The sequence below is a fragment of the Harpegnathos saltator genome, unplaced genomic scaffold (genome assembly GCF_003227715.2).
Source record: "Harpegnathos saltator strain DR-91 unplaced genomic scaffold, Hsal_v8.6 scaffold384, whole genome shotgun sequence".
Taxonomy (NCBI): Eukaryota; Metazoa; Arthropoda; class Insecta; order Hymenoptera; family Formicidae; genus Harpegnathos; species Harpegnathos saltator.
In genome coordinates this window covers 991,002-1,051,949 of record NW_020230188.1, presented here as the reverse complement: position 1 = coordinate 1,051,949, position 60,948 = coordinate 991,002, and the positions used below count along the sequence as shown (strand labels likewise).

The 60,948-nt window shown below is 51.9% G+C and overlaps 2 protein-coding genes across 5 annotated transcripts in view; one reads left to right on the top strand and one right to left on the bottom strand.

Annotated features, from left to right (window-relative positions):
* Positions 1–3,217: 3,217 nt before the first annotated feature.
* Positions 3,218–40,670, bottom strand: LOC105188721 (uncharacterized). 4 transcript variants are annotated; one of them, XM_025300824.1, is made up of 4 exons: positions 40,441–40,670; positions 38,732–39,559; positions 9,625–9,827; positions 3,218–6,104 (listed from the first exon to the last, which is right to left on the bottom strand). In XM_025300824.1, the coding sequence occupies exons 2-4, from the start codon at positions 38,913–38,915 to the stop codon at positions 4,476–4,478; spliced, it is 2,016 nt and encodes a 671-aa protein (XP_025156609.1). In that variant the 5' UTR covers positions 38,916–39,559; positions 40,441–40,670; the 3' UTR covers positions 3,218–4,475. The 4 variants fall into 4 exon arrangements, with proteins under 4 accessions (XP_025156609.1, XP_025156610.1, XP_025156612.1 ...); XM_025300825.1 differs by lacking the exon at positions 40,441–40,670 and adding an exon at positions 19,702–19,799 and having other exon boundaries at positions 38,732–40,426; XM_025300827.1 differs by lacking the exon at positions 38,732–39,559.
* An 11,542-nt stretch (positions 40,671–52,212) lies between these two features.
* Positions 52,213–60,948, top strand: part of LOC105188720 (uncharacterized) — a 33,198-nt gene continuing 24,462 nt past the window's right edge. Inside the window, exons 1-2 of the mRNA XM_019843948.2 lie at positions 52,213–52,704; positions 57,699–57,951. Coding sequence (XP_019699507.1) covers positions 57,703–57,951 — 249 coding nt within the window. The 5' untranslated portion in view covers positions 52,213–52,704; positions 57,699–57,702. The remainder of the gene's footprint in view (positions 52,705–57,698; positions 57,952–60,948) is intronic.

Here is a 60,948-nt window from a genome sequence, read left to right as displayed (position 1 = left end):
GCGACGAATTCGAGTGATTAAAAACAAGAAAAAGAAAAGAGAAACAATCGTAAACGCATCGCGATGCGAATTCTCGATCGCGGCCCTCTTCGCGTATCGCGACAGCTGCTACTTTTACGCGAGCCAGCGTTGAAAAAGAACAAAAAAACAACGTTACACACATGTATTCCGTGTGCGTGTATAGGAGGTGGGCGGTAGTATAAACACACGAGCGAGTTCGCACGTAAATAACCGAATGAATAAACATCGAAGTGGCGCGCATGGCACTGATGGCCGTTATGTAAATCGCGCGGATCGCGAATGCACGCCAGCGCATATTAGTGAAAACGAACTCCTGAGAAGGAACTTGCCGCTCGCAAAGTCCAAAATCTCGGTTCGACAACGGCGTGTCAACTCGAACGACATTTAGCTATATTTTTAGCCGACGAACCTTCCGCATTTCCTTGTTCGTTCGTTCGCTCGCTCGTTCAGCCGCTCGCTGGTTTTCGTTTCCCGTTGCAAAACACAGACAGGCTCGTGTACGCGCGAAAGGTGGCTTTAGTTTCCCGGGAGCTCGCGTAACAATCGTGGCTCATGAATTTCTGACGTATCATCTGGAAAACGCCACCGCGTATATCGCTCGCGTATGTGAGAATCGCGCAATCCTGTAGTCTGATCTTGCGAAAACTGGATAATTAGCGGCAGGATTTTTCACGAACTAACGCGATTCGCATGCGCGTGCGCGCACGCAGGGAAAGAACTCGAAAGTGAACGGAGAATGGTGAGACGCATTAGTTTGTTAAAAAAAGAAAAAAAATGAAATCGGCATTGAGACCGTTGCGATTTCTCGCTGTGTACGAGAAGAAGTGTAGCGTCCTCCTAATCGATACCGAATAGCTTTCTGTTCCTTCGGAAATTTCACAATCGACAGTTGACACGCGAGCTTTTCAATTCTCTCCTCTCGTCTCGTGAAAATCTACGTCGCGTACGGAATGCGTCGCGTCGGGAGGGAATAGGAAAAGGGAGAGAAGGAAAACGGCGATTCGCGTGGGCGTTCGGCTGAAAAAGGTACGCGCGTGAATAACTATGAGGAAATAAACAGTACGGGAATGTTAGCCGCGGCGGCGGCCGTCAAGGCCCCCGTCGGCTTTCTAACGACACAATCGCTTTTATGTAACGGCCATTATTCGTCCCTTTTTATTACAACAAAGGTAAATACAAAGGCGCGCGACTTTCGCCGCGAAACTGCGCCGCGGACGATGCGCGTTTCGTGTCCGTTTGACAATTATATTCGTGGGCGGGGGGGGGGGGGGGAGGGCGGTTTTGGGGAAAGTTAAAAATCAGAGTATATCAAGGGGGTAATTATACACGTACACGGGAGGGGGGGAGGGATGACCTTTTCGGAATTATCCGACGAGGGACTAGAAGACCTCTTTGGCGAGCGACCTTTCATACAAGTGGCGTCGACAAATGACATCGTTTCGCGTGAATCCGTCTGCCAGATACACGACAAGGATAACGGTTTCATCCGAAGCATCCTGTAGACGGTCGTCGACTTTGCAATAGACTTTGCGATCGGGTTAGCGGTACGTTGGAGTTCCTTCGCGCGTTGCATGTAAGAAATAATTTTACAAACTTAACGAATAACAATGAACGGGACGAAATTAATCTTCTCGTCGGCCGTTCGAGCGAGAAACTTGTTGACGATGAGAATTTCGTTGTCAGAGCTCCGGAGTACCCTCGACAAAGCAACCTGTGTACAAACGACGCGATTCACGCAAGTGTCGTCGCATTGGCATTCCCGATCGCTCCGTCGTGAATAATATCTGCCTCCAGACATTTCTTTCTTTTTCCTCTAACAACGTAATTACATCTCGATCTCGCTCGCAAATTCACAAATCTATACAAATGTAACGTAAGAGAAAACGCAGATCATACACTTTACAACAAACGAGATACAAAAATAAGGAGCGATCCTCGAGCGCGAGAGAAAGACGTCTCGACGGGAAAATTTAATTAACTGTACAAATTATTTTCCAAGTCCCGGCTGCGCGTCAATCTACATTCCGAGTATAAGCTTGATAACGACAATAATTTTGCAAAATGCACAACGATCTCTCAACAAACAACGTGTGACGTTACTCTTTCCTGCGATATCGAAAATTCGATTCGAACAATGCGGACTCTCTCTCTCTCTCTCTCTCTCTCTCTCCCTCTCTCCTTTCTCTGAAAGGCTATCTTACATAGCGAGATATCGTATCAATCTTTTTTCTCCGCATTGACATGTATATCGTAGAAGAACGCAAATTTGACATCCTTCAGTTTTTCCTTTATTCGATCTCGTGTTATTCATATTTCACAACACACTGTTGTTAATTGTGGAGAAAGGAGTGAGGAGAGGAAGAACTCTGTAAGATTGTCGTTCTGACTTGAAATAACCGGAAGTGGACTCGCCAGTCTACGTGCTGATTTTCAAGACGTTTAACGCTATCGTTTTTAACGACAGCCACCAGCCGGTGGCAAAAGAACATTCGTGTGAATGTTTTCAACAAGAACATACATCATATACACAAATATTTATAAACCATATCAATCGCAAGTTAGAGACATTGGTTATACCATCGCAGTGAGACACACGTAACGATGATTAAACTGTTACTGCCGCTTATATTTCGTTCGAGAGGAGGAAAAAAAAGATAGAAAACAAGAAATAATAGAATCAACGATTTCAGGTACAAGACAGAAGATTGATCAATTATGTACAAATTTCACTTACAATTATTATAATCGGGGAAACGCGCGTGAACACGCATACGCGAGACTCATCGTCTAATACGTCTCTTTAGGCAGCCAACGATTGGGCTATCGTGTGATCAAAATCCGGATCAACAGCGAATTCAGGCTAATCAGAAACTAAGCGCGACGACCGGCTTACGTAGAGTTTACATACAGGTGTTCAACATTACAGCAATCGCTCGGTGAACGTAAATTACCGGTTTCTCCGATTCCCCCCCTCTCTCTCTCTCTCTCTCTCTCTCTCTCTTCGGCCCGCTCTTTCACTCTATTTCCCTCCCTTTCTCCTCTCTCTCTCTCTCTCGCTCGCTCGCTCACTCACTCCCTCCCTCCCTCCCTCCTTCCCTCCCCTCTTTTCCTTATTCCCTTCATGTCACGATCGGCCACGCTCGATCTCGCTGATACGCACAATCGTGCGATAGAGGCGTTGTACTGTTACTTTGTATTTTGAAATACGGCAGACGCGATTGTCTACGACCCGAAACGACATTCGCGTAACTAATAGAGGTGAAACTTGGATCGAATGTGGGAAATTTCTGCGGCGATCAGATTTACCGGTTTCCTCTCGTTCTCACTTTCGTAAGGCGCGTGAACGCGATTGCGAGCATCCATGCCTGTATTTTTTTTCTTGATGCTTTGATGGTCGATCGAGACCGAACCGGTAATCGAGAGAATCGAGTACAGTTCGGAGCCTCGAGCGTGTAAAAAAGCCGGTGTGCGGCGGCTTTCTCTCGGCGCAAGTGTGACGATCGTTCGCGACACAATCGGCAGAGTCGATTCTAATCTAAACGTTCGGTAAGCATAGCTCGATAGCGTCAGCCTCTCTCGTAAAGAGCAGAATTCGCGAGCGCTGTCGAAAATAATTGATCATTGTGACCCGGAAACTCGCGCCGCCCTCCGGCGCGGCCCGCTCGCTCCGGCAACAATTTCCTAACGAGTATTTTTCATTTACCGGGGTTGACCGGGGCTGGCCTGTCGTTCACGCATCGGAAAAGAAATTTTGTAGTCGAACGCGAGAGAGAACAGACTTTTTGGAACTTCATTTTTTCTCCTAGAAAAAATTCAGGGGAACTACACTATTATACACTGTAAAAAATAAAATGTCAGTTTTATGTATACTAGACAGTCCGCAGTAAATTTGGAGAAGAAACAATTCATTCGTCATGTGTTACTTGTCGACGAATCAAAAAGATGAATTAATTCATATTCACAAAATTTATTTTGCACAAATTTCTCTTTTTAATCGTGTTTTCACAGCTACATTTAGGAACAAGTATGGAAAAAGAATACACGCGAGTTAATTTATATCTTTAGATTATCAACAAGCGACAGACGACCGAGAGGAATTATTTTTATTTCAAATGTTCAAGGTCGAATTTATAGTAGGATTTTAATAGAATTAATTTTCGAAGAGACTTTCTAGAACGTAAAAAATTGGCGATTTAATTTTTTACTGTGTATCACGGTCGTTTGGAAAGTATTATCGGTTACATTGGTTGGTTATTCTAAATTTGTTAAGATCGCAAACATTTGGTCGGTTCATAGGAGTTTACACGACAAAGCACATGTAAGATCGATAATTCTACAATGAACCTCATCGTGTTTGTAGAAGTCTCGCTCAACTCAAGTGTGAGTTTCTTCCTCCCGAATGCTCGTGTTATATGCTCCTGGAAGAAGAGTCCGGATCCATCCAGTATCGGTGATCACTTGAAGTAGTGCCTCCTCCTGCTGGAAGCGCTGATGCACGGCGCCTCGTGCTTCGCGCTCGGTTCCTTCCACGTGTTCTTCGAGGGTGGATCGCTAAATCGCGACTTCGTGATAGCCATCACCTTCTGGCACGCTTCCTGCTCCACGTCACCCTCGAAGAACCGACACATCTCCCTCACGGGCACGGCTCTGGCACCGCGGTTGAGATCATGAAGAGACCTGGCGCGTTGCTTGCCTCTGGGACTGGGCTTGGAAGACGTTCGACCGAGATCCTCCGTGCTCCTGGCTAGACGTCCGCCTAGCCTTGAGAGAGACTCGAACAGGGTGAGTTTCTCCCGCACTGGCACATAGTGGTCCACCCTCTGGCATCGTTCTAGAAGCTTGGCGACGTCCTCTTCGCAGGGCGGCACCGCCGAGGTCGACGGAGAACCCGGTGACTTCGGAGAAGCAGTCAGAGGGTGATCCGACGACACGGACCTCGGGCAGGACTGTGACGTCTGGCGAGGTACGGGGATCCTGGAGGACAAAAGCGCCAGACGCTCTTTGCGTTCTCGCAGGGTCTCCACATTCGTGACGCTGATGAACTGTTGGCTCTGTTGTTGCAGTTGCAGTTGCAGTTGCGGCAACTGTTGACCCTTGTCGCGAACGATCCTTCGCTCTCTGGCGCGGCTTCTCCTCTCGCAGATTTCCGACCGGAATATCCCGGCACTACTGCTGTTGTTGTTCGGGCCATTGTTCTTCGGGCTATTGTTGTTACGCTTGTCGTCCTCATTCCGATGGTTCTCCTCAAATCTCACCGTGCCAGACTCGCTCGGCTTAACCGGCGGCAGCCTATCGACGATCGAATTCTCGTATCGCGTTATCGTTATCGGAACGTCGACGGGCTGCGTCGAGGATGATGTCTCTTTCCTGGCCAAGCGCGGCTGAAGGTCGTCATTGTCGTTGGTGGTATAAGCCGTTCTGTTCACCCTCGTTCTGCCGGAGGAGGAGCCGAGGATCTTCGGCAGATTGTTGTTGTTCTCTTCCGCTCGCGCTCGCCGCCGTCTCGCGTCCTCCTCGAGCACCCGCCGGCTTCTCGCTTCGTTCTCGCGTCTACGTGCCTCCTTGTACCTCTGAATCCTCTGTTCCCGCGTCTCCGGTTCCAACAAGGGAACGCTGGAGTCCACGGAGTCCACGCTGGATCGACACACGCCACCGCCCCAAGGCAGACTGTCGTCGCTACCCTCGCTGCTTTCGCTGCAACCCCATATCCTGCCGACCGGTTGCTCCTTGGCGCTGATTATGGCGGGTATGCTGCGAAATTCACCGAGGTCTTCGTCGCTCGAGTTGCTGCTGGACCAGCGTAAGCGCAGCTCGCTCTTCGCGCGTCTCCTGCTGTCGTCCAGTATCGTCGTGCTGGTGATCGCCGTCTTCTCCACCGGCGAGTCGCTCGGCCAGCAACGCAGCTCACTGCGCGATCGTCTTCTCGTTTCCGTCGGGCTCTCCGGCAAGGGGATTGGACCTCGCGGACAGATAGTCAGTATCTCCAGGAAGTTCAAGCATCGTTGAGCGCGGAATGGCGTTTGACGGACTAGTTCGGCCGCTATCGCTCTGACCCAAGACCAATAAATCGGTTCCGTGTCCGCCTGAACAGAGAAAACAATCGACGTGTTCCGTTTAGGTAGTGATAATTAATTAGACACGTTGAACGCGGTCTTTCGCGGACCACCGAGCACGCGCAGCGAAAAGCATCGTCTATTCGAAGTAAGCTCGCGAACTACGTCGGACGAAAGACGAAGAAGACGACGACGACGACGGCACTCGCTCTTCACGAATATATTTGACTTCCTTCGGTGAACACGTGAAATATGCGGTTTGTGTAACCAGCATCTGTTATCTGGAGGGTTATCAGACGAAAACACGATTCGTAAGAGTCGTAAGACTGGCCGTTGGAGAAATTCCGTTCGGTCAAGTGTTATCGGTTATCTCAAGCGAGCTCTTCCGCAGCAAAATCTACATTCGAGTGACTGTTTTCGGTTCTTTTTTCTTTCGGCCGGCGCGGCGGACAGAAGAGCATCGCGGATCTCTTCGTCGTCGGATTGTCTTTCGTCCGGTCCCTGTTCGCTCCGATAACGAGAGACGCTTTCGATAGACGATATCGATCGCCGTCGTCGCCGGTCTCACCGAGTTTATAAGGCTGAGTGCGAATTTCCCCCTCGGGGAAATGTCACGGGCCTAAGGGCTGTGCGTGCCGACGGATGTGACGGATACGAATGGAAATCGGGACGATTAAATATAATTTGATCGATAACCCCGGAGAGTCGCGCAAGTTTCTTTTCGATAGGCAGGCTCGATAGACGGTTTGATATATAGGCGGGGAGGAGTATGCAGGACCACAACGTCGGCAACGTCGTCGACGTGCTTGTGTGCACTCGAATTATATACTCTCTCGCTCGCGCTCGGGATGCTACATCGAGTAGTCGAACGGGTCTGTCTACCCGCAGGATCGGCCGTGACACATGATTTCGCTGGCGATTCGAAAGTCGCCGGCGGTTCGCTCGAGTGCGAACGAGACACCGGCCTGCGACACCGTGGAATTTACTCGTTAACCACCGACGGCGTCGATCATTACCATCTTTGACGGAAACAAATCTCCCTGTCGCCTCGAAAGGTGACCTTCGTGCGCCGCGCACGGCTGCGTTCGATGACACTGGCCGATATCGGGGTGTCTGGAAAAAAGCTCGCCGACAGGTTTGTGCCCGTTGCACGTTGCCCGGCCGCCCGCTTCGCAGAACAACATGTGGAAAAGCCGCTTTCGATCGGAAACCGCGACGGACCCGGCCGCGCCGCGTCGTGTCTCTGCTCGAGGCTGCGTCAGCGGTGCCAACCTCTGACGGAGGAGGCAACGGCTCGAGGCGCGCAGCGGAATCGGCACCGAAAGCGGCCCTCCGTGGCTGCTTTTAAGGTTATGGGGATTCTAGTCGAGTTTGCAGTCGGTAATGCGATCGCGATCGCGACGATCGTCAATGGAATTCTTTCCCACTCTTCTCTCTTTTTTCTTTTTTCTGCTTTTTCTTTCTTTGCTGCGCTATCTCTCTGTCGCATTATTGCGCATAATTGCTTCAATTAGCATCGTTAAGTACTGTGGAACGCCGACTCGTAAAATCGCAAAATGTCCGATTACGACGAGCTCCGAGGGACTCGTCCGATTGACGGATATGGTGGGTGCGCTGGCGAGTCGCGGCGTCCTTGGAGCGACCAAACACGAAGAGACGAAGGAACTGCTGAGCTACGGGAGCGCGACGTGGTGTGGGACTCCTTGACAATGGCGGGTCATGGGAGAACGGTGCAACGATCTCCCACGCGTTTATCACGGCAAACAGATCGGCAAGCGGGTGTGTTGACCTTGCCTACTGGCCTTATTAAGATCTCGTGATTCGATGAGCGGCTGTGTTACGTCACAAGACGCGCACCTTCGCGCTACCTGGACACATCCGCGCGGCCTTGGCAAGGATGTCCGCTGTTGTACGTCTTGCGCGCTTAAATCACGTTTCGAACGCGCCTTATCCCACGCGCTCGTACACCGAAGCGTTTCGTCAAGGTTAGTCGAGCGAGCGAGCGCGCGCGCCACTCATCGAGTCTAGGGAGATCGCCGCGAAGAGAGCTCTAATTGGATTATTCCGCGAGTAACGAGAGAGAAAGAGAGGGGGAGAGAGAGAGAGAGAGAGAGAGAGAGAGAGAGAGAGAGAGAGAGAGATAGAGAAAAAGGACGCGGTGAAAATACTACGCCAGGGCGAAACTCGCAAAACGAGTTTCGAGAACGTCTTCGCGCGATCTGAAAGTGGCGAGCATTACGGATGACGACGACGAAGACAGCTTCTATGCAAAGCGAGGAGAAATCTGCGCGCGGATTTGAATTTTGGCTGGATTTCTAGGGAAAACACGTAGCTGGTGCGGCTCGAGACAGGTAGATTCGCGCGGATTCGAAGCGTAGGATTCGCTCGCTCACGAGGATTGTATAACGCGTTAGAAATCGAATGGCGGCGACGTTGGCGGGTTGCAATTAGAAGTTGCAGCGTTCAGCGAAACGGGAGCCGGCGGTCCGCGCGGCACGTGAAAGTGTTTACGGCCGAGGAAACGGATCGTGCCGGAGATAAAGGCCATTTACATGCAATTACATTGCGTGGTGCGGCATATTATTTCTTCCCCCCCCCCCCCGTGCCGCCTTGTCGTCGTCCTCTCGCGCCTCTTCACTGCTCTCGCGCCTTCTCGCAGTTGCCGGCCGAGGAACAACGGCCAGTTCTCTCTCCGTTCTCTCTGGCCCGTGGAACCGAGCCAAATCGCGAACGCTCTTCCGCAAGGGCTACTTTTCGGGCTCTTCAAGAAAGTTGTTGCGTTGGTCAGGGATGGCGAGCGAGCGAGCGAGCGAGCGATCGATCAACAGTCGATTTTTTTTCACTGCGCCATAGAATTCTCGATAAAGACCTCACGACTTCATTCCGACGAGTTTGCGACTAGGGTTTCCAATCCCGGGATCCCGGCCAAATTTCTGGTCCCGAAAATACTCGGGATTCAACATCACGAATCCCGGGATTTCGGGATTTCAAAATTTACGTTTTACAAAAATTTTACTTCGATAATTATCATTTATTACTGTAATATTTTAGAGCATTTGCTAGAGAAGTGTGTATTTATATTTTAAATTTAATGCCATGTGTTATTTTTATTTTTATTTTAGATATTAAGGGGGTTTTCTATTTTAAATTTCGCGGATAAACTGGCGCAACACAGACTCAAATCCAGGATTGCTCGAAGTCGCTTTCTCAAATGTGAAAGGGAAGAAATAATTATTTTTATTTTTGTTACAAAAATTTTAATTTTTAATTATAACGGTTTTTGTGCAATCATTAACGGAAGTTGCTTTCATTTTCGCTGAAATTTTATTTTTTGTTTGTCATAATGTTCATAAAAGTCTACGAACGTTCTATAAATAAAATAATTCTATTATTTGTAAATATTTATATAATCCCGGGATCCCGGGATGGAATCGAAAAAATCCCGAAATCCCGGGATCCTAAATTGTATCCGGGATTGGAAACTCTAGTTGCGACAGAGAGAAAGGGACGCAGGCTGACGCGCGAGTCTTAATTAGGCTAGAATAATTACCCAGAAGGTGGCGAGCGAACGACCCTGCGAGTTGCTCAGGGTGAATCCTAGAGCGAGCGCGTGCGGCTGACAGAGACTCGACGTTGCTTGACGGAGGTTCAACGCCCTCAGTGGTAGTCGCATCGGGGTGCTCTCGACCCACAGCCAACCCATCCTGATGGAAACTGTCCGCCGCTCGCCCAGATCCTCCACGTACAGCTCGCCTGAAATCGAAATTGCGAAAAAACCAAACGTGAAGATCGGCTCAGTCGTCCGCCGTAATTGACTTAATTAACGCGTCGTAATTCGATCACCGGCAGGCGCGGCGCGATATATTTAGATACGAGAGTTCTCTCTCTCTCTCTCTCTCTCTCTCTCTCTCTCTCTCTGTCGATGAACTTTCGTTCGCGACGCAATACGCGCACGCCATATCGCACACACCATATAAATGGCGTTCTCGGCGCCTTTTGATATCGCCGCGCCGTCGCGAAGATTAAGTCCGGGGCCACCGATGAATCACGTCGTTCGTTATCGAACGTTTGTAACAGACTTGACGGAAGAACGCGGCCGTCTCTTCGATCGCCGACAATTAGCAGTATCGGTGTCGCACGATCGGTATTGATGAGCGCGATCGAGAATAAAAGCCTTGGCGTGTATGATATCGCGGCGTATCTCAGCCGCTATCGACGTTTATCAGCCTGATGAATATTTCATCGGGGCTCGCGAGAAATTGCGCGTGCTCGGAACGCCACGAAGAGCTCTCTCGCGCGCGAGCGTCGCACAGTGGTCTAAAATCATCGTGAGAAAAACCTGGAAAAGAATCAATTTTTCTAATTCGTTCAAATCCAGTCTAGTAAGAATTATTGTAATACCAAGAAGAATATGCAAGGAACAATTTCTTATAACTTAAATGTCGCCCTGACTGCGCAATACAAGCAGATAAAAATTCTTTATTTTTACCTACTTGTGTCTTTAGTATGCTTGACATGCCGTCTTCTGCAATTTATTCGCATCAGCCTTTAAATTACCCAAAGTAGTTCACAAAAATGTTTTAGTATACGATATATTATTATTTGCCATGTATACTTTAAACATTAATTTGTACTTTAAGCATTATCTGTTTGCACAGATTGAGCTGTGCTCCCAAAAATCAAAGCGCTGATAATAGCAGATCGTCCAAAATTTCTTTCTGAAGATTGTACGCCATCGACAAAGCGAGACACAAAATATACGGGCTGAGAATTCCTCAGAGGTTCCCACTTAAAATGTCGGTGATCTTTAAATTTCGAAAAATGTGACTCGAAGATAGAATCTTGATAGAATAATGTTTGCCCTTATGTGACGTTTAATTATAAAAAATAATCCAAGTCGCTGCCTTCAACAGTTGCAGAATAATTAATACGTGTCACTTGAAAAATCCCACTCTGTATATTTTTTTTACATCATTAATGATCCTCCCAGATAACAAGTGTCGTTTATATCGTACGCGATTCTTGTTACCAACGATATCAACCTTTACCACAAAATCGGGCGTTCACACGATTGTGCGTCGCGCGAGGCCCGACTTCCACAATTTCTCGCCTCACGACTTCGCTCTTTCGCGCGATTGTCCGTCCCGAATTACCACCCGATGGCTCTCTCGGCGTGACTTCGTGTACGCCACGAACGCCTCACCGACGGTGTCTCGTCGTTCGACCCGAAAAATGGTCCCTTCAAATATATTCACACACGCATCCGCATCCAAGGGATCTGCACCAGGAGCGCTCATTACAACGCGTAATTTACGACACGTGACATCATCTCCGCGCAACGTGGAGAAAATCTCGCGTGGAAAGGCGCGAGGTACGTCTCGTAAGGGTAACGCGTCGGCGGAGAAGAAGAGAGAGACTGACGTCATCCGATCGAGAGGCGTGGGTGGTGCGTGGGGTGGCATCACCCCGTGGTTACCTCTCGTCGCGTCTCCTCGATTTGCTTGAGCGGCCATCGAGTGAAAACAGCGTCAAACAACGCCTACGTTTCTCATCGCGGCACTCGGACGGCTATTTTCACCGGAGTCCGGGATGGAAATAGATCTTGCCCCGGTATAGACCATCTCCCCCTTCTGCGACGCCAGTCGTCGCCTTCGTTCTTCGATCTTACGGCGTCCCCGAGGCAATCCGAATCAGCTCAGCCGCCCGGCCGCCGTCGCGCCGTCGAGACTTGGCGAGGACTTGGCCGATATTGAATTCCGCTCGCGGCGAGGAAACAGTCGGCCTCGTCGGCGCATGACGTACGAAATATGCCATGTATCCTCCGTAATTAGAAAACACTAATTAACCATCGACCACGTCGTTTATTAAGCTTCCACCGGTCGAATCCGCTTCGTTGGAATTCGACGTGCTGGATTCCGGACATTCCGCGGGTACCTGAATCGCGTCCGGTGTGGAGAGAGTCCAATCGTTAGTCGCGCGTGCATTAGCAGCCCTTTTAAAGATTTTTCTCGCGCGCGGCCGTGGGCCGTTGAATAACGTTTACGAGCAGCGAACGACATTATCGTAAGGACACACGACTGCGTCGGAATGCCTGGTATACCTTCAATCGATAGTAATAAAAACGCATCAGCGTTTACGCTTCGCCGCGAGGTCCTTCACCTGCATTCCTGCGTAGGTGGGCTTCGTCGACGGCCGGCCGAACGTAATTCGTGTCGTAACATACCAAATGACCTACGACACTCTCTCGCCCTCCCCCCTCCCCTACGAGTCCGAGACGAACAAGTCCTGACTCGTCCGAGCGATTCTTTCGATTCGATTAACCCTTTGTTTCCTCTCGCGGGGTGTGAACGCGTGTTCTTGCGTGTGTTGAGCAACCCCGCCCGTCTCGCTTTCTCGACCGATGTCGTCGCCGGCGGCGGACAACAATGGGGAGTCTAATCCCGCGGTAAATTAGTCCGAGAAATTGCTGTAGGACCGAGAAAGGATCGTCAGGCTCGTTCCCCGTAATGGCGTCAAATGATGCGCATTACAGAGTGGATTCTCAAAACGGTAAAATGGCCGACGACGAGAACCGACCGACGCGACGGCAGGGCAGCAGTCGCCGCTCTCGCGCGTTCAGCCTGGAGCGTTCATCGCGAGTTTACGCGATGTACGCCGAATTAGACCCATCGGGGGATGCGTCACGCGAACCTGACATGTCGGTCGTGACGTACACGACCGCGCGGTCTCCGCAGGAACTCCGGGCTACGGCGAGGTTTCGCGCATGGAAAGCGCCGAGTGAAGCGACGTTTACATTTATTATACGGCTCTCTCGTTCTCTTTCCCCTTCCCCCTCCCCCCTTTCTCTCTCTCTCTCTCTCTCTCTCTCTCTCTCTCTCTCTCTCTCTCTCTCTCTGTATCTTTCTTCTTTCTCCTGAGATGCTGCGTAAAAATCTCACGATGCATTATCGGAGTGAAAGCGCGTCGCCATGTTCGCGCGGGACGAAATTCGCCTTGTCTATCATCGAGGGTATAATTATCGCGTCGTTTGATACCAGATAGCGCCGCGTGCGATCCCTCGCGGCGATTAGAAGCGCAGAATCACTAAGTGCAGTGCCGGCGGCAGTTTTCACAATGTCGGACACTGTCCCGAGCATTTCTCTTAATTTTCTATCCGAACGGTCTACGTAACGTTCAAGTGACGACGATTAACGTCCCGCGCGCGCGCGCGCGCGAGCTGTACGGTATACGCTTTAGCTTAGCGCGATGTCGCGGATCTCGCGGATGCTACAAACGATGTGGCGAGTTCTTCAACCGCTTGAAGATTTTCACGCGGGTGTGAGTCACTATGAATTCATGGTCATCCTAGCCGTTTATGTCGACAAAGCTCCCGACGCTGTGAGACTTTTCTACGAACGCGTTACGAAGGTGCACGTGAGTCATCGGTGAACCTCGCAAAGTGGCCGCTTCAATTCGTTTTCTTTTTCCCCTCACCATTCTCGAGCAACCGAGCGCGTCGATTGTGCCGACGATTATGTCATTGAAACGTAAATCTTAATTAAGCAATTGTAATTAAATTGTGTAAAAGCATTGTGATTAAAAGTGGCACGTTGCTCAATGTAGGAAAGTACATCGTTGAATTGCTTGCTCGACGATCAGTTGCAGTTGAACTTTGCAACGTATATCGACTTTCAAGTGAGTCGCAAAGCTTATCAAATCAAAGCTGTCTAGTCTCTCTAATCATTCTAGCGTGTTGCGGTGTGATGGAGTGCGTTAATACTGATACAGGCTGTCAAGCGTCCTACTTACGCTCCGCGACATCTGTTCGCGCGACTCTCTATGTAAATTTAAATCTCCGCTCGAAGGAGCAGCTTCCTGGGAAACTCACCAGCGGGGAATTGGCGTGTTCGCGCGCTCACGAAGTTGCCGCCTCTCGAGCACCAATCGAGCGCCCTCGAAGCCGAGGGACTTTCCGAAAGAAGACCGCCATGTCCGCGGTCTCACGGTTCATTAAGTTCCAGAAAGCGGGCGTGTCGCGTGTGAACAGTTGATAAATAAAGCGACCGCCGTTCCTAGACCCGCATCATGGCCACACTCTCTGAATTCTCCTCTCTCCCGACTGGAAATTTATCCCATGGTCCTGATTAGGTTAACCTCATTTTTTGGGACCCAATCAGGTCCCAATAAGGTATCGGGTCCTAGTAAGTCGTAGTAACGCAGCGTGGATATCAGGATCTTGAAGTAAGGATTCATAGTCAGGTCCTTATTGAGTTACCTTATGGAGTTACCTTATTACGTTTTTTTTCTTCTTTTCTAATTATGGCTCCTGATTACTCGCCACGGCTATATTGGACGATGACATTAGAAAGAAGAAATGACACGCTGAGAATTCTCTCATGTCACTTCCAGATAAAAAGATATTTGCATGAAATAATATTTTAGATCGCTCGAGTATACTTGTAAAAAATGTTTCGGAAAAGAAACACAAAATTAACGTCACGTTAATTTCACAACTATTTATTGACTGCTAAAAAAAGGATAGTTTCTGTGGCATTTTACAAATATATTCAAGTGATCTGAAGTGACTTTTCAATGCAAACATCTCTTTATATTTGGAAATGACACCGAAAAAGTGTTTCGTTAAAACTTGATCATGCAAATCATATCAGGTACAATGAATAAGACCCCCGACAAGGACCTGATTAACTGAACCGAATATTATATCATACACTAGATTGGTCTAGATACATTAAGGTCCTAATGCGGACCCAATCCAATTGTAACCTTATAAAGGTCTTCCTTACTCATTTGTCGTCAGGACATTATAAGGACTGACTTACTTGGGACTTACCTTTCATTCACTCTATCAGGTCCTTATCAATGTTGGGCGAACCTGATCAAAATTTCTAGTCGGGCTTCTCGTCAGACGAACATATCACGACTTGTTGCACGAGACGCAACGCGAAAGTCCGTCCGTTGGACGGACGCGGCCGCTTTAATCTCCAGACTGAAGCGTAACGAGGGACACGATTCTTTTGCGGTTTTTCTCGCTCGTTCGTTATCGATAGACTGCGTGTACGCAGTGTGAGAGCGCGAGCCGATTGGAATTGTCATTCTCGTGTACAGACACGAGCGGCGAAGTACATGAATCTCGCGTGAGTGCGTCAGCGTAACGTATAGACGAGAAACTAGGCTGGAACCTGTCGTACTTCTCATACGTGCAAACCTCTTATCTCGGCGTTTCGAGCAGGGAAAAAGAAAGTACGTCGAGCGACACATCGCCGTGCAGTTGCAGCCAGAAGAACAATGACGCGTCGCCGTCGCTCTGCAACTCTCTCCTTCCGCAGAAAAGCAACGCGCCTGCCGGCCAGACGCCGAGGAAACGCCGCGCGTAATTTCCCTCTCGAGGACTAATTCTGGCGTTACGAAGAATGGCGCATTGTTGTCCGTCTATTCACCGGCGTGTCCCGCTGACTTTATTACTTCATTATGAAAATTTACATGGAAGCGACGAGGCGCGAGAAGAAATTCGCGCAGAAATTCCTTGTCGCGTATCATCTTTCTTTTTCTCTCTTGATCGCTACAGTGCTGCGGATTCGGTTAAATTCTGACGACGCGATGTGCGCTGGCTCGAGATCGATTCGATCGTCTTTCCTCTTTTGCGCGTACATTGATCATCAAACCGTACTTTCCACACGACATTTCCCGCCCTTTTCTTTGATGCACGCGAGTACATTCACGTCGGCAGGCACGTCGAATATTTCCGACGCGCGGCAAGTTATGAATATGTACAAGCTCCGCAGGACGGAGGATCTCATGAGCGGCGCGGTAACAATTTAATGCACGGCATCGCTGCGCCTTTTACTTCGGCCCCCCTCCCCCCCCCCCCCGGTTCGTGGTTGGCCCGCGTCGCATAAAACACAGGAAGCCGTATGTTCCTTTAGATTCGGAGAGATAGGACGAGGGCCACCGCAGCGGGTTCTGCCTACCGGGTGCTGACCCTTTTGAATCGTCGTCAATTTGCCGAATCGACCGGATCATCAGGATACTTGCTCTCGATACGCCCGATGAAACCGAGTCGAGTCCGAAGGCTGCGTGCGTTACACAATGTTGCAATGTACGCGGGTAAAGAGCGGGGAAAGGTCGGTAGAAAAAACTGCAAAGCCGACTATTTGGCGGCAGGAAGATTTGGCTCACGAGTCAACAGGGGAGGGAGGGAGGTAGGACATGGGGTCGAGAATATCGAGAAGGTACCGAGGGAAACGCCGCGAGAACTTGAAGAAAAAGCAGAGCCTCTCTTCCGCGTTTCCTTTCTGCTAACCGCTCTTTTCCGTTGCGCTCGGTCAACACAGACGAGATCCTGTTTAACAGTCGTTCATTTTTCACCTCATTCCTTCACGCTCCTCTGCCTCCTGTCAGTCCCGGCACGTCATCACGACCAAACAGGACGACCCCGCCACGGACGTTTTTTTTTCTTTTCTCCTTCTCCCTCCAGCTGGTCGCGTCGCGTTCTCGAAAGCGCCATGAATTATTTATTCGCGAGGATCATCGGCAGGAACACCTTCGATTCCAGTGAATGTCCTCAATTTTCCACGCGGCCCGACCGCACCGTCCGACCTCATTTTTCTTCCCCTTAGTCTTTACCCCTTTCGCGCAGCTAAGGCGAAGATTAGGATTTCATGGCGGCTGGCGATGAGCCGCGATGAAGAAGCAGAAAAAATGAAGAGGTTGGCCCGTAAACCCCGCATAATGAGATTCGCGGCCGTATAAAGGGAGAAATATTGCGAAATGGGATTATGCTTCCTCGGGAGCAATCGAGCGTTATCCAGCTCGGCTCAAGCGGTTACGTGTCCCTAATCGCGTCCGATGTTTTCGCATACTCGACGCTCTCAAATATTTATATCTCGACATGTGCGCGCACATTATCGCACATTTGCGTAATCATCATCGCCGTTGAAATCATTACGAAGTCATCACGCTTGTCAAATTACACGAGAGAAGACGAATTAGTCCTCTACGGTATTTGCGAGTCCCGTTGTTCTCTTCCTCTCTCTCTCTCTCTCTCTCTCTCTCTCTATGTCTCACAAGTCCGCGTTCACTCCCTCACTCCCGCCGAGTCCAGGATCAAGATGGTGTCGATCCGCGCGATCATTATCGACTCGAGCTCGTAAAGCACCCCCAAAGCGGCGAATCGGACGCGGAAGGAAGTGCGCGGCCGCGGCGGCGGAGCGCGCAAGCTAGGTGAAACGCTCGAAACGTGAAAGCGACAAAGCCGTAACGCGCGGCGCACCGCGCGGAGAGGAGCGGGACAGAGAGCGCGCGAGCGGTGGACCGAGAGAGGAGGGCGGCTTGTCGCGTGGCTTCCGGTCTCGCGAGGAACCAGGAAGCGACGCTGAAGCGGAGAGGCCGTGTCGGCGTGCGAGAACGCGCACGACCGCGGCGGACGGCGGAAGGCGAAGCCGGGAACTGCGGCGGAAAAACGGTCACCGTTACCGTGCGCGCTACCGGAATTTGCACACATGTGTACCACCGTTGCGACGTCGAGCGTCGCCAGCGGAGTGTGATGGTGCTTTCTGTCGGTCATCCTGCGTCTATGCGCGCGTGTGCAGTCCAGTGGCGTAGAACAGCACTCGCCATGCCGAATGCACCTGCCCGTCGCGAATGCTTTCCGAGGCGAGCGCCGCCGTCGTGTAACAATACCGCGTTGCGGTTCACTCCGTCGTGATTGATTCACAGCTTCTTCGCGCGAATGTGCGACTTTCCGGAAAGTCGCCATTTCGCGTGAGATGGATGTGGAGTGGCGAGTCTCGTCGTTACGTCAGAATCATCGCTCGCGATTGTTTGAATCCTCGACGAGAGGGAGGGAGAGAGAGAGAGAGAGCCTGCTCTCTCGCCTGCTGCAACTTGTCGCAGGCGCGGTAGAGAGCGCGTACGATCGGCCCGAGGACGTGTTGTTTGTTTTGATAAAATGCTCTCGAGGGGCGAGGTGTTGTTATCCGCGATTGCAAAAGTACGTTCTGCCAAAGACCGATGTCCGATCGATCCACAATCTGTCAACCCCCCTCGATGTCGTTGCCATGTCTCTCTCGGTCTCGCGCTCGTCGAGATTCAATCAATAATTCGACGATGCAACAAGCCGTTCGCGCGAGCGTGCGCGCACGCGTGCGCACGTACCTGCAGAAGTAGCTTGCATTGTCTCATGTGGCGCAACAAACAGTTCGTTAGCGGTAATTACAAAGTAGACCCGTTAGCGACGCGTAGGAGGGGAGGCGCTTTTTATCGCAGAAAGAGTGGCTCTCGCTCGGACTTACTCGCCGTGATGATAGCTGAAGTTTCACAGGGAGGTCGTTCGCTCGCCGTTCGTGACGCGGGGCAATTTTGCCGTTTGGCCAGATCGCTCTCCGCTCCTTCTCAGCGCGGCTAAACGCTCCCTCTCGCTCGGCCAGCTTCGTATCGCGGAGTCGTATTCAATTAGTCTCTCGGACGCAATCGCTGAACTGCTAACCGCGTTATTCCGCTTGTTGTTTCAGCAACCCATTTCCCCGAGACGATCTCCTCCTCCCCTCTCCCCCGCCGAACGGTGCTTTCGATCGACGACGAGTGCTCTCTTGAGTACGCCGCGCATCTCGAGACTGAAATTCGACTCGCGCTCGCGTCCGCGTCTTCCTCCTCTTTGCGATCATCCGTCCTTTACCCACGCGATATTTCCGTCCGAAACGCATCGTCGATGGCGCGTTTCCGCTGCGAAAATAAATATGCGAGGAGGGGTCGCCGGCGCGAACTGGCCGAGAGAAGCGCGGGGTACACGCATACATCCCCTTCCTCTCGAGGCCATCGATCTTCTCATGTAAATCAAGCATTCGTCTTCGTGCGAGTCATTTATTATTATCTCGCTCTTTACATCGCGCTTCGCCCTTCCCTCCCTCCCCCCCACCTCCCCCTTGCCCCTGCCGTCCTTCCTCCCTCCCTCCCTCTCTCTCTCTCTCTCTCTCTCTCTCTAAACCCTTTCACCCCTGTCTTTGCATCCCCCTCACGACGCCGGACAATGCGGCACCGCGCCCATAAGCTTTTTGTGCGCATTTCGGACGCGCGCACAGGCATGACTTTGCGGCCTTTCTTCGTGAGACACCTTGCGCCACGAAGATTCGTTCCCTCGGTAGCATCCTGTTTTACTTGCCGAGGTCTTTCTTTCCTTTTTTTTTTCTTTTCTTTTTTTTTTTCTCTACATGCTTTCGCCGCCCGTCGTGGCCCGGGCCCGCTTATTCTAAGTCCGCTTCGTACAAATAAACAGATCCGAATGTATAATTTTTCGTCTGACTTCGATTTAAGCCTCGCGAGCGGCCACGCGAGCCTCGCGAGGCCCAGCGACGCGTAATTATTCCGATCGGAAAGCGACCTCGATTCCGAGAGTCTCGCTCAGTTTCGGCCGGCCAGTGCCGGCGTTTAATGAAAATGTCCGTCGCAGCGGCGAATATGTAATATTTACATCTCTCCTCCCCTCCCCCCTGCCGTTGCCCCTTTCTTCCTGTCACTCGAAGAAGAGTGAGCTACGTGTGAGTTACCTTTGAGCGAGCATTTCATCTACGGCTTCAGACACATTTCTCGACGATACACGCGGCAATGGAAATTTCTCAAACAGGATGCAAACCTTCGCCATGTTGGTCGTCGGATGACAAAGGCTATTGTCGATTTCCAAGCGTCGCTTCACAATGGCGGCTGAGGGAAATATAGATTACCAGTCAATGACTGGTAACGAAAGAAGTTACATCAAACAAAGTCGTGCGTCAACATGGAAATTTATGTCGACACCGTGACGACTAAATGGCGCGGAGGGAGAAAGAGAGCGCGCATCGCGTATCCTTATCGCCGTATCAATTTAAAACTCCAACCTCTCGAGCGTTACGTTCTTGTATTTTTCTTATCACAATTTTCCCTCGCGCGTTAATCTACGGGCACGCACGGAAATTCTACTCGCTCATCGCGTGCGCACTCTTTCACAACGTCGTCGCCGCGCGTCGACGGCTCCTCTCTTCTCTCTTCTCTCTTCTTTATCGTCCTTTGTGTTCACGCGTTACGTTGATAAGACAAAAACGTCAAGGAAGAAAGCGGAGTGAGAGAGCCGGCGTGCGAGATGATGGGGTGCACGAGAATCCGCGCGAGACGCGCGGCAGGGAGGGGGGGCAGGAGGGCGGGGGGGTAACAGGCGTGAGGACAGAGCGAGCATTCATACGAGTGCGACACGTGTTTCCTCGGTGGCTTCTTTGCCGTCGCCTCTCGAACACGGACACGTCTCTCGAGAGAGACGGCGCGAAACGGTCTAATTGAACGCGAAATTTCTCCGCAAACGAACCGGGAAGTCGCCATGAGAAAACTCCCATTCCGTAGGAAAGCCGCGGACGAGGGGCCGCTGAGATGCGAGAGAGAGAGAGAGAGAGAGAGAGAGAGAGAGAGAGAGAGAGAGAGAGAGAGAGAGAGAGAGAGAGAGAGAGGATGCGTCGCTGCTGCGGCGAAAGCCGCGAGCGGCTCGTTCATACGTATATACCGGTTTTTGTTGACGGAAGAACGTCGCTCGAGGAAAGATATCTCGTGCGAAATGACGACTCATAAGGAATGAGGGTCGCGAGGCGCTCGCGTAATGAGTAATTATCTCCCGTGAGCCAGATATCAGCCAGAGAGAGAGAGAGAGACTTTTTCGACCACGTCGATCGACGTTCCGTGAACGAAATTATATTTTATCGCCTATCGCGCGAGATACTGAGATCAGATTTAGTATCCGTGACAAATGGCGCGACGATGAATCGCGACAACCGGGCGAGTTATCCGCTCGTCGACGGTTGAACGTGCCGAGCGTACGAAGCGCGACGATGACGCGACCAAATAACGAATAGGAAGACTGGCTGGGATGGAAGGGAAAGACACCGACGACAAGAAAAGGACATTCTGTACGCGCGCAGTCTGCGAATCCATTGTAGAAATTTCAGTTAAGAGAAGAAATTGACAGTTATTCCGACGAGGAGGGGAGTCGTCGCGCCGCTAACAAGAAGCGACCGACGTTAGATCGACGGTGACTCGACTCGGGGAAATTGAATTAGGCGCGCGCGCGCGCGCGCGGCTTGGCCGACGACGGAAAAATTTGTAGGATCTTGAAACAGGAGGGAAAGAACTGAGAGAGAGAGAGAGAGAGAGAGAGATGGGTCCGGGGATCTTCAACGGTCGGGGGATCATTTATCACGGCGAGCGGCGCGACGTTGATCGACGATGTATGCAAGGGAACTTCCGGGATCCCCTAAACGGCCGACAAAAGATGCGGTGTCGGGGACAATAGTTCTGTTTATCCTAGAAATTATCACGATCCACCACTGGTAAGCGAGGATCCCGCAAACATCTCGCGGAACACTGTGTGCGAAAGCCTCGAGCCTGAGGATCCCTCGGAATCATTCGATCGTCATTAGGCTCGAATTCGCGTAAACGTTCTTCCCCGGCTGTGCACCGATCGTATCGAGGACACAATGTTTGCGCATCGAGGTCTCAGATCGTCGCCGTTGTAAGTCCTATTAACGACTTGGGGTCCGTCGAATCCATCGGTGATTTCACGCGTTCGAGAGAGATGAGTCGTTACCAGCGCGGAATCACAGATTTAATCGCACGGAAGGTGCAGACCTCTCATCGTAAGAAAAAACTGCGGAGAGAAGAACGTTGCCAAAAGTCAAACGAATGTTTGTAATATCGCGATAATAATGCTGCAGATGAATGAGTATACAACTTACGTCAATAATCACAGAGTCGATATGTCACGAGCAAACAAAGAGACGCGGTTTTCGCTCGCTGCCGACGATCGATCGTTCGACTCGAAAGTGACGTTAAATTGACGTTAAATTAAAAATCAATATTTGATCGATATTAAAGTCCCGAATGGCGCAGCTATTTCAACAAACCCGAGACCACCGGCGCGACCTTCCTTCTCCGCGCGCATTCTTTCTCTCTCAGATTTCTCCATCACCGCAAGAGCCGACTCGAAGAAAGCCTCGTCGTCCGCCATCTTCCGTCCCTAAAGGAACAATCGTCACTCCTGCGCGGCGCGCGCCGGTTGCCAATTTAGCGTGATGTAAGGCGGTCTTTCGTCGCTGGCGCAATTCGCGGCGCATTCGAACCGATCCACGTTCGTACCGATGTGTGCGCGGGGAGGGGGGGGGGGAGGGGGGCTTTTCTCCTTCGCCGGCAGAGTCGATCGATCGTGCGACCGAGTCGATTCGCCGTTTTTCTTCGCGCGCACAAAACGAGTGCATTATGCCGGGGGAAACAATGGCGCGTGGCTCCCGCGGAGCTCTCACGTGGCGGCAGGACATCGGAGCAGGACAGCTGGCTGGAGCCTGAGGCTTTCTGCGACAAGTGTCTGCGATCGGCAGCCGATTGTTCAGCCGAAACGATCAATACGGGCGCGTATTGAAGGCGAGTATTCGAGCTGTATCGTTCACATGGCGGCTCGAAAACGTCGGTTGATTGAAATAACCTCGCCGACCACTAGAAGGAGATCGTACTAGGAATGATTCGTATCGAAATTGCAGTCTTATTTACTCCGTCATACGAACGTAAAGTTTACTTTTTCTCAGTTTAGCTTCACTCGAGATTCAGTAGAGGAGCCAGAAAGGGAGTGATGTTACCACGGTTGGAAAAGCCCTTAAAACTCGATTGTAAATAATTGGATTAATTGGATCGAAATTAGACCACACGGAGTTTTTTTTTATTTTCCTTTCTAATTCAGTCTCTATTTCTCCCAGAGACGGCAGAAGATCGTTCAGTTACACCAAACGGAGTCGCGTTTTCCGCACGGTGGTGAGACACGCACGCGGCTACGCGCAAACGTTGCACTTCTTTGCTTTCCCAGCGTGGCGAACCCTCGGCGGTGGAACGATTGTTAAGGCCGTTGGATGTATCCGAGAAGAGGGTGTCGCGTATGCGGGCGCAACTCGACACTTTTCTCGGAGATCCCACAGCGTTTTCCCTGGGAGAGCCTCACGTATACAGAACGGCCGTTTGCTCTTCCCCTCCTGCTGATAGCTCGGTAGTCGGTATTCCACGGGTGGTTACCTCCGACCTTGAATTTATTTCGCGCGAGAACGTTATTTCCACGCGGTAATCGCGTCTTAATTTGCAACGGCAACGATCCAGTTTCACGAGGTCGATACGAACTTGTGCGTTCAAACGTATTGCACAAAATTGCGCGGGGTCGCTTACGTAACACGAGACACAGTTACCCCCCGCGGGCTAATTAAGGAAGTAGCGCCTCATTGTTCCTTCGCTCGCATCGTTTACCCGTGCCGAAACGTGTACGTAAACGAGAACACGCGGTTATCGCTCCGTATTCTGTCTCGTCTACTCGTGTTTTATACAAGTCGATCGTACTCCGGTCTGTTCCACAGATTCAGCATTGCCTCGCCTCGAAGAACGCGAGACTTCAACTCGTGGCAACTCGTCGTGAGACTGACCCGAACTCGACCTGATAATTCTTAACATTGCCCTCCAAGTTGCGGTGTTTAAAATATCAAACGTCTTCGACAGACAGCCGGAGTGCACTCTGCGCCTCGCGTGAGCTTCTCGCAGCGTCTCAACATTCGCAATCCGACATCCGGCAGAGTTGACAAGATCCCCAACCTGATATCCGTAATAATCAAGTTGCGCTTAGAACATCCCGCACAGATTGCTGCAACGCGAGATCACAGCTGTGATTACAGCGCGACGCGCACCGCTTACCCTGACCGACGCACGTTGTGGACTTGTTAACGGTCGGACTAACTAACCCTCGTACCACGCTCTTCGGCGTGATTACGCCGGCACCGATAATTTGCTAACACGTCTGTCGCTGGGAAGAGACCAAAGAGTGCGAGATACGTTACGCCAATGAAGAAGCCCCGTTCGTCGAGCCTTTCGACACGGTCATTTTCCGACCGGTAAATTTCCATACAAACTGCGCGAGCCATTACCGAGTATCCCGACGCGCTCGCGCTCTCCGCGAGGGGCTCAAAATCACTAACTGACTTTCACGCTCTGCTCGTGTCTCTCTCTCTCTCTCTCTCTCTCTCTCTCTCTCTCTCTCTCTCTCTCTCTCTCTCTCTCTCTCTCTCTCTCTCTCTCGGCCCTTTCGGCCGAACATAAATTAGAAACGTCGCGAGAGAGCGATGCTACAATCGCACGAACGGATGAAGCGATCAGGAGGAGAGAGAGAGAGAGAGAGAGAGAGAGAGAGAGAGAGAGAGGGATGTTCGTGTCTTCTTCCTGCGAGAATTAACGGACCATATCGACATTGATCTCCGCGGCGTGTCCTCAGTCTATCCATCGTTCTTCCGCGCCCGCACAGATGAGATTCGCCTTTCCCATGGTGGAAGTGAGAAAAACCTCCAAGGGGCGCCTCCATCCCGGAGAAATCAATTTTCCGCAACACGAAAAGCGGGTAGCCGCCAACTGGTCGCGGCTGCTACCGTCTTCTTGAGTGGAGAGACTTCTCTCTCTCTCTCTCTCTCTCTCTCTCTCTCTCTCTCTCTCTCTCTCTCTCTCTCTCTCTCTCTGTCTGTCTCTCTTACTCTCTCTCTCTCTCCTTGCTTCTATCTAACCCTCGAGGCATCATCCGAGGACTTCGGGCGGCGAAGCCCCCGAAAAAAGACGGATCCTCCTCGTGGTGTCGAGGTGTCGCGCGTGAGAAAGGGGTGCGAAAGCTCGTCTTGTCTCTGTGTAGTTGCTGCACGCCATGGTGCCTTCGAGGCCCTTTTGTCAGTGATTATGGTTTTCTGTCGCCTGGTCCTTCTTTGCATCCGTGTAAGGAGGAAGGAAGGAAAGGAGGCATGGTAGGACGCGAATGTGGACGCAGGCCTATAAAGGTAGAAACCTGATTCCGTTTTTCCATCCCCTCCTTTTCTCTCGCTCGTTCTCTCTATCTGTCCGTCTCTCTCTCTCTCTCTCTCTCGGTCTTTCTCTCCTCGGGATCTCCTCTCCGTACGCCCGTTCTCTCCCTCTTTCGCGTACCCGCTCTCGCGCGCACTCTCGTTCCCCGACTCCGCGTCGTGTCATTTTTCTGTCTCTCCTCTGTACCGGCCGCGTGACGACGACCCGGAGCTAAGTAAACATCATCGTCGAACTCTAATGGAAATCGAATCGAGCGCCGCGCGCGGTACACGAACGCGCGAAGCGTTCATTCGCATTGCGCTCTCGCGCGCGCGCGCGCGCGCTCGCTCGCTCCAACTAAACGGCGCCGTCGAGGAAGACCGGTTCCTCCGCGTTTAGGCCCCTCCGCGGGGCCCTACCTTTTCTTTTAGGAATTACTCGACCAAAATGCTCTCCGCTCCTCTTTCCCGGCCGAGTCTCTTATTGGCTCCTCGTCGCGACATTAAAAAGCTCGCGGACCGGAAAGGGGTGCGTGCTTGTTTGCTTTCACGTGAAAGCCAAACCTCCGCTTTGTGCCGAATTCCTTTCATTGGCGAACGACGGCGAACGAGGACAAATTGTCGGCGCCATTGTGAACGATTTCGGCTCGCCGCAGCGGTAAACGCGCGTAATCGCGCGCCTCTCTGATAACTAACGCGCTACGGTTACTGATCAATCGCGCGAAAAGTGCTGCGGGGAGGCTTGAAACGAATGATCGCAGCGAAGGAAGTTTAACGCAGTCTGCCGACCGGTCAGTCTCCTCCCGTCGCGTTTGCTCATTTCATCGCCGCGATTCGCTCTCGAAGGAGGGTCGGAGGATCGGAGACGTAGAGCAGAGGGAACGGAGAGAAAGGGAGAGAAGGAAAAACCAAATTTTTCCTCTCGCACGAAGGATCGCTCATGGTTCGACAATGGCAGGCGGCCCCTTAACCCGATCGCCTGACGACTCAATCCCGGCACGACCCCACAAAGCTAGCAGATCGAGATAACATTGTCGCGCGATTTTTCGTGACGACCATTGTAACGCACAGCTGGCCAAAGGGTTGCATCGCCATTACGGCGATTTGCCCCTTGATTCCAGATGGGCCGCGACCCTCCAAGGAGATACAGACGGCTTCGTAACTCTTTCCTTTGGAAATTAATTGTTGCACCGGTTTCGCCGCGCCTGAGCTGGGAAATCCATTTAGACCCCCGATATGCTTCCTCTCTCTTATCGCACTCTGCGGCTCCTCGGTACTTGCAATCTCTCTTCGATGCAGGGTTGGCCGGGGTGGACGAGTTTCCATCCGGGCGGGCGACGCGCGAGGATCGATCACACCGCGGTGTGCCTCCAGCGAGTCGAATTTTCCTCGTGCGACTCGCCGTGCTCTGTCTCTCTCTCTCTCTCTCTCTCTCTCTTGTTCTTTCTCGATTTTTTCTTTCCTTCGCTCCGGAGGGTGCAAAACGTGGGGTGTAATATGATACGGGGATCATGTCGCGCCTCGACGGCACCTAATTGAACCCCGGAGGTACCGGATGTCGTACATGTTGTGACCGTTAGTCGCTCAATTCGATGAACGACTTTCATTCACTCATCGGTTTCTCACAATGAGCAACCGCGAAATCATTTTTATTATTCCGCTCGCAAGATTTGTTTCCGGTCGGCATCGCTACGGCGGACGTTTACGTGCGACACATTCGCCGGCACGAGGAAAAATGAACCCAGCGCTCGCTCACTTCCATTCTGCCGGAATGAGCCTCGTTCCGAACGCGCGGTGTCCTTAGCGCAGCGCATCTGGAACGTTGCGTTCCACTTGGCAAGCGATAACACGATCGACAACACCCAGCCAGGCAAGGACACTTCCCGGGAAAAATACCTCGCTCGGTCCAGCGACCAGGGAGACCAAGGGGAAATACCCGCGGCGACTACTTACTCGCCGTAGGCGCGGCATAGATGTTTTTCTCTCGGTCTGAGCGAGTTTTCCTCAAAGATCCAGCTGTTCTTGGCAGGACGGCTCAAGAAGCGGAGTAGTAGCAAAGGATTGACTCGCGCCTCCGCCGAATCATCCGAGCACCTTTCCTCGCACGGGGGGACGGGGGAGGGTTCGACTCCTTCGGCCAGCAGCTGGCGACCTAACGGCGCCTGATTATCATCGTAGGGGGCGTCGCGTACGTTATTCGGGTTACGGGACGGGGTTGCTGACCCCCGCTGGCGCGGACGCACGGCTCGGTATCGGTAGGTGGGTACGCGCGAGTGTTCTCGCAGATGCGTTTTACGAGAAAGGATATTTTCGCGTAAAGCTATCGCTCCGACGATAAATACCCCGGCAGCTTGCCTGCCTGCCTGCCTGCCTGCCTGCCTGCCTGCCTGCAGGCTGCGAAAGCAGCACGCGCGACACGAGCATAAGTGCCGACACACACGTGCACCGTGCAGGACATTTTTCCAGGACGGGAGACACAGGTCGGGGGGACCAGTTTCTGCGGGCGATTCTGGTTCTCGAGAGGAAGGGCCAAGGTGGATGCAACTTCCGACGACGGCGACCATTTATTTTGACAGTGAGCGAAAGGGAGGATAGAGAGCGAGCGTGCTCTAGCTCGTTGACGCGTCTGTAGCGTAAATAACCGCGATGAAAGAGAGCGCAGAGGCGAATGAGAACTCGGTCGATCCTGAGCAAGGTATTCGCGGGGGTTGCACCGTGTCTGTTCTCTTTCTCTCCCTCTCTCCCTTTCTCATACACACACACACACACATACACACACACAGACACACGTGTGCGCATGTACACAGCGATTTGTCGGAGAGCGTCGTGCGGGAGATGGTATGATCGTTGAATCGCTCGCGGGGATAGTCGAGTATCGCGCGCGTTGTTGTTGCTTTGTACGGCGAGCAAGATCGTACGTAATATGCCCCCGATGCTCGTAACGAGAATTAATGGATTCGAGCGTAATCTGATAGTTTTGAACCAGAGCGATGCGCGTAATAAGACATCGAGGCTGCGTAATGATGGAGATAACGTCAACACGTTCGGGACTTGATAACCGCGCGAGCGCACGCGGCCGAAAGCAGGTCGAAAGGTAATTTTCTCGAAAATCATCTCGTACACCTCGTACTCGCTGTGTGCGTGACACGGGGAGAATGACGAGAGAGAGAGAGAGAGAGAGAGAGAGGAGAGCAGAACGATGTCGGCCGTGTTCGATGATTGGGTGCACGATTAGGGTGCACATTGCGAAATCCGACCCAGCGCTTTGGAAAGCTTGTTGAAAAGCGCCCAACGGAAATGGCGCGGCGCGGCGCGGCGCCCGCTGTGCGCTGCGTCACATGATGCCAAAAGCAAACGTAACGAGCAGAGAAGGAAATCTCGATGCGATCGTGCGATTGCGATTCGATGTAACGCGCCTAACCCTCTCGTAATTACGTCGCCGTTACCGCTCCCGTCGGCTTCAGCTGGGCCCCTTCGTGCGTGTCTGTCCAACTGAGCAGAAACCTTGCGCGATCCCTTTTTCCCTCTCCGGCTAGCCCAAGAAGGAGAGTTTCACTTCTTTGCGTTCCGGAAACACTCCCTCAAACTTCTCCCTCAAGAAGGGAAAAAAGGGGCGGCAACGCGGTTTCAACGAAGCCGCGTTAACCCTCTCACTGCTGAATTAACTACCCTCGAGAAAATTATTAAAATATTTGGTAGTCCTACGTTTTCTCGGTCGCTGATTACGACGAATCTCAAGTCAGATTTGCAAAATTCTAAATGGCGGCGGATTCAATGCGGCGACCATAATGTACGAAATTGATAAAAATTCCGATTGTTATTGATGATATATGGGTTTTTCGAATCGCCGATTACGCATCTGTTGAGTAAAATAATATTGATAGTATGGATAAGATGGAGATACAGAATGAAAAAAAAAACTAGGAGAATAGAGCTAAAAAGTGCAAAAAGATCAAATTTCGGCCGTTCTTGTAGAAATGTCTGTTTATAAAAAGAAAGTCTAACCTGCAAAGAAATACTGAAAAAAATATATGTTTTTGTACAACATCAGAAAAATATTTGGTGAAGATTTCAGACCTCTACATTCCATACAATCTCCGAGGAATCGATTTTCCCCTAAGAAAAACAAAAAAAAAAAGCACTTTTTTCAACTTTGATTCGTTACAAATATTTGATTTGTTACAAATATTGATTGCTTGCAAACAATCACAAATGAATAATTGGGTATAAAAACCTATCGGAGTATGTTGAACAACTATTCAATTATCTGGAAGACTCGAATCCCCGAGTGGCTCTTCAAAATTGTGTGACTTACAGCGCAAAATTGAATCAAGTGAAGGTGGGAAGTATATTTTCCACTAACTTGGAAAGTATACTTCCCACTGTGAAAGTGAACAGTGAAATTGTCGTTAGACGACAAATCTGTGCAGCGCGGAGACGAAGAATTGTAGATCGTCGCTGCGCGCGCGCGCGCGCGCGAGAGAAACTAGACGAGAGAGAGGCGACGAGAGGAAGAGCGAGTCGCGCTAACAGAAAACGAACTCGCGTCTGAGTAACGACACTGAGTGCGGCCACGAACTCGTGACCGTCCCACTTATCTCTCCTCGCGGCGCACTCGAGTACCTGGCTAGGTAACCCACAAAAAACTTATTCCGATTCTAGCTCGCGTGAGCAGAGCTAGACACGCACACGCACACGCGCACGCACACGGTCTCGCTGCTGATAGAACGAGCACGCGAAAGGGTTTCTGTAAGAAAGTCGATTGCCGTTGATACGGCGTGGACTCTCGCGTGTCTTCTCGCGTGTGTTCGCACGTTACGTGTGCGTCGAACTGCAGTCGTTACTTGTGAAATAATCCTCCTCGGCAGACGCGACTGTACTGATTGCGCGTATGAATTGCGCGAAGAAGATATTTCACTCTTACACTGCTTACATAACAAAAGATGAAATTCCCGTCTCTCTTTGTGTGCTGATGCGTAATTTGCGCACTCGTTCGTGGGTTGATTCGGGTGTCGACGAGCGCCGAGATCTTTCGTACTTTTATCCAAACGTAGCTGCTTCATCCTTGCAAACGCAGGATCGATACTTGGCCTGCTATTCTGCTATGAATCTCCGAATAGAACGGCGCTAGTGTCTTCCTTTCTCTGTCACTCTATCCTTCTTTCTCTATCATTTTCGTCCCGCCAGTCTTGGGGTATCGATCAAACATGGATTATGAATACGCATCGCGAGATCGCGCACGGCACCTCGACGAAGCGATTCTAAAAGTGCCCCTTCATTCATCAGGCGAATGAGTCCCGCGGGAGAAGGATAGCCCGAGAGGAGCAAAGAGATAAATAGAGAGGGGGAGAGGGAGAGGGAGGGAGAGAGAGAGAGAGAGAGAGAGAAGGACGGATCTAAATGGTGCGTCGCCCGCGGGGAACACTGGGTCACAGCAAACGGTGCAACGCCCTGACCTGCCTCCGTCCTCGTCCGATTCTCCTTCACGCGGCGACTTCGTCTCGCTCGGCTCGTGCATCATCGATTCACCGCTCTCTGTCGCGCTCGTGACCACGAGAATAGCGTAAGTCTGTCCCTGTCGCGCGCCAACAACGACTGTATCTCGCGTAGAGCAACGTCGACTTCCGTCCTGTGAATACCACGCTACTGCCGCCGTTGCTGTTTCTTCCATCAGCGAACCGCAGTGACTCTTTCTCCTTCTTTCGCTATCTCGCGTGTCACGTTGCGCACGAACGGTATAATTTACTCCCTTTCTCTCTCTCTCTCTCTCTCTCTCTCTCTCTCTCTCTCTCTCTCTCTCTTATATATGTATATTTCTACGTGTAGGTGTTTTTCGTGCAGACCGATTAGCCGCTCGTCTAGAGTTGCCCGTCTAGAGTCTTCATTGACACAACTCCGAAGGCTGATGGATGTTGAAAGTTAGCACGTGCGAAAAATCACGTTACGGGTCATATCGCGCAATTAATCTTCGTCTATCGAAGGTACCACGACGCGCGGCGGGCAGCGTGCGCAACGATCGTTCTCGGCTGTGCGGCGATCAATTAAAACGAAAATAACCGCGGGGTCGTACGCCGTGGGGAAGTTCAGAAACAATTCATTGAACGATTTCCGTTGTATACAGAGGAGGACAGTCATCCTCGAGAGCGGCTGGGGGCTCTGGTGGATTTCTTTCATTGTTTTTTCAATTAGATGCCCTCCGAGGAGGACCAGATGTGTGCTTTTTCTCTCTCACCCTTCTTGCCCCTTCCTCTTCCTCTTCCTCTCTTTGTCCAGCGTGCGTCGAACTCGAGCCCTCTTCGTCGTACCGACACGAATTTTCTATCTAGTTTTCTTCCATCTCTATCTATCTATCTATCTATCTATCTCTCTCTCTCTCTATCTATCTCGCGCTCTCTCTCTCTCTCTCTCTCTCTCTCTCTGCCTCGCCTGCGTTCGTCAACGCCGCCTAGCCGAGCGGGATAAAAGAACACGAATTATTCTCCTGTGTCTGACATGAGGAGGGCAGGGGGAGTACCATTTCCTGTCCGGCGCGGACATTATTCCCGTCAGCTGTTCGAGACGGAGACGGAGAGATTATTCCGACCGATTAATTCGAACACATCCTGTTAAATCATTCCCCCGTTCCATCCCCTTTATAGCTGCTCTATTTGGTCATTATTGAACCAACGCCGCGGGACACGTCAGATACGCATGCTCATCTGCATGCTTGCACCCAATCTAGATGACAGTACAGTCCGCTGAGCGAAGTTCGAGACGCGCGATCGAAGACTCAAGCAACGGCCGCGAATCCGCGGCGACGGTTGAAAATCGGCCGCGCAATTATCGCCCCTCCTCGTTCTCTGTTTTGTCTCTCATTGAGCGAGAGTCAGTTACCCGAGACAGTTTTTCCTCTCCAGCGACGTGGACGCGCGTTCGTCCCTTCACCCTCCATGCGACGACGCGACGTAGCCGCGCGAGGGCATCTAATTACACCCACTTGAGAAAGAGAGAGCAGCATTCCCCTTCGTCAAGCGCCGCTAATTAATTTGTGCGCGAGAAACCGGGACGGGATGAGACACGTGCGCCCAGAAAAAGCGTTCTTAGTGTCGTCGCACTCGGCTCTCGGCTCTCGCGAGACCGCGTCGACGCGCGTCCGACACTCCGAAGATGGTCTTGCGAGCGCAGAGACGAGACTTCGCGATTCGTTCAAGAATCAGCCGCGACGATATGTCGTCGTACCGCGAAACTCGCGATTCTCTCTCTCTCTCTCTCTCTCTCTCTCTCTCTCTCTCTCTCTCTGGAGAGAGAGAGACACGAATCGGTGCGTGGCGTGGAAGAAAATGAAAACCGATCGGAATCGTGACTCGTGAGAAAACGCGCGAGTCTCCCGTAAGAGATTTTCACAAGCGCTTTTCTCCGGCGACCGGGAGAAGGCGGACTGGTCGCGCGAATCGGGGAACCAGAACCCGCTTCGAGCTTCGTGATACTACGGTGTCCGCGGCGGCGGCGGTATTTGCGGCGCACTTTGCGTCCGCGTCGTCGCGTCGGACGTGGAAAATAGTCGGACGGTTAGTCTTTGAAACCGCCGATTGTCAGCAACTTGCTCGATAATCGGCGATCGGTTAACACTCACGGACATCTGACGTTATTATTAGCGGTCTCACGCATCACGTCGTGACGACGCGCCCCGGGAAGCAGCGACGCGCGAAGCTACTCTCCTCTTTCCAAGCGCGCGCTGCGCGACCGCCAGGTTCGAAATTTTTCATCAGCACGCTCGTCCGTTATTCGGCGGCTCGCGACGATCAGACCGCCTCGGGAACAAATATCGCGTTATAACTCCGGATGTGTTATCGCCCGCAGACGTGATAAGAACGACGCGGCGGAACGAGATACCGCGCAACCGTGCGTTGCGTTGCTGAAGAGACGCTGGGAACGTTCCTCCTGCGGGGAATGTTGAAGAGTGCATACACTTCGAGAAGAAATCTCGCTACTGACTGAACAACAATCGGCGCTGCGTCGTTGTCGCTTAACGTGCACGGATCGCGTGCGTTTTCACGTTCGATCAACGATGCGCGATTGTATAGCCGCGGCTCGTAAATGGCACGAGGGTCGGTCGCGCGTTCATGCCGAATACACGTCGGAGACGAAGAGCGAGCATTTAGTGAAAGGCAGCGCGCGCGTCTTCCCGTGGCCGAGATTCGAGTGGTCGATCGACGAGTCTAAGCTAAGTCACGATTCCCTCGACTGTCGCGTCGCGTCGCGTCGCTTCTTCTTCTTCTTCTTGGTCGATCCGCCCGTGCGGAACACCCGGTATACGCACGTCGCGATTTATTATTCGCGCTCGTGCGACGCGAGCGGCCGCCGCCGCCGCCGCCGCCGTTGCTCTGCAATTTGTTTAGACGCGCGGCTCAGACGCTTTCTCTCTGTCACTCTCTTGCTCTCTCTCTCTCTCTCTCTCCCTTTCTCTCTTTCTCTTTCTCTCTTTCTTCCGATCTGTTGTGCAGAACAGAAATGATCCTCTCTGGTGGCTCCCTTAGCTCAATTGAGCCTTCTTAACCGCAAGCCTCGTGCGCATTGGGACGCGCAAGCTCAATTTCGTCCCCTGAATAGCGATACTTAGGGGATTACTCTGCGAAACGTGTAATGCCAGCCAGGATTTCTCAGGAGGATTCTCAAGTATCAAAAGGATTCCTAGAGAATCGCAGAAACTCGTACGGATGGGGTCCGACTTTATCTACATGTGTATATCTTAATCCCCAGTCGCGGCGAGTTCCTCGTGAATGGCACTTGTGGACCGTGCTTAATTCGGCACTGTGACCCTAATTTAAGTCGTCCGTCGACGTCGGAGAAGAGAAAAAAAGATAGAAAGAGTAAGAACGAGGAGGTAAGGGAAAAAGAGCGAGAGATCGCTCTTTTACGCAGCAGGAACGCCGCGAGCGGCGAATGAAAGTACGTAGTACGTAGAAAACAGATTCGTTCATCTGGCGAAGAATATCCTCGAAATCGTCGACTCGTAAAACGACAAACCTCCAATGGAGAGACTCAGCAGCAGCAGCAGCAGCAGCAGCAACACCTTGAAATCCAGTTTTCCGGCTGCACGCGCCAAGGACGAAGAAGAAGTGCGAGACGTGCACGTCACCAGCGGTACGTCGACAGCCGCCTCGCGTGCGCTCGTGTCTCGTGGATTTTTAAAGGGCCCCATTGGCTATTAACATGGCCGCAGTGCCCCTTCGCGCCACAAAGAGCTCCTTTATGTTCGACAGAGACTCGACTCTTATTTCGCGAAAATTGCAAAGCGAGTCGGGCAGAAGAGAGAAAGGAGGGAAGAGAGCAACAGAGGTGGAAACAGAGAGAGAGAGAGAGAGAGAGAGGAAAACGTTGATGTGTGTGATTGAATGAGACTTTTATCAACTCGGTTCTCTCGGCACAATAAATCCTTTTCAAGTCAAGCGAGAGAATTATCAGAATCTGTTACGTTGAGAGTAATTAAAGCTTATACAAGGTTCCTTTCCGTAAGAGCGCGATATTTCTCGGTTTCGCGTTTCGTGCCGGTAGATAATTAACGGTGAATGCAGTTGCAGTCGAAATTATAATATAAAGCCGATATCGAGTCAAGGGGGAGTTGGTCGGGCGGGAGGGGGAGGGGGGAAGGTATGCCTCGTTATACGGGGAGATTTCGCAATAGCGGGATTGGCCTGCGCCGATGTCGTAAGCGCCTCTCGTCGAATGTGCAATGAAACGGAAAATCCGGCAAGTTTAATAATGTTCCCGTTAGAAGAGAAAGGGTGGCACACGCGACGACGACGACGACGACGACGACGACGACGATGGTCGAGTTCTCGCAGGGCGCAAAGTCACGTGGAGAATAAGAGGGGGGATTCGTTACAGAAAGCAGCCGTGAAAAGCGGCGCTGGCCGCTTAGCCGATAGGCGTTCGCCCGCTTTCTTTTTACTGTTCCCTGACCCGTCGTAAACGCAGGAATTTAGGTAGGCAGGCGGGCGAGTAAGTACTTGGCGAACGTTCGAACGTGAAAAAATGAACCGGCCGTATCAGTTTCGTCCAGCTCCAGCGAACGCGCGCGCGCGCCCGAAACGAGCGTCTTTATCAGCCGCGACGCAACGCGCAACGCGTATATACGCGAAATCCTCCTCGGCGGTGAAACATCCGCCGTTCGCATTCGCAGCTATCTGCGATAGATTCGTGGGATTAGATAAGCAAACACGCCACATCTAGGTAACGCGGCAATTCGGCGAAGCCCCCCGCCCCCGCCCCCGCCCTCCCTCCGCTTTGCCCGAAACGCCGAACAATCGTCTATTTTTGCGGCGCGTGGCACGCGTCATCGTCGCTTTCGGCGCTTCTGCGTACGCCGCTAAAAGAATGACTGTTGTACGGCACGAGACACGGCACGAACCTTCGAATTACGTTGCGCCGCCGGCGCAATCGAGGTCACTTAACGCGCTCGGCGTTGAACTCGAGACTCCCGCTAATTGCGGCGCGATCTCAATTTTCTCAGCCGCCGCCGCCGCCGCCGCGATTCAGCCGTCTCCTATGCGCGCGTGTATTCGGCGGTGTATCCGCAGAAACACGTTTTTCCCGGTCGGATGACCGCGCGCGCGCTTCGCTAGAGAGTCCCCGTTTTCACGTTCCCCGGAGTGGACGGCCACGTAAAAGTATCCCGTTACCACGGTAGCCCAGATACCGGATTACGGAGCACGAATTGTCAATCGTGTACGAACGAGACGGGCTTCTAAAAGGCCCGTCCGTTGCCAGACGTTGCGAAGCGCGTGCTCGCGTATGCTTGTTGCAAACTATGCCGTGCCTCCGCTCTCAGCCTTGCGAAATTCGCGAATTTCCCTTTAAAAGGGCCGTTGGAAGAGAGAGAGAGGGAGGGAGAGAACGGAACGTGACGTCGCTCGCGATATCCCGCAACTTTAACAGCGAGCACTAGGGATGGGCGATACAATAGAAAATATCGATATTTCGATACGTATCGTAAGTAAAAATATCGATACCACTGGTATCCTTATTTTTTACTATGTATCTACTATATGTTTTTTTTTTATTGATTTATACTTGTTTATACTAAAATTTGTTATAGTTACCGTTTTCGGAATGCGTCAGAAATACATGTATTCCTTCTAGTCATTTCATAGGAAAAGAGGAAGGGATCCAATTACATCGAGGAATTGCTCGATCGTTGTGTTTTCTGAACGCAGCCTTATATTTAAGTCCTTATATTAAGTCTTAAGTTCATGTTTAGATAGACTATGTAGCCAACGAAACGATTCATACAGTATCTGAAGATGACCTTAAGACTTAAGATTATCTTAAATACAAGATCCCCCCGACTATGAATACCGGCCTGAATGTGTGCGGATTAAAAATATTATTTGTTTAGTCTCAGCGACATTTTTCTTTAGGACGGAGTGCTTTTAACAAATTACATGATATGTACGCGAGCTTCAGAAAGCTTCTTAAATTACCCGCGCTCAGGTTGGCATAAAAGTACCCCTAATAACAAAAAGTTACTAGGCACTAGGAACGGAGCGAGTGCATGTCAATCGAATTCGCCATTAAATCTGCGACGCTTTGCGACAATTCAAACGCAAACGGAACTGAGAATGCCTGTTTGGTTGGCAGCGCTAGTTCCAAAAGTTTCGGTACGCTAAAATTTTCGCCCAATACAATACTAATGATTCGTATTGAGCAGTATCGGGAGTCCGATATTGCTCTTGAAGTATCGATACGCAGTAACATTGAAAAAAAAAATATCAATACAAAATTTACATCCAAAGGTATCGATATTTTAAAATATCGATACCTGGATCGTCCATCCCTAGCGAGCACTCGGAGTGAGCGGAAGCTCAAACGATACCAGCTGATTCCGTGGTGTCGCGATCGCGGAGTTTACCGGCGTAAACTCCATATGTATATCGCCATCTCTTCAAGTCACCGATGCCTGAAAATGTATCTGATAAATTTCCCAGAGAAAGCGCGCGCGCGTATTCGCTCGTGTTTCTCCTCGCTTTTTCTCTCGATCTTCCTCCTCTCTTTTTCATCAGCGACTCGTGCTCTCGCGCGCACTACATTTGCGCCGTTATCGTCTCACGACATGGGCCGCCGTCCCATTAACATAATTGTTAACGGAGGCACGAGGCGTCGGCTCGGCTGATCGGTATAACAGAGTAAACAAGCTGGCCGCTACGGATAGCCACTTAATCTTCAATTGCCGCGTTTGCAGCTTACGCCACCGCCGCGCCGCCGTGGTCGGAGGATCCTCACGTGACGGATCGTCCCGTCCCGTCTCGTGTCGGCCCGTCGTCGACGGCGTAGATAAACGCGCGCTGTTTTCAAGTATTTTTAGGCGTGGTTTACCCGGCCGTGCATTAATTTCGCGCTCAAGTCACGCCACGCTCCGTTTAGCCATTAATCAATGAAAAAGCGAGCGTGCATTCCTGCGCGGAGAACGAGGGAGCAGAGGAAGAGGGAAAGAGAATATATACATATATATATATATATATATACATACACATATATATATATATATATATTGGCGAAGATCGATAGAGCGCCGCGTTGGTCGGCCAGAGCGAAAGTTCCCCGGCATTTCAGGGAATGTTCGTTCGGCTCGCTCATTACAGCGGCCGATAAGGCGCCTCGTTGTTGTAACAACACGCTCCGATGAATCATAATATTCTCCGATAACGTAACGCCGGCGCGCCGCTCGGAGTGGCAGCGAGCGACCCGGCGCGGTGAACAGAGCGAGTTTACGTCTGCCGACCGCCTGTTTACAAGATGTAACCCGCAGACACACACACACACACACACACACACACACACACACACACATTTATGGGGCCCGTCACAATGAAAATAACTTCTTCTCCTCCGGTGTGGTCCGGTAATCTTCCGCACGTATCTGCGAGGGGAGCACCGGAAGGGACTGATCGATTGTTCAGGTACTCTGAGAGAGCGCGAGGAGCCGCGCGCGCGCGCGCCTGTTCGCCGCTTCGTTACGACGGGAATGATGACTCACTGATAAACACGCGCGCGCGATTGGGACTGGTCAGTCATTGAATTGGAAACTCGACCGCGCTAATTAGCCACGTGAAGATTAAATTGACGAAACGGTTCCTGCGCCGTTCCGAGCGCCCAGGAAAGGACACACGCGGTGTCTTTGAAAACTCCCTCGGTCGAATCGAACAGCCGAAAGCCATTCCTCCGTCAATTTATTCGCGATTCTTAACGTTCCCGTATCGCTCTTGCTCGCGCGGACAGGCGCGCCTGGCATCTTTTTAACTCGATCGACGCAGCCACGCGACCCTGTCGCGTCGTGAAGGACGCGTAACGTCTTCAATTCGCATATCTATCGCCAAGGATGAAGCAGAGGTGCTCCAAATCGATAGAGGGCGACTCACGATCGTTCGAGACGACGCTACGATGTCGCATCGAGAGATCGATATCTATCTCTTCCTTGCAGTTGCAGCGGTAGGTAATTAACTTGTGTTTCACACGATATCAGCATTGTGCAATGAGACTCGTCGCGACCCACCGTTGTGCAGCGGCAAAATCGTTTCGAGTTAAATGCAGACGTCTGATTCGAAATTCTGTTTACTCTGCACGAAAGTCGGCTGTTTTCTCTCTCTCTCTCTCTCTCTCTCTCTCTCTCTCTCTCTCTCTCGACGCTGTTTCAACGCGGAGGAGGATTAGAAGATAGCCACGTTCGCTGTGTGCCAATTAGCGAGAATGCGCGCGCACCAACCAGAGGGGTGCGCTTTCTGTTCTAAAGTTCGCGCTCGCGAGGGATAACCTGTCGAGGCTTACCTTTGATCTTGGTCTCCTGCGGGTCCAAGGGTGGTAATCGTGGGTGCGTCTGCTGACCCGGTTTCTTCAGCAGGACACCCACGATCTGCGGCGCCATCATCATCCTGGCTTCTTTCCCGAGCGCGTCCTCTCGCTCGCGGAGCATCAATTCGCGTCTCTCGTCATACCGATCGCTCTCGCGCATTCCCACTCGCCCCGCCCGTGCGACTTCTCCCGCAGGCAAACCTCTCTACTCGTCCGCGCCGGATAAGCCCAAGTAACACCGAAATAACACACTGCACTTGGTAGTGTCTCTCCTCCTTGCCGCCGTGCCGACGTGCACGTCCACCGAGGGAACGAAGAAAAGAGCGCCGTGCCGTGCCTCTCGCGCGTAATCTTCGCTCGGCAGCTGCCGATCGTCGTAGTTTCGTTCGCCGGCTTCGTCGTGAGCGGAGCAAGAGGAGAGAGAGACGAAGGCGCCGGCTGGGACCTCCTTTCCACTGGCGACAACGACGCTCCTTCCGCTGTGCGTCCCGCCTCGCCTCGTTACCGTCCGTCTCGCGCTCACTTGTCCTCCTTGTAGATCGTCGCCTGCTATATGTTTTTTAATTCGATCGACGCCCGCCGCCGCTCTCAACGCGCGTCGCGGGAAGGACACGCGAGAGCTCTCGCCGAGTTATTATCGCCCCCGAGAGCAACGGAGGCTCCACCGAGATCAGCCTGCGACTACGACGGCACCGATATCTCGACTTCCCGCTGGAACTAATTTCCAGCTGCGCAGACGATTCCAGCTGCGTTTTCGCTCAATCGGATCGGCGCTGGCAGCCGCAGCGGCTCGATTCCTCCGATCTGTCATGATTCCGCGATGTCATCTTGTCACCTCGTCTTCGCTTTCGCCCTCGGGCAAGGAGAGAGCGAGGGGCGGACGTGTGATGACGGAGGAAAGTGTGTGTTTACCGCGATACCGCAGTTCGAACGGCGAATTAATTGCACAATAATCGCCTCATCTATTATACGGGCGCTGAAACGCGTCGATTTGCGTCTCCAGCGCGCTCCAATTGTCGATGTGTGTGTGTGTGTGTGTGTGTGTGTTTCCTCTCGATCACACGTGCGTCACTTGCGTCGAACGAATTTCAGTCACCGAGGATAAGGATTCGCCGTGGCCGGTCCGCACCGGCGCGGCGCTTTCGATCACGACTTTCGAGCCGAAAGAGCGTGACGTTCGCGCTCGGAGTGGTTTCTCGCGCGCAAAGCGACAAGCACGACGACTGCAGCACGGGGCGCTGCTATCGATCGCCGCCTTCGATATCTCGAAACTCGCCGAGCGCGCGACCGTACGATACGACGTGATATGTGCGCGACGAACGTCCTTGTATATCTATATTGCGTTATATGCTATCGACGCTTCGGTATATCCTTCGGTATGAATAACGAGAAAGCTGATTACTTCGAAATCAACAGCGCGCCGCGCGATAGTCCGATCAGTCGGCAGGGGGGTTGGGGAGGGGTGAACTTTTATCGACACGCGGGCGCGTTCGTTGCGTCCGTCAAACGTCCGCTCGATGCGCGATGTCGATTTGCTCCGCGAAGGATCGTGTCGCGCGACGGACACAACACAAAAGGTACATGTTCACGTACGCTCGACGTCACTACCTGCGGCGACACTCGCTCTCTCTCTCTCTCTCTCTCTCTCTCTCTCTCTCTCCCCCGTCCTCCGCTTCGGTACTCACAGCGGCGGTGATACAACCCTCCCAACCCCCGAGCGTGCGGAGCGTTATCACTGCGCCTCGTGCTCCGAAGGGGTGTTGTGATCGATCATCCCCCGGCCGACGGCGGTGGGACCTCGCACGCGGTTCGACACCAACTGTGGAAATTACGACGCTACGACGACGCGCCGACACAACGTGGCAGCTTGGCGCGCGCGCGGCGAACGACTGATCGCCGAGCGAAACGGGCAATACGCGAGCGAGAGCGCGCATCGTGTGCCCTCCACGCTCCTCTTGCTCGATCCCCCTCCATTCACCATCTGCGTCACTCGGCTTTCTCTTTCTCTGCTTGAACGAGAGAGAGAGAGAGAGAGAGAGAGAGAGAGAGAGAGAGGTGAGTGCGCAACCCTCGTGGGTCTTTAATCGTGTTTACGCGCGCAACCCTCGCGACGCCACCAATTTTTGCCATTTTTTTCGCGACAGCGCATTTCTCGCCGTCCCCCCCCCCCCCCCCGATTTTTTTCGCATCGATCAAGTCACGTCGGGCGAAGCTCGAAGGGATCGGACGCGGAAAATCACGTCGATTCACGCGGATCCGTCCTTCACGGTCGCGAATTGAAAATATTTGCAGAGTCACCTTGACCGTACACACAGCGCAGCGTGGTCGACTGTTATCGTAAACCTTGGTTAGAGTCACGCGTTGGTTTGCTTACATTCGTTCTCTCCTATCAGTGTAATCGAGAATTATTTGTATTGTCGATAACATCGCGCGACTTATCTTTCGTATTTAGATAAGATTTAATTCACCGGCGCGGCGTGACGCCGTTGGCACAGCTCGCGCGCGAAATCATGAAGAGAGTCTTCGGCCGTATATCGTATATTTACAAGCGTGACATTGTACCGACGAGAACAGAATAGCTCGCGCGGGATTTGTATTCTCGGAATGTTACGATCGCACCGCTACGCGACCGCACGGCGATCGATCGGTAGAGCGAGAAGAGACGCTTGAGGCGACGGTTTTGTACAACAACCAGCTATCAATAACTCGTTTCCGTCTTCTTTATCTCGCTCTCCGTTTCGATCATCGCAATACTCCGCCCGCAATGCATACTTACACGCGCGCGTGCATCGCGAGCCGGTAATCGGTATCGGGGCGGCTCGCTCGCCTTTCTACGACGGCGACGACGGAAAGGATACGGAAACCGATTTTTCCGCGGCTTTTTGCCGCGCTTTTTGCCGGCAAATACACAGGATGCAGGAACTCGATCTCAGTATGACGCGCGAAGGTTTCAAGACCGCGCGCCGATCTATGACGGCGGGGCGCAAATTAAAAACGCGGTGACACACTTTCACCGTTAAGTGCCGCTACTATTACTGCTGCTGCTGCTGCTGCTGCTGCTGCTGCTATTACTAACCCTGGTAGCAAAATACTACTACGCTGCGTAACGCGTAATCGCAGCAACGCCATTCAGCATGTCGCAGCGTGCAGAGTATCGTGTGTAAAAATCCGCATAGTTGCCGCGCTCGAGCAAAATCGCGCGCGTGTCTCGCGCGCGCGCGCACCGACGAAGCCGCGAGACATTATTAGGCGCACGCCCGACCGGAATGGCGGCGCCGTTTACCAGACGAAAAGCCGGCTCGCGTGACTCAGCGCGTTTCGCTACGGTGAGTATACGCCGCGCGCGCGCGCGCTCGAACAGCGCCAATTCGATTTTTCCCCGCGAAAATCCGTCTCGCGCCGCGCCGCGCCGCGCCGCGCAGAGTTGCAAGAAAAACGCGGCTCGCGCGAATCGCTTCATTTCACGAGCGAAGTCGCCGAGTATACTCTCCCTGTCGACAAAAGCACCCCACCAAGTAACCGTATATTCTCGCCGACTGCATTACCTCGGGGGGTGTCGCCCTTTAACATTGTCCTGTCGGGGACCGAACGCCATAAACTTCGAAAAGTGTCACGGTCGTTGTGCCATTCACATGCGTGCAATAACGATCGGCGACTTTCTGCACGACTGTCGCCGAGGGTCGCCCGAAAATCGGAAGCCTCGGCATCTCCGGAGGTGGAGAGGGAGAGAGAGAGAGAGAGAGGACTATTTTACGCGACGCCTAGCGGGGACAGGTGCAACAGCAGGGTGACACGGGAATCGTGAGAGAAAATCGCGACAAAGCCCGAAAGAAGTTTCTCTAGTCCGCATCCCGACTAGAAATTTTGATCAGGTTCACCTAACATTGATAAAGACTCCAATAGAGTGAATGAAAGGTAATCCCAAGTAAGTCAGTCTTTATAATGTCCTGACGACAAATGAGTAAGAAAGACCTTTATAAGGTTATAATGATTGGGTCCACATTAAGACCTTAATGTATCAACCTCAATGTATATGATATAATATCCCGACTAGAAATTTGGATCTTTGATCAGGTTCACTTAACATTGATAAGGACCTAATAGAGTGAATGGAAGGTAATCCCAAGTAAGTCAGTCCTTATAATGTCCTAACGACAAATGTGTCAGGAAGACCTTTATAAGGTTGTAATGATTGGGTCCGCATTAGGACCTTGATGTACCAACCTAGTGCATGATATAATATTCGGTTCAGTTAATCAGGTCCTTGTCGGGATCTTATTCATTGTACCTGATATGATTTGCATGATCAAGTTTTAACGAAACACTTTTTCGGTGTCATTTCCAAATATAAAGATGTTTGCATTGAAGAAAACACTTGAGATCACTTGAATATATTTGTAAAATGCTATAGAAACTATCCTTCTTTTTAGCAGTCAATAAATAGTTGTGAAATTAACGTGACGTTAATTTTATGTTTCTTTTCCGAAGCATTTTACAAGTATGCTCGAGCGATCTAAAATATTATTTCATGCAAATATCTTTTTATCTGGAAATGACATGAAAGAATTCTCAGCGTGTCATTTCTTCTTTCTAATGTCATCATCCAATATAGCCGTGGCGAGTAATCAGGAGCCATAATTAGAAAAGAAGAAAAAAAACGTAATAAGGTAACTCAGTAAGGACCCGACTATGAATCTTTACTAAAGTCCTCCACGCTGCGTCACATGATTTACTAGGACCCGATGGTGTTACTTTATTGGGACCTGTGATGTCCAAATGAGGTTAACCTGATCAGGACCATGGAATAAATTTCTAGTCGGGATATTTCCGAACTTCTCGAAGATGACTACTTCAGCAGGATGTCAGATATGCAATTGAAGGAAGATAAAGCTAAGCTCGTTCGTCGAACGTCGAGGCATGTCAGATTCCTAAATCGTTCCACCAAGTATCCCCATTAACTTTAAACGTCGATAAGACAAAACGACCAGGATAATAATAGGACCACCGGATAAGATACCAGCGGAAGCTTCAGGAATCTCTTTGACCTCCTACCTTGTCTCTCGAAGTCATCTTCGAAGAAAGACACTTGACTTTATTCTCGTGCCCTCTGTATTAATTTCGTTCCACAACGAAGTCTTGCGTAATCTCGGGAGAAAAGCCGCGCGCGTGTCGCGCAGAAACGCGGAAGGTCAGAGGTTAAAAAGTGCCTTTTGCAATCGTGCAATACGCCAGGCCAGGCCAGGGAGATGAAAGCAGGCGGAAGAGCTCAACGCGGGATTGCGTTATCGATCGTTGGATCTTGTTTGGAAGTGGAATCGTTGACGAGGTTGGCGTCCGAGACAAATCGCACGGCCGACTGCGTCGCGATGAGGTATAATCGAACGACGCGCCGATCCATATCGGGAGCCGGGGTGATCGCGTAACGCGATATAGACATTTGCGACGTCATCGCTCGCACGAGCCGTAGTATCAATATTCCATGCGCGATCGCACGCCGGCTCTTGACTGCGCGCGCGTCATCATCACGCGCCCGATCACAGACGCCCCAGCGCAGCTCGATATAATTTCCGCTCTGGCGAAAATATTTTTGTATCCCCTTCGCGAGAGTGCGCCGCGGAAAAATGCGGTCGTCGCGAATGCACCGCTGCGCCATCTGCACACACGCGAAGGACGGACACACGGCGAGGCGAGACGAAGAAGCTCCAAAAATAGCCGATTTCTGCCTACGGACGTCGCTCGCGGCCAGCTCACGCGCGCTGGTCCGATTCCCCAAAGACAAAAGGAGGATTTTTCATCCTGAAATAAAATTCGCCGGCGGCATGCGACGAACGGTCGGCGAGCGATGGTCGGGACCATATCGCGGCAGCGATACGTTTGTCCACGGGACGTAAAGCGAGAAGTTTAGCGATCGGTCGAGTTAACGTCTCTCTCTCTCTCTCTCTCTCTCTCTCTCTCTCTCTCTCTCTCTCTCTCTCTCTCTCTCTCTCTCTCTCTCTCTCGTTGGTCTTTCTCTGAAAACGCCGCTTTTAAAATCCTCCGGGGATCGAAAAAGTTACGAGCCGCGTGTCGTATCGGCGGCGGCGTCGCCCCGTCGCCGTCGATAAAATCGGTGGCGTGATTAAGCAACGATGACTCTCGGCAAATCGCCGGCTATTTCGGTCAGCTGAAGCTGACGAAGGGGAGACAGCAGAGGGCTTGTTTTTCGACGACAGAAGAGACGTAATTAAATTCCGCCGTGGCGCCTTTGGCGAAGACCGACCGGATAGAATCCTGAAAACTCACGGGAACGAGTCCTGAGTCACGGGCGGCATTTAACGTATGTAATACGTACGCGTTTACGTGCGTGCTTGCGTGCGTGCGTGCGCACGACGAGGCGTTAGTCACGGCGATGTCACTTAATTAAAATTGCTCGTTGAGCGTCAGCCGTCGCGAATCAAAAAGCTGTGCTCGTCGCGGCAAAGAAATAAATTAATATCTGGCCGCGTTTTACGTTGTCTCTCGGCGAGCTCGTGCAGTCGGTCGCAACTAAATTTCCCTTTAAACAGGGATGAGGGTTTTTATCGACACGCGAGAGGACGACGAGCTGCTCTTATTCTTCCCCCCGGTGCACTTTGCACCGCGAGGATTTTGTCTCAAACGTGTTAATTATTCATTCGTCCCCAAATATTCCAATAGCAGCTCGCGTCGATGCGTAGCTCGAGCAAAGTCTGCAAAGCTGTCGATTTGAACGGGCCGCTTGGTACACAACACGAGTGCGCGATTAGAACACGCACGACTGTTACTTTCACTTTTAAGGAAATACACGTGTGCTCGTTACGGCACGCTAATTTTGCGAGTCGATTGTGAATCGCGTTGATTAATTCTTTCGAAATCGTCTTGGCCACTGAGCGGCACACTGAGAGCGACTCGCCCGAATTTCCGTCGGTTCTCCGTCGGCAGATGGATGTCGCGACAGTACATATCTCGCATATTCGCAGGATCAAATTTACCGGTTAATTTTCTACTCCCTATTTCGCCGACGTGCTTTTTCTCCTCCTCACCGTGCCACCTAATCTCCCTCGCTATTATCAGTCGCCAGCGACCACCGCGGCGGCGTGCGGCCGCGAACGTGCGACGAGAAAGAAGCGCGACGCACTTTTCATAACTTGCGCACTTTACTACGTGAAGACGACTCGCAAATTTCCATCGTGAAAACTGGAATTCATAAAACGTCCCCCTATCGTCTCGCCAGGCAATCCAAATTTAGACGGTCGCTCGCGCCTCGTCTGCGCACTCGTTAAGCGGCTGTTAAGACTCCGCTACGCTGCGGCGGCGCCGCAGCGTGTATTTCTTTCGCGGTTCTTTACGAGCGCCGCAGGCGAATCGCGGAAAGGCGGACCTGATTGAAAATCGTGCCTTCTTCCAGGACGAACGACTGACGGCGGAGCGCGTCGCCGCGGAGAGCACGGCGGCGCGGTTCGCCGCGCGCCTTTACGAGGCATTGTTATCGGGCGAACGTCCGTCCAATAACGTACACACAACGACGCGCGCACAAATGAAGTCGTGGGACAAAGTGCGCGCGACCAGAGCTGCTCGTACCGTGTATATTCACCGGACGCTCGCGAAGATTGTTTTCGGCCTCTACGGCCGGCCAGATAGCGCGCGCGGCTGCAGTTTAGAAGCTCGCGCCAATTTATCGCAGGACTTTGTAATATCCTGCGGGATAACGTATCGTCGCAGACTGAGAGCGCGCAACGGGGAAGTTGTGCCGATAAGAGGGCACCGCGACAGGGGGCGATTTCTGTTTCTGCAAATGTTTCGAGTCGACTGCTGACTCACGAGGCAGCGCGTTGAAAATCGCGAAACAGCGCGGCATAAGCGAGCAGGCACGCAACTATAATAAAAATTGAACGACACGCTAATGCGGCGCTCGTGCGCGCGCATGTCGCTGTCTTGCGCTTCCCTTGAAGAAGTCACCACTGCTGTGTGTATGTCGCTCTTCGCGAAAATCGTTCGTAGAATTTATATCGCCACTGCGCAATTTTGGACCAACCGACGCGATTAACGCATTTCTTTCGGGGAATTAAGATCTCGACTCGCTCCCTCTCCGACGAATTTTACGGGAATCATAAAGAAAGTGGTTTGGCTAATTATACGCCGATCGTGAAAGAAAATATTTTCAGGACGCGAGAGAGAGAGAGAGAGAGAGAGAAGGGGTAGGCAGAGAGAAGCTGAGAAGAAGCAATTCGCGATATACGTCGGAAATGTTGGCGTATAATTAATGCCGCTACCAGCGAGACTGGTTAGAAAGTAAACGTTTTGAAAGCTCGTTTCGACGCGCCGCTACGAAATAATAGATCGTCCCAGTTGCACACGCGAGATCATATATCAGCTGTCAAAGAAGATTTCGTGACATTTGTCGTTAGATGAAGACGCTGATATGAACCCAATATCGCCGCTGAACTCTGACACCTTGGTAAGCGTGACTAACGAAGCATTAATCAACGGGACACAAATCTTCGTTCAGTTTATGCAGAAAAGATTCAATGGAGCCGAGACGCGGTGGCGCAATTTCTCCCTTTTTCTCCTCCTCTCTTTTTGTCCTTCTCTCTCTCTCTCTCTCTCTCTCTCTCTCTCTCTCTCTCTCTTTGTCCGTCCCAACCGGCTGATGAACCTACGCGCGCTTGAGCCACGTGCTCTCTCCTCGCGTAAATCGTTTCTTTTCCGCCGACCCGTCGATGTCCTCGAGATAACGAAGCAAGAGTCATCTCCGAGTCTGATAAAGCCCGAGAGTTCCCGACTAGAAATTTTGATCAAATTCGTTTAACGTTGATAAGGACCTAATAGAGTGAATGAAAGGTAATCCCAAGTAAGTCAGTTCTTATAATGTCCTAACGACCAATGTGTAAGGAAGACCTTTATAAGGTTATAATGATTGGGTCCACATTAGGACCTTGATGTACCAACCTAGTGTATGATATAATATTCGGTTCAGTTAATCAGGTCCTTGTCGGGATCTTATTCATTGTACCTGATATGATTTGCATGATCAAGTTTTAACGAAACAATTTTTGGGTGTCATTTCCAAATATAAAGATGTTTGCATTGGAAAGTCACTTCAGATCACTTGAATAATATTTGTAAAATGCTATAGAAACTATTCTTTTTTTAGCAGTCAATAAATAGTTGTGAAATTAACGTGACGTTAATTTTGTGTTTCTTTTCCGAAACATTTTACAAGTATGCTCGAGCGATCTAAAATATTATTTCATGCAAATATCTTTTTATCTGGAAATGACATGAAAGAATTCTCAGCGTGTCATTTCTTCTTTCTAATGTCATCATCCAATATAGCCGTGGCGAGTAATCAGGAGCCATAATTTAAAAAAAGAAAACGTAATAAGGTAACTCCATAAGGTAACTCGATAAGAACCTGACTATGAATCCCCCCCCTAAGGTCCTCCACGCTGCGTTGCATGATTTACTAAGACCCGATGGTATTACTTTATCGGGACCTGTGATGTCCAAATGAGGTTAACCTGATCAGGACCATGGGATAAATTTCTAGTCGGGTTGGTCCGTCCGACCAGGTCTGACGTGTTTCGAGATAAACGATTCCGGGCTCGTCTAATCGCATTATACTTCTTCAATCTGTGCCAGTTTCCTTCGGGACTATTATTCGACTAATTTGCATACGTGGCAATTGGTGTCGTCATCCTTCACCGAGTTATGAAGCTATCAAGCCGGTGCCACACGGAGATGACGCGTCTTCGATTTAACGTGTGCGCGATCATTCATATTTGTATCATCCGATAGAGATACATGGATACATAGGTGGGATGAGTGGTTAGAAAAAGAATGAGAGAGAGAGAGAGAGAGAAAGGACCAATCACACGCGTTGTAAATTGATAAGAGATCGCGAGTTTGCTGTAATAACGATAGAAAGTTGTGATTAATACCGAACCGGGTCTCGTGACGGTAAAACTGCAACGATGCCCAGGATCGTTCGCAAACGGTGCTCGTCGTACTGGGTTTAACCCTGCTTATGATCTTTTTTCATACCGATGGTTGAGCCTGCCTCGTTCTGGTTTTATCGTTGGAGTCGTGCGCTACAGTTACCCGGCAAGTCGCACGACGGAGATTTTCCTGGTAAGCGAAGGTGCCGTTCGTTCAGGAAACTCCGCTTTCTCCTGAGCGATGGCGGTACTGCTCCGGCGCAAGGAAATGTATATACCGCCACGGGAAAACGTAGCCGACGACTATCTATTCAGCGTCTGTTTTCAGCGCCGACTGTCTCTAATTGTAATGTTTTTCTCATATATCTCTCTACGCACTGATCGATTGCTTATAGGGAGAATAATTCACGGCTTACGTGAAGACAGCTTGTTGTGAAAGCAAAAATATACTTTATATATTTTATCAGAATCTGGAGACGGCAGCTTTTGCGACGCGCGTTGCAGGTCGCCAATGCGCTAAAATAAACTTTGGCGAGTAACGCGAAATCTCCTCCTCGGCTTGTACTGGCTGAGCGACTCTATTGTTTGAGACAGACGTATGAATTTTCGTTCCGTCAGTGGCAAGGGCGCGGAGAAGCTGCTGCGACCCTTTGTAGCATTTTCCACGGTCAGCCTTCGGGCCACTCGTCTCACATCCCACCGTCTCTTTCAATTTACTCCAATTTCGCTCCTCAGCTGGACGCTGGCGCACGTAAATTACACCGATTACGAGTTGCTGCGGCAGGATAATGCCGCGCTTGATTAATACCGACCTACCGCGAGAAATCCTGTATTGTCCGCGGCCGAGTCCGTGAATGCCTCGGCTACTCGCATGTAGTTTCTACAAAGAGGAAATCGACGCCTCGCGCGAACAGTAGCTCTCCATAAATCTGACAAAGGCAATAAAGCACCGCTATCTTTTCCACCGACGACGGCCGAGCGGAACGATTTTTTCTGTCTCTCTCCTCTCCTCCTCCCATCGGTCTCTCTCTCTCTCTCTCTCTCTCTTCCACGAGTCCTATGTAGCTCGGTTGATCTTCGTCGTAACGGAGAGGAGAAAGCTGGTGGAAGTGTTTATGCGTGATTAAAAGACAGATTAATCGCGATCGGCCACTTTGCGTCCTTTCTCCTCTCTCTTTCTCTCCCGAGAGCATTTTACAACGCTCATGAATCTCAACGACGCGGAGGTATCTATAGTAGCGGTGTGTGAAACGAACCGCGAGGCGCGACTTTGGCATCGAAGCTCTCTTTGCCACGGACGGACGAATTATTCGCTAAGCGTTAAGCGCGCGAACGGACCCTTTCTTGCCACAGTAAGAGAATTACAAGCGTGCGCCTTTTATGAGCGCGGGGGCTGTGATAGTGGGGGTGGCGCAATGCGGCGCCCCCGACTTGCATTCTCCGCGCGAGCATCGGCCAAGACCGCGGCGAGAGAAATCTTGAAGAGTAGGAGGAGTGGAAGGGAGGGGAGGTTTAGGCAATCCGACGCGCCAGCTCGTTTACGTCGGCGATCTGCCGCGTTAATGCGTAATTTATCCGCAGCTAATGAAACGTCGCGCAATTAAGAGGAGGATCGTCGATTAACGGGCGCTAGCGCACGCGAGAGAGCAGAAGAGGGCCCGTCTGATTAAACACTGATTAAACGGCGATATGCGTATGGCGCGCGCGCGAGAGAGAGAGAGAGAGAGAGAGAGCGCACGCAAGTGCGTGGCAGCACAGAATGCGTTCAGGTGCGTCCACTGGTATAATATTATTCGTGCGGCAATAACGCGCGATAACGATCCAGATAACGGGCGAGGAACACGCGGTGCTCGGAGTGGCGTGAAAAGTTTCGTCCTTTTCACGGGTTTCTCTTCAAGTTTGACGCGCCTCGTCCTCTCGCTCTTTCCCTCGCTTTTCCTCATCGCGTTGGGATCGCGCTCTTCTTTATTCTCATCTCGGTGTTGCGACCCCCACTACGAAATCCCGCTCTCGTATCGAACGCCTCGTGACGTCATTGAACTCTGTATGACGTCGTAGCAGCGGTTCTCACTCGAAAGAAAAGCCTGCCGGCGATCCGATGGCGATTCACACCATCGGGCGGGGGAGGGGGGGGGCATGCCCGACCGATGTTTGATAACGCGATATTTACCATTGCAGCGTAGCCGATTTCAATTCACACGCGAATTATCGGCATTTAATCGTCTTGCTAAAGACACGAGTTTTATAAACGGGAGAGAGAGAGAGAGAGAGAGAGAGAAAGGCGACTTTGAGGGAATATCTTTCCGGAAATGAAAAATGGAAAGTACATTTCACAGATCGCGTGTTCGGCGCGATCGAACGATCGCTAGGAATATACATCGGGAAAGTGCATAAACTTGACGTAAATTTGAAGGCCTTTCTCTCTCTCTCTCGCGCGCGCGCGCGCGCGGCGAGTCGCGTCTTCTTCAATCTGTGTTAGCGTAGACCTTACCTAGCTCGGCCGCGCAACGTTCGCGACGTCGTTATCGGCCTTTCCGAACTTCCATTCGACCGAAAACTGGCGTGGGCTGGCTGACAGTGCATAATTGCGCGCCCTAGCGCGCGCGTAGAACAACCCTAAGTCGAGAGGGACGCGAGGGCAGGAGTTGGCGTCCGTCGCCAACTCCCCGGGGACCATTGATCTGACATTCCCCGCGATGACGTCACGGCCGTTCGATGGAAACGGGTCAAACGTCACGAAAAATGGTTTCGCTCGAAATCTCTCGGCTGTGATTCAGAACGCTGGCCTGAGATACGCGATGGTTACGCATAACGGAACGGTCGATCAACCGAGATTGATCTTCGGACTTTTTGGACGCGCGCGCACGAGGCGATTGTGATTCGCGGTAATTTGGGAGAGGAGGACTTCAAGTTTCGCGTCAGCGAGACGCATTTGCGTCGATTGCGGTAGCGTTGCGACCACCGCTCGAGTCCACGGTGGACGCTGTTCGCTCCCGCTATGGCTATGGGAATTCCATAAATCCGCGCCGACGCGCGCGTTAATTTTCGCGAATGTTATCTCGCAACAGAAATCAATTACCGCGCCTCTAATCCGATAGCCGGGTGTAACAGAAAGCGGAACATTTATCGGGAAACCCCTGTCGGAAGTTCACTAAACTCGAATACCGTAGACCCTACGTGAGATTGTTAGCTCGGGGGTGGAATGGGAGATGGCAAGAGAGAGAGAGAGAGAGAGAGAGAGAGAGAGAGGGAGAGGGGGAGGGCCTGGCGTCGACATTGGCGAAGCTATTCCTTCAACGAATCGGAGGGAGCAGCAGGAGCGCATCTCGCAGGAGAGGAGACTTCTCGCAAATACCCACAACCCTTGTTTCTTCCCGGGCGTCCCGACCACCTTGCTCTTCCCTCTCCTTTTATCGATCCTTCTCCAACTACAGCAGCCTCTGTTACAACCAGCAGCAGCACCAGCAGCACCAGCAGCACCAGCAGCGTCGCCAGCGATCAGCATCGCCCATCGCGTATCCCTTCAGTGGCTGCCCGGCCACCACGCCGGCACAACTACTTCGATCGGTCGGCGCTGCTCCTCCACGCATTGCGTCACGCAGCCGTCGCGAGCGGCTCGCTCGAGAGAGAAAGAGAGAAAGAACCCCCGTCGGCGGGTTCTCCGGAAGTCGGCCGACGCGCCGGCCGGGCGCGCATGAACCGCGGCGCGGGCGCAAGCGGGCGCAAGCGGGGCGAGCGAGCGAGCACGGAGGGTGCACGGAGCGCCAAGCAGTGCGCTCACAAGGGTTGTTTCTGGCTGCAGGCGCGCCAGTGCAGCCGCCGGTATACCGCCAGTCCGGCAGTCGCGCGGCTCGGCGATGTCTCGGCTGAGCTGTGAGCTGAGCTGAGCGCGCACGAGGAGGAGGCTCGTGTCGCCGGCGCGGAGTCACCCTCTCGGCGCTCCTCCTTCTCTCATCCTGCCCGACGCTCTTGCTGCCTGTCGCGGCGGCTCTTCGAGGGGTGAGACAGAACGACGTAAGTGTGATCCTGCCGTGACGTGTGCCGATCTCTCTCTCTCTCTCTCGCTCTCTCTCTCTCTCTCTCTCTCTCTCTCTCTCTCGGTATAGTACGCGAGTACGGGTCCTGGGTGCTTGCACGTGTCGCGGATGTGAGGGCTTTTCGCGTCGCGTCTGCCATTCTTCGAGGGACGCCGTTGCGATGCGTCGTCATCGCGCGGATGGCGCGTGGCGAAGGATCCGGCGCGGAACGTGGGGAAGTAACTGTTCGAGTCATAATTCCGCCGATTCCACACAACGACGTGATGTATTATCGCGGCGCGCTCGACGGAGGGTAGACGCGCGCGAGCGACGGTGGTGTTGGTCGATGCTTGATTGGAGCGGAGACGTGCGGGGGGGAGTATACGCAACGCATGCTTGGCGGGAACAATGACAGGTGACGAGAGACATGGTCTCTCTTTCTCTCCCTCTCCCTCGCCCCTTTCGGCGAGTCGCGCCGTTGCTCGAAATACGTTAGGTTCGTCGGGAGGAGGAGTACTCTGTTTTACGAGGATGAATGAAACACACGGAGGTGTGGAAATCTTTTCCAGAGCGACTTCTTCGCGTCGAAGTCGAGGCTGAAGCTGCTCTAGAGCTAGAGCTTTCTCGCACGCTCGTGGCCAGTGAATGAGAGATGACACGCTCGTGACTTTTATACGTGACTCACTACGTGAGAGATACCGCTAATTGTCAAGAGGTCCGCGGTCAAGTCCAAGCGAATCGAATTATGGGGTGAGAATCGATAACGAGGCGATGGCACGTGATGGTGCGGTAGTTGACAGAAAACTGATCGCGTAGCCTGCATTACGGCCACCCGAGGGTCCCGCGCCTTCGTGATTGATGTTCCCTTATCTGGGCTCGCACCGGCGAGCACCGCGCGCGTTAAGTACTCGCGACTCGGTCTTTCTCCTTCTCCGGCAATCGTTATTTTACGTCAGCCAGATTTAACGTTACCATACATCACCGCGGCAGCTCTCGTCGTCTTTCCGTCACGCGGGACGTATCTTCTCGCGTACTCGTCACTCAGGAGCAGTACAAGGTGTGTACATCAGCGCGTGTAAAACGACACGTTTCTCTCGCGGCGAATCGATACTCTCTTGGATCAGAGTTTCGAATTGAAACTCGATTTGCGCTTGTTTCCCATCGCGCGCTGCGTCTTACGAAGACAATCTCTCTCTCTCTCTCTCTCTCTCTCTTCCCCTGCCCCTGTTCGTCGCTTCGACAAACGTCGTCGTGCGGCAGCCTAACGTCGCGCGTCGCGTCGTTATACTTCCTCGTCGAGCCGCGCGAAGCGACGAAAAAAGAGTGGCCAGATCGATCCTAATAGCGCAGCACGTCAATCGAACGAAACTTGACAGTGGAAAAGGCATAAAAATAGCGATGCGGAGCGTGTACTTGGCCGTAGAATATCGCGGTTAGACGATGTTATCCCGCAATGTTGGGTGTCCTTCGGTCGCGCGCGACCGCCACAGCGTTACGCTGTGTCAAGGCGAACTGCATACGTACATGTGGATGTCAGATCAGCGCGATAATTCGCGTATCCTAACAACGTAATAATTTCTGCACGTTTCGACCGCTACTCGCGACTGGCCTCTTGTCGCGCTTGTCCATCGCCGCGATTACACGGAGGTGCGGCTGACACATAATCCGTACGAATTTAGGATACTAAAGGTACACACTTGCGCTTGTTGGCTACTCGTCCCTCTCTCTCTCTCTCTCTCTCTCTCTCTCTCTCTCTCTCTCTCTCGCGCCGTTCCACGTCGCGGCTCAATTGAGAATCGGAAGAAGCCCGCAGATTAGACTGTTATGGGAGACGCAGAAAAGCCGCGACGAGTGAATTTCCGCGCGTTATCGTCGCGCGTTATCGTTGTTGACGTTAATTCCGCGAGCGATTGCGTTCAAGCGGCTTTAATTGCGACGATCGCGCAGTGAGTTCTGGCATTAATTGCCGGCCGTGCCGTGTGTACGCGCCGCGAGGCCTCGATCGAAGGCGCCCGCTGGGAAAACGTTTCCAACCCCATGACCCTCCTGTGAAAGGAAATCTGTAAAAAGCTTGCGGGCTGACCTTGTCCTTCGCGAAATTACGCCGTGTCGCACACACCGTCGTGAAATCCCGCAGGTGGTGTATGTTTTCGCGGCGCCGAGTGCGAAGTGCAAAACAACGAGTCGATATATCGATTTATTTCCGATAATATATTACCTCCCATGGCGATAACACGTGCGCGCATACGTATCCTATCCTATCCCGTATATCGCCATCGACGGTTCCTATCAGCCCCGTTGTATCGGCTTTTTTCGTGTTTAGCGCGTCGTCCAAATTGTCGACGCGCTAGGGAGGAAAAAAGAAAAAAATAATAAATTCGTTCATCCCCGTGTGTGCGTTACGTGTACACGGTGTGTGACGTATCGATCGATTGTTGCACGCGCCTTTCTCCAGAAATAACTGCAACACGATAATCACTTTCAACAGGCGAACGCAATTTTAACGAATAGCGCGCACACACACACACACACACACACACTGCGCGAAAGGCACCGCCCGGCAAAAAATTTCCAATACGGCACGCGCGCGATATTATTATTCCACGCTAGAAAATCCTCCGTCTTCGTGGCGACGGCGGCGGGATAATTGATAATTTTAATTCCTCGCGACGTCGTGAAACGCGAGAGAGCGTCGCTCTCAAACGGACGCAATCACCGGGTTCTACACCGGGCGGTCGCCTGGGATTCCGTCGTTTCCGGGTTCCGACATGTCTCTCTCACCTTCGCACGAGTCGTGAATACGATTTGAATTTTAGTTGATAAAAAAGAAAAAAAAAAAAGAAACAAGCAACGCGTACACGTATAAAGAGGACGGGGCTGGTGTCACGCACGCGCATACCGAATTTCTTACGTTTCCCTGCGCGTGCCTTTGCGTGACTCTTGCACGTCGTTGAGTTTCCCACATCATTTCAAAGTACGCTTTAACGCGTACCGGGCTGCGTTTCGAGGCGGTACTCGCCTCGGAGGACCGCGTACTCGCAGAGTACGCCTCCGGAGCGGAGACCGGCTCGCCGCCCTTATCGTCGCGCTTATCGCGATACGCGGAGACACTGAGACCTGACTGTATGTCAGGAAGTCACCGACACAAGCGAACGCGAGCCCGACACGTCACGCGTGTGCACCACCGCTGGCTGGCTGGCTGGCTGCATCCTCCTACAGAGCGAAGCGAGACAGCGGGTGCACGACCTGACTCGGACGGAGTCGCCGATATAGAGCGAGGTGTGTGTGTGTGTATATTTCTAGAGCAGCCGGTTTAAGAATAGAACGCCGAGTAGACGCCTGAATCAGATATAGACGGTGAATGACCGACAAGTAGATTACGAAATTTCATTGAAGTCCAATGGCCGCGCGCGTTCACGGTGCGCGCTGCAGTTGCATCTGCCAGCCGCCTTGTCCCGCTGCTTGACAGGGTGGACCGTTAATTGGATGTTTTCGTGATATCGAGCGAATTATCGATCTTGCCTGCATCGCGCGAGATAAAGAAAGAGAGTTGGAGAGAGAGAGAGAGAGAGGGGGGGAGGGAGGACGGGAAGAAGGAAGAGGGAAACTCGACGATCGAGTTTCGCGATGACCGTGCTTGTTCCCGGCAGAATAATTACGGATGATCGACGAGTTACGGCCGTTTTAATCGCGCCGACGACTCGATTTATCATAATCGACGGAGCTCGCCCGTAAACGAGCTTAAATAAAGAGTCGACCATAATTACCCCATCGGTGAGGCGTTTCTCATATCGGATTCAACGGGGAGCGTTTTGTCTGCCCGGGTCGACCGGGGGTTGGGAACATTCGCACGTAGAGTCGGGATAGAGTCTATATATCTACCTGAGCGTCTAATTCTTTATTCTCAGCAGAGGACCTCCTATATCACCGCGGCAGTGCAAAAACTCACGCGGAAAAAATCGCGGGAATAATCATCGTTTTGACGGACGCGAGATTAAAGTCGCGAGGTTCGAGGATGAATACGGGGGAGAGACCATTTTGTCGTGCGGATGGCCGTAGCGCGGCATTAGGGGGAGAAAAGTGGCAAAGGGTGGAAGAGGGAGAGAGAGAGAGAGAGAGAGATAGGAAAGGGGGAGGAGGAGACGGGGGTTATAAATATCTAAAAACGAGAAACGAGATGTAGGAAGGGGAGGAAAATACGAGTCTGGAATACGCGACGCACTGAAATACCCCCGACCGCTGCCGTCTCGCGACTCTCGGCGGAAACGTCGGCGAAAAAACGATTTGATGAAAAACCAATAAACCGATAGCCGCCGGTGCCTTTGTCGACCTAAAATTCGCCGTTCGTTCGTCGGCAGAAAACAAAAATCTCCGTGCGCAATGGATTGACGCCGCTGCGCACTGAGCACCCGAATGGAAAGAGTATGAATGAGAAATGGCGCGTGTATGTATGATATATATATATATATATATATATATATATATATATATTCAGCGAGAAAAATCGTAGAAACGAATTAACGGCGAAGTGATCGAGCCAGATGCTTCCTCCGTTCCGCCGGATGTTCTCCGAACGAGCGGAATAGCCGACGTGACGGTTCGATTTCCTCAATGAGCTACAATGCACCGGGACGAGTATATTGTTTAGCATAGTGCGCGGTCGGCGTCGCTTTGGCCATTGGATTCCTCGCTGTTGTCCGATCTCTGGCATTCGCGCGACGCGACGCGACGCGACGCGACGCGACGCGAATTAATTTCCCAGCTGCGGGGAAATGGTTCTGTCTCGCGGAAGAAGAGGAAAGGAGAGGGAGAGAAGCGTTTCAAGAATCGTTTACGCGCGACGATGATTCTCTAGCGAAAGTACTGTGCAATTTTCTTCACGTGTAACAATAAGGAACAGAGAGAGAGAGAGAGAGAGAGAGAGAGAGAGAGAGAGAGAGAGAAAGAGAGAGAAAAAGAGGGAGAGACCAGAGGTTCTTGGGTGTCTTGCAGAAAGATGCCAGCAGCTGGTGCGACCGTGCCGGCCGTTGCCGAAGGGGCCGGCCAATTGGAGGACCTGGACGAGCCACCCGAGCCACGTGTTCGCGGTGGCAGCGGACGGACCGGCTTGATGAAGCCCTTGGTGGTGTTGGCTCTGCCCGGGATGTACCTCTTCTACAAGTACAGCCAGTACAGGCGGGAGCAACGTGAGCTCTCGCGCAGAAGAGTCACCGAGAGGGAGCTTCAGCATCTCCATCACAAAATCGTAAGTGAATTTTTAGCCCGACCTGCCGAGCTTCCTTACCGCGCCGGGTCAACGAACCCGCTCGCTCGCTCGCTCGCTCGCTCGCGCGCGCTCGCGCGCGCCTGTCGGATGAATCTCACGATTGGAACATCCCACCTGTTGTTACACGTCATTGGTCCGAGAGCCTATCTTTAGCCGAGCGAGTCGGACAATAATTTGATCAAGCGATGTGCGCGCGCGCGCGCGCGCGGCAGTTTGGCTTTATTTTTTCTCTTTTGTTGATGCCGAATGAAGAGGCGAAAGTATATGGGTTTTGTATCACGTCTACTGCCGCGAAGGAGTCGCGCGACTCCTCGTCGACGCTGATAGATGGAAACTGCGGATAAATGTGATGCGTTATCGTCGGCCGCCGATAGCGATTTATCTCGCACACGTACACCTGCTCCTGTTATACCGTATTCCCAGCGCAGACGACAACTCCGGGACGTGACGCGATGAAAGTATTACTTCCGCCGATATTGATCCCTGACGTGAGAGACCAGCCGACGGCTCCGCGGAAAAAATCATTTACCCTTTCTAAGCAAAGGGTTTACGCTTCTCGATGTACGTCGTTTATCGGATCGCCGAGCGGTGCGAACCAAGTCCGTCAGGGATGACGAGATCGCGCGCGTGTCGTCCACGAGAATGCAGACGACGGTAACGCGGGGGTAAATAAGGAAAGACGAGGGTATCGCTGAGTGGATATGAATACGTGAGGCAGAGGAGAAAGATAGAGAGATAGAGAGAGAGAGAGAGAGAGTGTGTGTGTGTATTGTGCGCGCGAAGGAGCGGTGAAAGGGTTCGATTACCCGGTGGTAACGCGATCATCTCTCGCTCTCGAAGACTGTGTATCGTCTTCTACAGACTCACAGCCACTTGTTTTTGTTCGTCGCGATCCTTATTAAGCGGCTCTCTTCAGCGACGTTCCATCTTCGTTATTATCTTAGATCCTCATTGCTCGCGTTGCCTCGTAGAGAAAATGAGATCGTGGTTCTTAACGACGTTTCCCGCATAATACTCGAGGTTTCATCGGCCGCGTCTTCCTGATCTTAGATAAGACGATGATCGATCTACTTTTTTTTAACCGAGCTTCGTCTTCTTCAATGAGAAAATAATGTCGCTACGATTTCCGCTGCGCGAGTTGCTCCAAATTGCCGACAGCAGGGCCGACTCGCGCGAATGCGGCTCGTTCCCGCGAGCGGACATTTCGGCAAACCGGTTGAGTTCGCGTTGAACAACCCGCCGGGTTCGTCGATGTATCTATCCATCATTGGGAGATCGCTGAAGCCGCGGAATTCACCTATGGAAACTTGGGCCACTCTGTAAACTCCGAACACGTATTGATTTCCGTCCGTCCCGGGCTGTCGCGCTTCGGCTGGCTTCAGCAGGTGCTGATGGCTGACGTGGAAAGGTGACGTGGACCATAACGAATGGCTCGCTTAGCGAGGGAGGGAATCGGCCGGAAAAGAGCCGAAAAGAGAGCGCGACGTTTCCGCGCGACGAGATCTCGCAAAAATTGCGCGCCACTCGCTGTTGCTCGTTGCTCCACTTGGACAAGTCGAATCTCGGCGCCGCTATGCGACGCGCGCGCTGTTTGGAACTCGTGACACGGAGCTCCAGTCATCCTTTCTCAAGGTCGTTGGTTGCGGCGCGTCCCGGTTCGGACGCGATTTGTTGAGGTCAGTGCCGGGGGTTTGGCAAACGCCGCGGCTCCGGAACGGGCGAGGATGAAGCTGCCGTGTCAAAAGTGTGTCCCACCCCAGCAGCCCGCTAGGAAACCTGCCAAGAAGCTGCATGCATGGTCGGCGGCGGATCGTTACTGGAGTATCTGGAATACCGCGTGTAACCTCCGTAACCGTGGAGAGCACGCTCTCCACGGTGGCTGTGGAAGCTGGAATTTCGCGGAGCGAATTGCGTTCACGTGCGACCCATTGATTCATTACCGCGGAAGATACGCGCTATCGACTACCACTATCTGGAAGCGCGGCTGGTGGTGGAGCGCGAGGTGAAAGCGCGCATAAGCGTTACTCGGTACTTGGTTATCAGTGAGCGGAAAGTCGCATCGGGAATGAAAGAACAGAGAGATTCCTTCGAGCTCAACCTCGACGTCGTTCAGAAGCGCCCGTGAGCGGATCGGCACCTCGCGCCAAAATCAAGCGACTCTCCGCGAAGGGGAACCGAAGGAACTCTCTCTGGGCAGGAAGCAAGTAGAGCGGTTTGCGCTCACCCAAGATAAGGCTCACGCCAACTCGGCGTTAAGATCCCGATCGTGCACGACCAGGCTTGGACCTTCCTTGTCCTTATTGTATTCGATCGTCGTCGCGCGACACTGCAAAGGATACAGGCGTGTGGCAAGGTACAATACGTGTACACGTCGATGTGTATGTACCCCGTGAAGACCACTCAAGATTATCGGCGTCAGATATCGCGCTCTTTACTTTCGACGTTTATTTCAACGCTGTTGGCGACGCGACGGTTTCGTCGCCATCATCCCACCTGTATCCGCGTTCGATGAAACAAACGCCGCGCCGCGGCTGAAGCGGCGTGACATTTTTTTCGGGCTACCATTCAATGACGCTCGCGAAAGGCTTCGGCAATTCTTTTACGCAGTACGAGGATCGCGGGGAATCGGATGTTTCCGCTCGGGGGCAAAGCGCCGCCGGTGACTCCAAGTGCGCCGCAACTCTCGTTTCTTTCTCTCTTATGTTCGCGCGAAATTTCAGCGGTTTTTACGCATCATGCGCGCCGTTAATTCCACATCGCGCCCGTTTCGTCGCGTCGTTTTTCCCGTCGCGCTAATTCAGAAGTGGATACATACGTCTACGCCACGGCGCGGCGTCATAAAAACACAACTAATTCTCTCCCTCGATGCAACGTAATTGGGTTTGCAGAAAATAAAAAGCCGGCGGGGGTTGTTTACCGCTGTACTTCGCGGTAGCAGTCGTACGGCGGCGGACTAAAGTTTTACGCCCCTGCCTG

Excerpts from the sequence above, each read along its gene's own strand:
- LOC105188721 (XM_025300824.1), bottom strand. The coding sequence starts at position 38,915 with ATGCGCGAGAGCGATCGGTATGACGAGAGACGCGAATTGATGCTCCGC. Across the intron at positions 9,828-38,731 it reads GCAGGAGACCAAGATCAAAG|GCGAGCTGTACGTGGAGGAT; the intron begins GTAAGCCTCGAC and ends TTTCGATTTCAG. Across the intron at positions 6,105-9,624 it reads GTTCGCTCGCCACCTTCTGG|GCGGACACGGAACCGATTTA; the intron begins GTAATTATTCTA and ends TTCTCTGTTCAG.